Here is a 71,923-nt window from a genome sequence, read left to right as displayed (position 1 = left end):
CTATATTATTCCTTGACAGTTTTTTGTTTGTTTGTTTGTTGGCTCTGACTATAGAAATTAGCCCATCTAAGACACATTGAGGGAGGCAACAGAATCCTACCCCCCACAGGCTCTTCCTGTAGACCTGGACCCTTAGAGCTATCGGCTCATGTTTGCTCTGTTCTCCTCTTACATCTGATATGCAGAAATTGAATGTTTTTTCTTTTTCATACTGTGTGGTTACAGGACAAATATTTTCCTCTCGCTTTGGTCTGTCTCTCATTTGTGCATCCCTAATTTCTCCCATTCGTGTGGGATTTTGGTTTTAATGTTAGGATGTGAACAGGATAATCCCTGTTGGGTGGTAGTTGACAGGGATCCCTTCCCTGTTAGGTACAAGATGACAGCTAATCTGCACCAGGAGTCTTTTTCCATTGCTGCTTGTCCTGAGGATGCTGGTATCTCCTGCTACGTGACACTGCAGGAGTGAGAAACTGTCCACTTCTTGTCTTTCCAATATTTGGTAAAAACCGTGTGGGCCCAGTCAATGCTTGTCAATAACTGTGAAAGTGTAATATCTGCAATAAGTATGATCTTCATATGCAATGGTTCCCTCATAAGGAACTCAACGTTAAGAAAGGGCATTAATACAGGAATAATATTGAATTTTTAGCATGGAACAGGCAGCTTTCTTTCATTGGTATACTCAAATTTCTAAATAACTGAGAAAATTCAAACAAATGTCCTTTAAGGACATTTAAATCAAACAGATTTAACAAAGCAGGGAAAAGACATTTATATGATTATGAACAAGCAGTGAAGTCAGCAACATAAGATGTCTGAGAACCCTACAAATGAAGATTTGATGCTTCCAGAAGTCTAAGTAAATTCAGTCCTTAATAAAAATGGATGAGGAGCAATGACTTCATGCACAGATACATAACCTGGAGACTCAAAAGAGTATTATCACAGAATTACTCCAATTTTCAGCAATGGGGGTCCTCTAAGGACTTAATGTTGCTTAATTATTTCACTGTTTCCCTCACTGGTAAGTGTTGTTAATACATATCATTGCCGCTGTTTTCACCTTAAATAATGCCCACAGGTTGATAGATCCTTTTTGCTTTTAAATATATTTTCTCAGTCTCAAATCTATATATTTTCTCTTCCTCCAGAGAGAATGGAGATATGAGGTCTCTAAAAATTTAAAGGAGTCACTTCCCCAATTTACTTCAGGGATGTAATAATCACATATAAATTTAAAATGAGAATATTAAGAATTTCTGGCAAAAAAGTGCTTTACTACTTATGCTTTAAATGTGGTGTTTATATAAAGAAAAATTTTATTGCTGAATGTGTAAAAAGGAAAAATAATAGACTTAGCTGTAGATTAAATTGTCTTGCTTACTTGGATCAACAATAATGACAGACAAGAAACAAATAAATAATTCATGTATTTGATATATAATGGCATTTAAAATGTGTATGTCATGCTGTGTTTTTTTAATCGATGTGACTCAGTAATATTAGATTGGTTTAATAATTTAAAAAAATTTTTTTTTACTTTTTGGCTTCATTGGGTCTTCCTCGTTAAGCACAGGCTTTCTCTAGTTGTGGCGAGCAGGGGGCTACTCTTTGTTGAGGTGCCCCGGATTCTCAGTGCGGTGGCTTCTCTTGTTGCGGAGCACAGGCTCTAGGAACCTGGGACTTCAGTAGCTGCAGCATGCGGGCCCTAGAGCATTCGGGTTTCAGTAGTTGTGGTGCGTGGTCTCAGTAGTTGTGGCACTAGGGTGCATGGGCTTCAGTAGTTGTGGCACACGGGCTTAGTTGCTTCACAGCATGTGGGATCTTCCCGGACCAGGGACTGAACCCGTGTCCCTGAATTGGCAGAGAGCTTCTTAACCACTGCACCACCAGGGAAGTCTGATTTAATAATTTTGACCTAAAAGCAACTCTCTCTATATATATTTTTCAGATTATCTTATAATGTAGAAAATCATGGTGGTATAATATTCTGGTATATAAGTCTTGGCTTTATATTGGCTTGAAAATCAGAATTAAGTTGAACTTCCTAAATTTCCTATAATGGTTGTACTGGTCAAATAAGCAAACATTACATCCATTAAGTATTTAAATTTATAAAAATTTAAATTTATGTATTCAGGTATATTAAATATACTAGTCAAGTATATTACACATGCTAATATTGTTGCAGAAATCAGTCTGTCGAGAAACCAAGCACCACACTCGGAGGGATGGAGAAATCAGGTTTATTAAGCCAGTGGCCCCAGACAAGCTAACACTCCAAAGTCCTGGGCCCTGAACTCAGGGTAAGCTTTACTTTTATAGTGCACATGTTTACAGAGCATGGAAGTTTCCAAACAGAAACTTACAAGAGCAGGTGCAGAACATTCCATTTTTAGCAAAACATCTTAAAGTTATATTGGATTGCTAGGTCATCCTGTTTTTTTTGTTTTTCTCGGCGCAGCAAACATACTTCACAAAAGCAAAACAAGCTTGGAGTTATTTTCAGCTGAGTGTAAGTTTCTAACTTTCTTCTTCAATCCCCCCTCTTGATGCCCCTTAAATCTTTTTGTTTTATAAACTTATTTATTTATTTTATTTGTTTATTGGCTGCGTTGGGTCTTCATTGCTGCACAGGGGCTTTCTCTAGTTGCCTCAAGCAGGCTCCTCATTGCAGTGGCTTCTTTTGTTGCAGAGCCCGGGTTCTCCTGTAGTCGCAGTGTGTGTGGGCTTCAGTAGTTGTGGCACACAGGCTCAATAGTTGCGGCACATGGGCTTTCTTTCTCTGCGGCATGTGGGATCTTCCTGGACCAGGGCTCGAACCCGTGTCCCCTGCATTGGCAGGTGGGTTCTTAACCACTGTGCCACCAGGGAAGCCCCCCCCCCCCCCCCTCTTAAATCTTATAAGGCATCAACTTCTTGATCTTCTAAGCCCAGGGGATGATAATCTCTTAGGGCTAGGAGATGTGTGGTGGCCCTCCTATCCGCGGTGGCCTCAGCTAGGCTGGAAACCACCCTCATGAATAAGGGCAAGAGTCAAGGTAAAAGGAGACAGGTCCCAAGGAGGAGGAGGACTATTCCCACAAGCGTTTTGAATCCCCCAGGTGAGAAAACCAATTCCCAAATAGTTCTCCGGGATTCCATCCTTTCCAAGTCTGGACTGGGACATGAGCTATTTTAGTCATCTTGTCGGTTATTTCTTCTATAACCTTGCCCTTATTATCTATCTGTAGGCAGCAGTAACTGAGATTGAACTTCCCACAGATGCCCACCTCTGCAGCCAGTGAGTAATCTAGGGCCAGGCGATTCTGATAAATAGCATCATGCAGCTTGGTTTGTTGTCCTGCCAACAAACTAAGAGCATTGGCTGTTTCATTAGTAATGATTTCAACCACTGCCTGGAGCCGGATCATTCTGCTAAGCATGTAAATTGGGGTTCGGTAGCCCCAGGACCCATCTTCTGCCCAAGTGGCTGGCCCATAATATTGGATTATGTGTTCAGGAGGCCACTCATCATCTTTCCAGTTCCCAAGCTGTAGAGACCTGCGCTTCCTGGGGAGGCCTCTGCCTTCATAAACTGGGACCCCTAATGATTCACCTTGGGCTAAGGGAAGCAGGAGAAAGGAGGGGCGGATAGTCCCCAATATGCATGCCCCTGACCAATTGGCTGGCAAGACTGAATATGCGTTAGCCCCACAAATCCAATGTAATCCTTCTGGAGCAGGCCACTGGCCTTCGGTGGACAAGTCATTCCATCTGGTCTTTAAATTGGGGAAGCTTGCTAGAGGGTGAGGGTTAGGCCTTCCCCACTAGCCAGAAGTGTGAGTAGTTGTATTATAGTGGTTTTGGCCTAGGCAAGCGAGGTTTCCTACTGTAACATTGAATAATGGGCCCCGCCGCACCAGGTAGTTCCTGCCGATTATGGAAGTCTTTAAATGCCAAACCCAGACCCTGGTTGTCTTGAATACCCCTGAGTTGTTGAAGGGTCTCTGGGGATCTAATTCTTTAGCTTCCCAGGGCCATTGGTCTCCCGTATTACCTCCTCCACACACAGAGCAAGAAGCAATCATCAATGTCTGGGCCATGGTCTCTGCTAGGGCTAAGAATATGTTTTTAGTTCTGACTGAAATAGGTGGAGGACCACTTTCTATCTCTTCATAACAAGAATGGAAGAGCTTGTGTATAGAAGCCCGGAGTGGTACAGAAATACTCCGGAAACTCAACACAGCTCCTGGGTCAATATCCCGCCCGTTGATATAAATACCGATTTTGAGACCATTTTTCCATGTTGAGTCTCTGGAGTTGAAGATAGTGAAATTGACAGGATTACACATTCCCTAGCTTGCAGTCAGGGTCAACAGTTTCTTTTTGAAAGAGAGCTGTCTTGCTTTGACTCTCCCAGGTTGCCCGTGTGACACAGCTCCAGGAAGGGCAACCATAGCAGGTGGATGGGGCTGGGGCCTGTTCACACATATATGTGTCATTGAGTCGATACTCTTGTTCCCATGACAAGCCCCCACATTTTGTAGTTGTCCGGGGGTTCTTGTTAATAGCAGCACACACAGCAAAGTGTACCAACACCGGACGTTCTAGATTTGTAATATGTGTCCGATTGACCAGAAGCCCTCCTTCTTGGTGCCGGACTTCTAACCAATCTTCACTGGGGCGGGGGGGGGGGGCGGGATCAGGGGACAAAGCAGATATGTTGGCCTGTTTGTTGACAAATAGAATTGGTTGTTTTGTTATGTTCACAGATTCCTTGGACCTCCCCTTGGCAGGAGATGTGAGTATGGTAAAGCAAGGTCCAAGTGACCCCCTGACCTGGTCTAGTCATGCGGATGCACGGAGTACACGAGGGGTCTATTTTGCTTTCCAATGTACTACAGCTCAGCAGGATATAAATCACTACTACACAAAACATTTGATCCCACTTAATAATTCCATTACCTTTCCGTAGATTATAGCCAACATGACCCCTTGTGTTTAGCCTATAGAAAGCGTCAAGGCCAGCGGTGCAACCCGTCCCTACAAGGCAGGGTGTCATCGTAACCCTGACCCTCAGATGTCCCTCGTCAAATTCCTCAAGCTTCTGCCGTGTGTAGACCAGTCAGCCCTGGAGTGACCGGAGCAGGGCTGAAGATCTCAGACGGGACTCGGTTGTCTCCGTAGGAAGACCTGGAGCGGCTGGCTCGGATGAGCCTCGGCAGTCCAGGTCCCTCGGCTGCTAGAGGTCCTGCTCTCTTCACCCGGGTGTGGTGGATCCCCGGGGTGACTCCTGTAACTTTAACAGCAGTAGGGGTCGCCAAGATGACTGTATGAGGGCCAGTCCAAACTGGCTGAAGTGGTTCTTTCCTCCAATCTTTTACGCATACCTCATCTCCTGGCTGATAGGGATGAACTCAGTTGCCCAAGGGAATGGGAGTCCTTTCTAATGTCTCTCGAGTAATATGGCAGAAGACCTTTTCCAGGGCCTGGAGGTGTCAAGACATCTCCAGGTCTGCTAGTTGTTGGGCATCTCCCTTGAGCTTCCCTATCACTGGAGGAGGTCTCCTGTATAAGATCTCAAAGGGAGAATAGCCTGAGGACCTCATGGTGCGTCGGGCTCGAAGTAAGGCTAGGGGTAGCATGTCGACCCGAGGTAATTGGGTCTCCTGACAGAGCTTAGCTAACGTAGTCTTGAGGGTCCGATTCATGCGCTCAACTTTCCCTGAGCTTTGTGGCCTGTAAGCAGTGTGGAGCTTCCATTTGACTCCCAGTGCCTTGGATAAAATCTGAACTATCTCAGACACAAAGGCTGGCCCATTGTCAGACCCTATGGAGACAGGTAGCCCATATCTGGGGATTATGTCTCTCAGTAGGGCCTTGGCCACCTCTCGTGCCCGTTCAGGGTGCGTGGGGCAGGCCTCAGCCCATCCCGAGTAGGCGCAGACTCTCACAAGCAAATACTGATAGCCTCGGTAAGGCTTGACCTCAGTAAAGTCCACTTCTAAATCTTCAAAGGGCAATGTCCCAACTGTCTGCACCCCTGGGCTGGGTCTTGGTCTTTGGCTGGCATTGTTTCGTGCACAAGTCACGCTCCTAGCACTGATCTGGGCACACAGGGTTGGGAGCTTAGGAACGAAATAGGAGCAGCTCAGCAGACTTTCTAGTGCAGTTTGCCTTAAGTGAGTTGTCTCATGGTGTTGCTGCACCAGCTGGACTGCTATAGCACTGGGGATGAAGAGTCTTTGATCTGGAAGCTTCCACCAGCCCTCTTTTCCTTTAGATCCCCCTCACCTAAAGCCCACTGATCTTCTTTGGTATATCTCGGGAACAGGGGCAATTCTGGTGCCAAGAGGACCTTAGAGATTGGTTCAGGGCCCACTGTGGGACTCAATTGGGTCACTGCCTCCTTGGCTGCCGGGTCAGCCAACCGATTTCCTTTGCTGACTGGATCGGTTCTTTGCTGGTGGCCTTTGCAATGGGTGACTGCCACCTGGGAAGGCTTCCAAATTACCTCTGACAGCTGAAGGATTTCTTCTCTGTTTTTGATCCCTTTCCCCCCTGCTGTTAGTAGTCCCCTTTCTTTATAGATGGCTCCACGAACATGCAGAGCAGCAAAGGCACACCTTGAGTCTGCGTCGATGTTGACTCGCTTCCCCTCGGCGTGCCTCAGCGCCTGGATGGGTGCCCACAGCTCAGCCCGTCGTGCCGACCACCCCTGTGGCAAGGCCTCAGGCTTTATTATCTCATCTGTTGCTGCTATTGCATAGCCTGCTTTGCGTTGTCCTTTCTGGATGAAACTGCTTCCTTCAGTGAACAGTTCCAGTTCTGGGTTCTGGAGGGGAGTGTGCGTCAGGTCTGGCCTGCTCGAGTAGATTTCACCCAGGACCTCTTCACCGTTGTGATCGGGGGTTCCCACCTCCGTAGGTGAGAAGGTGGCAGGATTCAGCGTCCGCACCGTCTCGAGGCGGACCCGTGGGTTTTCGCAGAGCCGTCCTGGATAGTGAGTCATTCTGGTGTTGGTCAGCCATTCATGTCCCTGGCTGTTCATCAGCGTGGGAACAGCATGGGGGACTTTCACATTTATATTCTGTCCCAGTGTAAGCGTGTCTGCTTCTCTGACCAGGACCACTGTAGCAAGCTAATGCCCGGAGACATGGCGGCCATCCCGCGGCCACAGGATCCAGTCGTTTGGACAGATATGCAAGCGGGCGCTGCCATGGCCCAACTGTTTGTGTGAGGACCCCCAGTGCAACATGATTTTTTCATGCACGAAGAGGTTAAAGTCCCGTGTCACATCTGGCAGCCCTAATGCTGGAGCGCTGGTTAAGAATCTCTTTATCTCCTTAAAGGCTTTTTCTTGTTTAGGCCTCCACTCTAGGGGGTCCTTTCCAGACCCTGCCGTGGCCTTGTACAACGGCTTGGCAGTTTCAGAGAAACCCGTTGTCCACATCCGGCAGAATCTGGCAGCCCCGAGGAACTCACGGATCTCTTTCTTGGTGCTTGGCTGAGGTATTGAACAGATAGTTTGTTTCCTCTCATGTCCTAGCACCCGATGCCCTCTCAATATGACAAACCCAAGGTACTTGACCGCCTGTCTGCAGATCTGCACCTTTTTCCATGACACCTTGTACCCCGTGGTGGAGAGTAGGGCCAATAGGGCTTTGGTGCCTTTCCAGCAGTCCTCTCGGGTGGGACTGGCTTAGCAACAGGTCATCTACGTACTGGAGTAGGATGCATTTCAAAGCTTCTCTGGGGAAGGCAGCAAGATCCACAGCCAGTGCTTCACCAAACAAGGTAGGCACGTTTTTGAAGCCTTGTGGCTGTCGGGTCCAAATCAGCTGTGCCTTTCTCCTGGTGTGTGGGTCTTCCCATTCAAAGGCAAACAAGGGCTGGCTGGCTGGTGATAGCCAGAGGCAAAAGAAGGCATCCTTGAGATTGAGGCAGGTGAACCGGCTCACTTGGGTGGGTAAGAGGCTCAGGAGGGTGTGAGGGTTCAGGACCACTGGATAGATGGTGATCACTGCGTTGTTGACGGTGCGGAAGTCCTGGACAGGGCGATAGTCATTCCCTCCAGGCTTCTTGACTGGTAGGAGTGGAGTATTCCATGGAGACTGACACTGGATCAGAATTTTGGCATCACACAGGCATTGGATGTGGTCCCGAATTCCCAGACGTGCCTCTTGTGGTATTGGATATTGCCTCTGCCTGACAGGAGTGGCCCCTGGCCTCAGGTCCACCACGATGCGTGCATGGGTTTTGGCTAAACCTGGGGGCCCCTTTTCTGCCCAGACATCAGGGAACTCTTCTAGCAGGCTAGTTGGATTCATTTGTTCTCTTTCTGAAGAATAGAGACGCCATTCATCTTCCCGGGGCACGGTCACAGCCATTATCAGAGCTGGTTTCCTCCCCAAGGTGAGGCTTGCAGACTTCCCGGGGACAAAGGTGATCTGTGCCCCAAGCTTTGTCAGCAAGTCTCTGCCCAGCAAAGGAATGGGGCACTCCGGTAAGTACAGGAATTCATGAGTCACTAGGTGGCCCCCAGCTGACATGAGCAGGCCCTGCAGAATGAGCGGGCAGTCCTGTCCCCTGTGGCCCCAGTGATAGTTGCTGTGCGACCTGTGAGGGGAGCCACAGGTGTGGTCACCACAGAGTGTTCAGCTCCGGTATCCACCATAAAAGTCATTGATTGGCCCCCTACTTTCATTGCGACCATAGGCTCCCAGGGGTGCAGGATCAGGGAGCCCAGTCCTCCCTATCTTGATTCTACTTCGGCCAGGCCGATAAGGTCTTGGACAGCTGGCTCAGAATGGTACCTTCCTCTGCTGGGTTAACTGAACTTCTTTGACCCTTCAGCTGTTCCTTGGTGTTGAAAATCAGGAGGAGATGGCAGCAGTCATCCCAGGTAGGTGGGTGGGTGTGAAAAAAGGACTCAAGGAGGTCAATCATTGCTTGTGGCTTCTCCTGAATAGGGAGGGATGTGGTGTTTCCAGTTAAGAAGGTCGGTGGTGCTGAGGGGCTGATAATAAAGGACCGGGCATTCTGGCTGGACGGAGCCGTCCTCATTGACCTGGGGTGGGCCTCGGGCCTCTCGCAAGGGCATCTGCAGAGCTGTGGGTTTTTGAGCTGGTTGGTTGGCCTAGCAAAGTCGCCATAGGCTTGGAGGGAGCACTGGATTTGGAGGCGGTGGAGACACAGATGGCGGAAGGCTGTCTGGTAAAGGGTGAGGAGGCTGAATGGGAAGTGGCGGAGCAGCTGGCATATAGGGCGGAGGCACAGGGGGCTCTTCCTCAGTGTCTGCTTGGTGGTTAACCTTTGCCAGCTTTTCTTTGCTTTTCCTCGGAGCCAGTTGGGCCATGAAGATCCTACACTGTCCCTGCCTGTTTGCACAGAACCATCCCAAGGAGGCAGCTGAACAGTGATTTGCAACCAGGAATCTATGTATGGAAACTGGTCTGGGTGCCCAGGGGTCCCTGTCACCAGTTGGTACACAGCTCTAACCATAGGAAGGTTTAGAGTATACCCTCCGCGGGCCATCCCATCCCGAAGGTGGTCCATTCGAACTCGCACACGGTGCGGAGCTTTCCTGAGATCATCTTAACCCCACAGCTCCAGAAAAACCTTTCTTGAAGTTTTTCATCATACAATCCAAAACAGTCAGCTTAGAGGAACTTCCCCCCATGTTGACAAGTGTAGTCTACCTCTTTGACCAGGGAGGAGAGGGGAGCACAGGGGAAGGGGCTTGTCTTAGGCCCTTATAACCCAGGGAGTGCTGATGTCACCACTCCTGGAAAGCCCAGGATTCCCAGACAGCACGCGTACGTGCCTCCTTGAAGATGGCCCTGATCATTACATGTCTCAGGGAGACGGGGCTGAAAGGAGGCGGGTTTGTTTGTTTGTTTGTTTGTTTTGTAATGGGGTTTGCAGAGGAATAACTTCAGGTGGGGCTCCAGAGGGGGTCTGGGGTGATTGACCCTCTTGTGGGCACTGAGCAGGCGGAGGAAGCAAGTATGTGTACTCCTCACCTAAGTGAAGAGCCTGAAATCCTTGGGGAATCAGGGGATTATAAAGGAAAGGTGACAGAGGAAAGCAGCCTCATAATGAGAATCTGAAAGTATACAAGAACACGTCAAAGTGTGCCGCTCTGCATGGACTGGTCCAGGGGACCAAGAGGGAGGGAGGTACAGATCTGTCTGGCAAACGGGGCAAGCCTTTTGGGGAAAACCTAATTTCTCAATAAGTCTGCTCAAAGAGTCAGCTGACAGAAGGGGAGAGTGAGCCATAAAATTTTAAGAAAATAATCTTGGTGGAAGGCCGTAGGGCAGAAGGGCCGTTTGGACATAAACAATTTCTAAAAAAAATCAGTAATCAATTGTCTCCCCCACTTCTCTTTCTGTCCTGTCCTGTGTTGATGTCACAAAAACAAACAAGGGTGGGTGCCCCCTCTAAAGAGGAGACCATTCAGGTGCCCGTCTGGCCGTGTCACTGTGGGGAACTTAGGTGCCTCTTAGCTTTGGTGGGCCAGTGCAAACTCCTGGCCTGGATCATACTCACAGTGAGGGACTGGGTCCCCCAGAGACAGACACCACCCTGAGCCACATGAAGTCACCACGGAACCGCAGGTTAGGGCCCACTTGGACAACGTAGCCACGAAGGCCGTTGAGCCACACAATCACCCTGGAATGAGGATGAACCAGGGTGCTCCCTCACACACACATTCAGACCAGAGTTTATCACAGTGCCTCCCATCTCTGGGAAGGTCCCTAGCTGGTGGTCTTCTTAGTGAAGACCGTAGGAGGTGATCAAGCTCCTCTTCCGTCCAGAGACGGGACCTGACTGGATTCAGTGCCCCGGCACCTCACCTGATCCCGCGGCCGTTCCTGGTGAGTTGGTCCATCCCTCCAATGAGTCCAGTTGGGGCCCAGCTGTCAGGAAAGTTAGAGCACCGGTCCGAAAGAGAACCCGGAATACCGTCAGGTGGTGCACCTCCTTGTTCGTCTCAGAGCTCCTTCACTATGACTCAGCTGAGCCACCAGTCCAGTGGCTCAAGGGGCCATTGTGGTTGGAATCTCACTGGGGGCTCCAGATATGTTGCAGAAATCGGTCCGTGGAGAAACCAAGCACCACACTCGGAGGGATGGAGAACTCAGGTTTATGAAGCCGGTGGCCCCAGATGAGCTAACGCTCCGAAGTTCTGGGCCCCGAACTCAGGGTGAGCTTTACTTTTATAGTGCACATGTCTACAGAACATGGAAGTTTCCAAACAGAAATTTACAAGAGCAGGTGCAGAATATTCCATTTTTAGCAAAACATCTTAGAGTTACATTGGATTGCTAGGTCATCCTGTTTTTTTGTTTTTCTCGGCGCAGCAAGCATACTTCACAAAAGCAAAACAAGCTTGGAGTTATTTTCAGCTGAGTGTAAGTTTCTAACTTTCTTCTTCAATATCTTTAAAGGGGAATGAATACTTATAGTCCTAGAAACCAGAAGACTGAATTATACCACTTACAATTATTGTTAAGTATTTTTAGGTGTCATCTAATGTATGATTCCATATATACCAATATATGAATCTAACATTCTCATGTTCCAACATGGGTCAGCTTAAATTAGAAATTCGAGATCTAGAGTTAACTTTAATCCTTTGACTAATATTACATTGGTTTAATTAACAAATCATCTTTGGTTGCCTGCAAACACTCTCTCTCTTTGTCCTTCCTGGTTGCCCTAATTTCCTGATAGATTGGCTGACAACAACCACATTAGCTGGGGAACGCTGTTGTCTTCTGGGTTCATATAGATTTCTGTATTTCATGGGTACGTGGCTACTGCTGTGGAAATTCTTATGTGTTCCCTTGACAAAGTTCAGTAGAGTGGTTTGTTGTTTCCAGTGCTGTGACATTTCAGAATCATAACCTTAATGTTGTGCATGGCACAGTTTCTCAAACCTCAAAGTGCCGCCTTACTTCTTGTTACACATTCACTTTTGCATGGCACTTGCTTTCTATCACAGCAACCACCAAAATCCAGCTTTGCAAAGAAATGAATGAATGTAAAATTATCTGATGTTGGCAAATTTTGCTATGTAGATTACACCTCAATAAACCTAACTTTAAAAAAAAAAAGGAGAAACAGTACCAAATGTTGACAGGATGGAGGGCACTGGAAATTCTTATGCATTTCTGGAACAAGTATAAGTAAGTTCAACAAAGTTGGAAAAAAAATGTGGCAGCATCAACTAAGAGTCATACATACAGAGTTATATGCTGTGGCCCAGAAATCGTACTTTTGGCTGCACTATATATTTGACCTGTGCTGTCCAATATGATAGGTACAAGCCACATATAGTTATTGAACACTTGAAATGTTGTAGTGATAATATTTTTATGTAATAAGTCTCAAAACATTAAAATAGATTAAAATAGATCATCTAAGATTCCGTGTGACTGGTGTGAAAACTAATAAAGGAAACCTCACTAAAATGGAGTCAGGAACCAGAAGGGGGAGGCCTCATGGAGTTCAAATGTGGGAAGACATTCTGGAACCTTTTTGAAACATTGAAAATGTTGAAGTATGTGGGCCGAGCGATGGGATTCAGAATGTCCTGCTTGAGCAGTGGAGGAGCTGAGGGTGCGGGGCGTGGAGACTAATATCACCCTGTTTGGTCCTGAGGGATGGCTGGTTAGCCAAAGACGGGTAAGATTCCTCAGAGGAGGAACAACCTAAGACAGGCACAGCCGCAGAGGGGCCAACAGGGGTGGTGCATAGAGCCTTCCTTATATCACCGTGTTTGGCCCTGGAGGATGACTGGTTAGCCAGAGACGGGTAAGATTCCTCAAGGGAGGAACAACCTAAGACAGGCACAGTCGCAGAGGGGCCAACACGGGTGGGGCACAGACCCCCAATATCTGAGAGAGGTCTCCTGCCCCCAGGGCTGTTTTGCTCTCCACCCCCAGCTCAAATCCACACCTGCTCAACTCAGACCCAGGAAGTAAACAAAGATAATTGCCTCAATCATGTGAGGCCTTTGATTGCTTATGAGTGTAACCTGAGAATGTTAGCCCACGAACTCAATAAAAGCAACCTGGGATGAGTCAGCAGGGCGCTTGAGCCGAGAGGTCTTGAGCCCCCCGGTCCCACTTTTCTCTTCAGTCTGTGTCTGTGTCTTCTTCAAGCTTGCGGCACCGGTCACTCACCTCGAGTCGCCGAGCTGGTCTCGGCAAGTGGCGCCCAACGTGGGGCCTGAAAGGCTTGAGTGACGAAGGTTCACGGAAAGTGAAATTGATAAAAGTAAAGAATTGGGAAGTGCCGTGAAGCCCCCAAGAGGAGAGTAAGAGGCCTCTGGAAAAATCCTGCCAGTAAGTAAATCTCTTGGGTAGTTTGTGTTCGGGGTAAAATATGGGAAATAAAGAAAGTTCAGATTAATATCGACCAGATGTATGCCTGTTACGGCAGCTCCTAAGGGCAGGTGGAGTAAAAAGCAAGTGAAGGTCTTGTAAAAAGCAAGTGAAGGTCGATTGTTAGAAATTCTGTAAATAGTTGAGAATATTGTATGTGGTTTCCTTCTTTAGGCTAACACTGGGTTTATGTACTTAGGGATAAGGTTGGGAACGAACTTAAAAAACTGCATTCTAAAGGGACTCCCGTACCAGGTTCTGTTCGGTCAAATGTGGTCTCTGATTAAGTCAGTATTAGAGCCTCTATTAGAGCCTCTATGGGCTCCTGAAGGCTCAAATGATAGCTTTGATGAAGAAGCCCGTCCGTCAGAGGACCGATGGGCGTATGCGGTGCCAAACGAAACTGAAAAACAAAAGGGAATACAAATGGTTGAGGGATTAAGACCCTCGGCTCCCTCAGTTGTGGAGGAGGGCAAACTTCCTATACTGCCCCCTCCTCCACCCTCTTTAATGCCGCCTGGGGGAGCTTATGCCTTTCCTGTGTCTATAGGACACTCAGTTTTATCACCCTTACAGAAGGGCGTTTTGCAGGCTAGACAAGAGGGAGATCTGGAAGCTATGCAAATGGCATTTTCAGTGACTGTTCATGAAAGGGTGGCACCTGGAGTGGATCCTTATAATCCTAATGGAATTTATGAGGCAATACATGAGCCGATACCCTTCAAAATATTGAAAGAATTAAAACAAGCAGTACAGAATTATGGAGTAAATTCTCCATTCACCATAGGCATCATACAGGGAGTAGCCAAAGGCTCTCGTTTGATTCCAGCTGATTGGGCAACGTTGGCTCGTGCAGTACTAGCCCCGGGAGAATTTTTACAATTCAAAACCTGGTGGTGTGATCATGCTGAAACTATGGCAAACCAGAATCGAGCAAGGCAGGTTCCTATCTCCTTGGATCAATTGATAGGTAGTGGAAATTGGGGCAGAGTTCAAGATCAGATTCTGATGGAAGATCAGGCCATAGAACAGGTGAGACGTTGTTGTTTAAGAGCCTGGGAGAAAATAGAAGCTAAAGGGCAAGCTCCTGTCTCTTTTCAAAAGATCATGCAGGGGGCAAAAGAGCCCTATACTGAATTTATTGCCAGATTACAGGAGACTATCAAGCGGCAGATCACTAATGCTGAGGCTGCTGATACTATTTTGCAATTATTGGCCTTTGAAAATGCGAATACAGATTGTAAGAAGGCCATTGGATCTATGAAAGGAAAGGGAACATTAAATGATTATATTAGAGTGTGTCAGGGAGTGGGAACTGAGAGCTTTAAAGCAACAATGATGGCACAAGCTATGGCTGGACTGAAAATAAATAACAAATTTCCAGGGAAATGCTTTAACTGTGGTAAACAAGGACATACAAAGAAACAATGTAGGAAGAGAGTGGATAGAAGGGCTGTTAATTTTCAAGATAATGTAATCAAAGGGCAAAAACAGCCTGGACTTTGTCCAAGATGTGGAAAAGGATTTCACTGGTCAAGCCAGTGTAAATCTAACTTCCCTAAGGATGGAACCCCTTTGTCGGGAAACTATCAACGGGGCTCACTCCTAGCCCCGCAACCAAAGGGAGCCTATCAGATCTAGAAACAGACAGAAGTGGCCCAATACTCCGAAATGCCATGGAATTATCACCAGCCACAGCAGGCAGCGCAGCCTTAGACCTTCCTTGTGCAGAATCTATTATTATACTGCCTGGAGAAACTCCAACATTGGTCAGGACAGGAATTACTGGACCTTTGCCAAAAGAAACCATTGGCTTAATACTAGGAAGGTCTGGTTTAACATCAAAAGGAATTAGAATTCATACTGGAGTAATTGATAATGATTATGCTGGAGAAATTAAAGTGATGATATCAACTTCGGTTCCATGGAAAGCCCATCCAGGTGATAGAATAGCACAGTTGCTTATTCTGCCATATTATAAGATTGGCAATAGTACAAAAGTAAGGAGAACGAAAGGCTTTGGAAGCACAGGAGAGGCCGGAGTTTTCCTCTCTGAAAAAATTTTAGAAACACGCCCCACGTGCTCAGTAACTATAAATGGAAAAGCTTTTAGAGGATTAATAGATATAGGTGCTGATGTTTCAATTATAAGCAATAATCATTGGCCTTCTCGCTGGCCTACTTGTCCTGCAGACATTACAGTGGTAGGTTTAGGTAGAGCTCATGGCTTGCAGCAAAGTGCTAAAATATTGCCTTGTATTGGCCCAGATGGGCAGCCAGCCCACTTACAACCCTATATAGCAGACCTTCCAGTTAATTTATGGGGAAGGGATTTATTGCAACAATGGAAGGCTGAAATCCACATTCCAACGATAGATACTTATAGTATGCAAAGTCAAGAAATGCTAATAAATCAAGGATATCAGCCAGGGTTAGGTTTTGGTAAATATCATGAAGGGAAACTATTTCCCATTCCAGCTGAAGGTAATGCAAATAGAGAAGGTCTTGGATATCAGTCTTTTCACTAGTGGCCACTGTTCGCAAAAGCTTACTGCTTCCCCCAGCACCAATCCCATTGACCTGGAAAACTGATACACCTGTATGGGTTGAGCAGTGGCCTTTAACCATAGAAAAGTTAGAAGCTCTAACAGAATTAGTGACTGAACAGTTAGAAAAAGGACATATTGAAGAATCTTTTAGCCCATGGAACTCTCCAGTATTTCCAATAAAGAAAAAAACTGGTAAATGGCGTTTATTAACAGATCTCAGAGCAGTCAATGCAGTTATACAACCAATGGGGGCCTTACAACCAGGCCTCCCATCACCTAATATGATCCCTGCTAATTGGCCTTTGATAGTTATTGATTTGAAAGACTGCTTTTTCACCATTCCATTACATCCCAAGGATAAAGAAAAATTTGCTTTTTCTGTGCCTGCACTAAATAATAAAGGACCTCGAAAAAGGTTTCAATGGAAGGTGTTACCTCAAGGCATGTTGAATAGCCCTACTATTTGCCAGAATTTTGTTGCTAAAGCCCTTGAACCAGTACGACTAGAATTTCCTAATTGTTATGTTATCCATTACATGGATGATATCTTGTGTGCTGCTCCTAATCAAAATTTACTTACTTCTGCGTATATGAGCATGCAGCTTTGCCTTGATAGAGCAGGACTTAAAATAGCTCCGGAAAAGGTACAAATGCATAGCCCGTATCAATATTTGGGCACAATAGTTGATAGAACAACTATTAGACCACAAAAGGTGGAACTGAGGTCAGATCAAATCCAAACTCTTAATGATTTGCAAAAACTCCTAGGAGATATTAATTGGCTTCGCCCATGCATAGGGATCCCCACCTATGCATTGTCTAACCTATTTGCTTTGTTAAAAGGAGATTCAAAATTAAATAGTCCAAGAACTTCAACATCAGCTGCTTTAGAGGAACTAAAACTTGTAGAAAATAAAATTCATTCTTCTCAATTACAGAGAGTAACTGTTAATCAGCCATTGCAATTAATTATATTACCTTCTCCTCATTCACCTACGGGGATATTAATGCAAAATGAAGGAATTGTGGAATGGTTGTTTTTAGCAAATACTATGGTAAAATCCTTGTCACCTTATTTAGAATTATTAACTCAGTTGGTTCTGAAGGGAAGAACTCGAAGTAAGCATTTAATTGGAACTGACCCTTCACATATAATTATTAATTTAACTACTAAAGAAATTCAGGCTTGTTTCCAAAATTGTGTAAGTTGGCAAATTGCCTTTGCTGATTATATTGGAAAAATTGATAATCACTATCCGAAAAATCCCATTTTGCAGTTTCTTAAGAGAACTCAATGGATTCTACCTCGAATAACAAAATCTGATCCTATACCAGATGCTTCTATAATTTTTACTGATGGCTCTAGTAAGGGCCGAGCGGGGTTTACGGGATTTAAAACACGACAAATCCCTGTCCCTCACTTTTCAGCTCAGCAAGCAGAATTATATGCAGTTATCTGTGCTTTGCAAGACATACCTCAGGCCGTTAATATTTTATCTGATTCTGCCTATGTGGTTCAAGCCACTAATATGATAGAAACTGCTACTATCAAGCAGTCTATTCCACAGCCTCTTTATGATCTTTTCCTATTACTTCGAGTTGTCCATTCTAGAAACGCTCCTTTTTATATTACCCATATTCGGGCCCATACTACTTTGCCTCGGCCTCTGGCAACAGGTAACAGAGCTGCTGATAGACTTGTTGCACCCGTATTGGATGAAGCTCAACATTTCCACCAATTAACTCATGTAAATGCTAAAGGCTTAAAAATGAAGTTTGATATTACATGGAATCAAGCCAAAGATATATTAAGAACGTGTCCATCATGCCAAATTATTAATAATCCTCAGCAATCTGAACCTGGTGTAAACCCACGGGGCTTGCGCCCTAATTCTTTATGGCAAATGGATGTTACTCACATCTCATCCTTTGGTAAGCTCTCCTATGTGCATGTAACCATTGATACATTTTCTCAATTTATATGGGCTACTGCCCAATCTGATGAAACTGCAAAGCATGTGCAAAAGCATTTATATGCATGCTTTGCAGTCATGGGGTTGCCACAAGCCATTAAAACAGATAATGGCCCTGCTTACATTAGTAAAGCATTTCAACAATTTCTTGATATGTGGTCTATATCACATTCTACAGGACTTCCTTACAACCCCCAGGGACAAGCAGTAGTTGTAAGAGCAAACCAACTACTTAAAAACATGCTCCAAAAACAAAAAGGGGGAATCACCCAAGGGCAACAAACAATTTTAAATAAAGCCTTATTTACTATTAATTTTTTGAATGTATCTGCACAGGCTACAGATACAGCAGCTGAGAGGCATTTTCAAGCCTCCTCTAAGAATGTGACTCATTTTAATGATGCACAGCCGCTGATATGGTGGCAGGACCCATTGACTAATATCTGGTCATCAGGAAGGTTAATCACATGGGGAAGAGGGTTTGCTTGTGTGTCACCAGGACAAGGCCTGGAACCTGTGTGGATTCCATCTCGGAGAATTAAGCCATATCATGAGCGTTCCAAAGAAACGCCATCTTGAATGGGATATAGAATCTCCGGAGATGAACTTTGTACATTTGTTTTCAGGTTTGAGCTTTGGAGACTAAGTTTACTAATTATGCCATCCCTGATAGACCTTTGTGTAAAATAAAATGGATATGGGCTGACAGACAAGATCAGATTCTTTGGGATGTTTGCTGTGGGACGGAGGGTGTGATACTACTTAATGGTTCCTATGGAACAGTATGAAACTGGTCCCCTAAGGGGTATGCAGTCTCTAATGGTTTACACCAAAAAAACTCCTCCTGCAATCCCTATAAAAGGTTGTGATGGCATATACCAATATTGCCATGCACTCGCCCTGTCCCATCTTATGGCTTAGGATTGGATTAATACTTCCTTGGCCTCAATTAGAGAATGGCAGAGCTCAAACAAAAATATGGAAACTTCCCTTAAGTTTAAGAACATTACAAATCTGGAATGGCCATGATGCCAGTGACACATCTGCTGGGATATGGAGCGGATGGTCTCACACTGGACATACAACAATTACAAACTAAAATTACTGGCATGCAATATGATTTTTGCAGTCTCTACACCAAATTTGCTACTTTACAAAGTATAGCTGATGGATTAAAAGCATTGCATCCATTGGATTGGATAAAAGGCATGAATAGCAGTCTCCTAAGCATTTTGATACTTTTTGTTGTCTTTTAATTATCCTATGTTTAAGTTCTCAGGTGCACAGGAGGAACGCTCCAAGGATTGACGGAAAAAGAAATAACTCGAATAGGCTTATCTTCTCCTACAGGCTATCTTCTCCTAGGAAAACAAAAAGCAGGCTTCCTGGGTGGCGCAGTGGTTAAGAATCCGCCTGCCCATGCAGAGATCAAGGGTTCGATCCTAGCTCCAGGAAGATCCCACATGCCGCGGAGCAACTAAGCCCGTGTGCCAAAAAAAAAAAAAAAAAATCTAGGAAAACAAAAAGGGGGAGATGTGGGAAGACATTCTGGAACCTTTTTGAAACATTGAAAATGTTGAAGTATGTGGGCCGAGCGATGGGATTCAGAATGTCCTGCTTGAGCAGTGGAGGAGCTGAGGGTGCGGGGCGTGGAGACTAATATCACCCTGTTTGGTCCTGAGGGATGGCTGGTTAGCCAAAGACGGGTAAGATTCCTCAGAGGAGGAACAACCTAAGACAGGCACAGCCGCAGAGGGGCCAACAGGGGTGGTGCATAGAGCCTTCCTTATATCACCGTGTTTGGCCCTGGAGGATGACTGGTTAGCCAGAGACGGGTAAGATTCCTCAAGGGAGGAACAACCTAAGACAGGCACAGTCGCAGAGGGGCCAACACGGGTGGGGCACAGACCCCCAATATCTGAGAGAGGTCTCCTGCCCCCAGGGCTGTTTTGCTCTCCACCCCCAGCTCAAATCCACACCTGCTCAACTCAGACCCAGGAAGTAAAGATAATTGCCTCAGTCATGTGAGGCCTTTGATTGCTTATGAGTGTAACCTGAGAATGTTAGCCCACGAACTCAATAAAAGCAACCTGGGATGAGTCAGCAGGGCTCTTGATCCGAGAGGTCTTGAGCCCCCCGGTCCCACTTTTCTCTTCAGTCTGTGTCTGTGTCTTCTTCAAGCTTGCGGCACCGGTCACTCACCTCGAGTCGCCGAGCTGGTCTCGGCATTCAAATACAGAAAGAATTGTCATTTATAATGAGGTATCACCTCACACCGATCAGAATGGCCATCATCACAAAATCTGGAAACAACAAATGCTGGAGAGGGTGTGGAGAAAAGGGAACTCTCCTGCACTGTTGGTGGGACTGTAAGTTGGTACAGCCACTATGGAAAACAATTTGGAGGTTCCTTCAAAAACTACAAATAGAACTACCATATGATCCAGTCATCCCATTACTGGGCATATACCCAAAGAAAACCATAATCCCAAAAGAAACTTGTACCATAATGTTTATTGCAGCACTATTTACAATAGCCAGGACATGGAAGCAACCTAAATGCCCATCAACAAATGAATGGATAAAGAAGATGTGGCATATATATACAATGGAATATTACTCAGCTATAAAAAGGGATGAGATGGAGCTGTATGTAATGAGGTGGATAGACTTAGAGTCTGTTATACAGAGTGAAGTAAGTCAGAAAGAGAAAGACATATTGTATGCTAACTCACATATAGGGAATCTAAAAATGATACTGATGAACTCAGTGACAAGAACAAGGACGCAGATGCAGAGAATAGACTGGAGAATTCGAGGTTTGGGGGGGGCGGTGAAGGGGAACCTGCGACGAAGCGAGAGAGTAGCACAGACATATATATACTACCAACTGTAAAATTGATAGTCAGTGGGAAGTTGTATAACAAAGGGAGTCCAACTCGAGGATGGAAGATGCCTTAGAGGGCTGGGGCAGGGAGGGTGGGGGGGACTCGAGGGGGGGGAGTCAAGGAAGGGAGGGAATACGGGGATATGTGCATAAAAACAGATTATTGAACTTGCTGTACGCCCAAAAAAATTAAAAAAATTAAAAAAAAAAAAAGAATTGTCATTTTAGACCCAAACAGCAGAATCATCAAGAGGAAAGAATCCTCAATTACAGGTCCCAACAGAAAAAAATGTATGTTCCGTCTCCTGTAAGAAATGAGCAACTTGGCCAATTAACTATCACTTTTCTCCAGTGGACTTGGGTTCAAAACAATCCCTCTCAGCTTTCTCTGCTTTCTGTGTAAAACAACGTTCCTTCCTCTCCTTTGTTTGTGGAACTTGCCTATGGCTTTTGCTAGAGCTTGCTTGTCCTGAATTGCAGTTCCTCTGCTATTCCTGAATAAACCCTTTGTGCTGGTTAAAAATAAATAAATAAAAAATAAATTTAAAAAAAGGATAACTTTTAGTTTGAAGGTCAACTCTGGCATGTATTCTACTGGAATGGACTGCCCTTTTGTATGTCCACCAAAAGGCGTAAAATAATGTTTGTTCCATTTCCGAATATCCTCAACTGAAACAGGTTGAATATACAACAGTAGATAAATATGTTGAGATATATTCTTATAAGGAATACACACAGAGACAAAGAACTACTGCAGGTAGTTAAATTTCATAGACATACTGTTGTGGGAAAGAAGTCAGACCCATGCCCTTTCCCCTCACGAAACCGGATGCATGCCTTGTGATTCAATTTATGTGAAAGTAACAGGCAGAGAAGTTGGGAGGGGTGTGTGTGTGATCACTCTGAACTCTTGCATGGGAACAGTCATGAGGAAGCCTTCTGAGGTCTGGGAATTTTCCATACCTTGGTGTGGATACTGCTTCATTAGTTGTTCAGGTAGGTGCACACTGGTAATGGTTTTGGAACTGTACACTCCTTGTACCTTCTATATATTATGCCTCATGTTTTAAAAGTTTAAAACCACTTGCTTATTGCTACAATGATGTCAATCGTTATTCTTCTGCTTTGGCCTGGGCTAGGAGGCAACGTAGGTTCAAAATATTGATTGCGATACTTTTTCTGTCCTCAAATTTTTGGCTTCCCTTCACTATGAGGTATCTGACTACTTACTTACATGTTGCTTACAACCATTCCCTTAAGCTGACATTTAACTGTTAATTCTGTTGCAGAGAGAGAATGAAGTGTACACGATCAAATCTGCTCCTTTAAGAATAATTATGGCCCAAGGAAGGGTGGGTATATGAAATTAAGAGATCTTGATGAGGACAGTAGTTCACTTACGTTTAGCTAACTCAGAGGTGTCAACGGGAGGACCCTGGCAGGTAGTACACAAAGAAAAGCCGCTACCTTCATTTCACCACTAAACTTTCAAGAATTTTTGGAGCCTCCATATATACTCAAAATGTTTACCTGATTAGTTAGTAACTGCACTAGATCAACCAGTTCAGACGAGCTGTTTGATGGCTTTCAGCTATTTGTATACCAGGGGAAAGAAAAAGAATACTCCCCATTCTCAATCTTTTGTGGTTTGTTTTTTTTTCTCCTTTCTATCCTCTTTTCTGGCTCTTTTATAAATCGTGTCTTTGTTTAATAACATCCTCATAACTGTTTCCCATTTTCATTAGTAAATGTGTGAGTTAATACATTCAAAATCTCTTCACTACTAATATTGAAGTATGATTTTCATATTAACCTCTGTATGCACTCTATAGGTAGCTTTGAAATTTATTCTTGGGTGGAGACACTTCCATGGAAAGGGAAAATTTAGCCCTTCAAATGTTGGGAGATAGGGCCTTCGTAGTCTTTAAATAGCCAGTTTCCGGTTAGTGTATGGTTAACAAACTCATGGTCATTCTCTGTCTAACCTCCTTGCTTCTCCAATGGTAGTGTTTACTCTTCTCCTCTTCTTCCTCATTTCATTAATTAATTTGGGGAGTTTGGTAAGGCCTTCCTTTCAATCTTCTTTTTCTCTTCGAAATCTTGGGGGTTGAACAAGGAGGGGATGCAAAACTTAGTGAAGTGTTCTCAGTTACCACTGAGCATGGTGGCCAAGGGGCAGGGCCCTGGAGGCAAACTGCCTGGGTCTGAGTGCTGGCTCTCACTGTCACAGGGGTGGGACCCTTAAAAGGTGAGATCAGCCTTTCAGTGGCTCAGTGTTCTCATCTGCAACAAGGGGTGGTAATATCCTTCACTATCTTCCAGGGTTGTTATGTGGACTTAGTAAGTTATTACACAGTAAAGTACTGAGGAACAATGCTGGTCACTTGGTAAAGCTCAAGAAAGCTGGTTTTAGCATTATTATGACGTGTTTTATTCCCCCTTCTAACTGTACCACCGCTGACTTTCAACATTCCCCTGAATACATTAGGATTGTTTAAATGTTTAGCTGACCTTGACTCCTCCACATAGGTGACCTGCATCTGAAAAGTGGGTTGATTTTGATGGTGGTGTAACCAGTGATCTAAAGGCAGTGGGGGACTGGATCCAACTTCATCAGACCCTTGGACCTTGCACAGGCATGACGATTGTTGAGTTCCTGGTAGACAATCTTTTGCACATGCTTCTAGCAAGAGCTTTTTTTCATAGACAGTCAGACATACCTTAAGTACTATAAGACAAGTCCAAGTATGTACCAGGGACCTGTCTTTTTGTTTGCTGTTGTTTTAAGAAATCAGAGGAAGGAGATATAATTTATCTGGAAATTGTAGAAGACTTCCTCTTTCAGTTATGACAGAGTGTTTATAGCAAACTAGCATTCACTGTGAAAACAACTAAATAAAGTCTGGATTAAAGGAATTCTGTTTGAAATCTTTGTAGAAATATCAATGCAGCTAGGACCCACAGGGTCAGCTGCAGAGAGAAGAAACTCACTGGAATGAAACTAATTCTCTACCTTTTCCCTTTAGGCCCTAAGTCAGCGGGGGTGACCTCCAGCCCTGGGGTGCATAGCTGTGGACCTGAGACTCTGCGTTTGGTGCCGGACCCCGAAGGCAGACTGTGGGGGGCTCGAGGGGCCTCCCTTCGGGGGAGGCGAGGAACCCTAAAATCAAGGCCTCCCGGAAGCCGCAGTCTCCTTGCTGAGAGATCGTGGGGCTTCAAGGTCCATTGTGCAGTTTCAAAAGTTGGTGACTAGGATAGTGGTGGCAGGACCTACGGTTTCCAGGGCTGTGTCTGCAGTGCCCATCAGTCACCCTGTTTCCGTAGTGTAGTGGTTATCACGTTCGCCTCACACGCGAAAGGTCCCCGGTTCGAAACCGGGCGGAAACAAGGTTTTTTTCGGTTCTCTCCCTGAGATTCCTGTGGACATTCTCATTCAAAAATCCGAAACGGGCGCAAAGCATGCGGTGAGGCAGCGGGCGCAGATGCACCTTCGATCCTTAAGATACATGGGAGGAGCTCCGTGACTGCCTGAAAGCCTACTCAGCACTAGGAACCAGCCCTCCTTTCCCTGCTCTGAGTCCACTGTGCGGTCCAGGCCACAGCCAGCTAATCCAAGTGGGCAAAGGACAAGGCTGACTTCGGCTTATCTTTACATCCGCAAATCTCCTCACCTGCTAAGCAGGCGCCTAAATCTCTTCCACAGGTTCACACGACTTGTCTCTGGAAACCAAGGAGTTCATCCCTGTGAGGCACACTTGGCTTTGCGCCGCCACGTGCGGAGCAACTTGATTTGCATGAAAGAACCAGAGAGACCCAACCCAATTGTGCGCCGGGGGCTCGAGCCAAAGACACGTACATGAAGAATGTCCGGCTCCACGAGGGAGCTGGTGGAGGAGGAAAAGGAGCCCGTACCGGTGCCGTTAGCAGGAGAGGCCCCGGAGTCAGGTCAGACATGAGGAAGTAGACGGATCCGCTCATCACCCGCTGCGAGCCAAGTGGGCACCTGACTCAAGAGAAAACCGAGCTTCAGCAAGAGAGCACGGCCTCGGCTGGGCAGCACACTGCGCTGAAGCGAGACCAGGACGGAGCCCAGCCAGTTACATTGTGTCCTGGTCTCAGAGCCCAAAGCGTCGCCCACGACAGGAGAGGTGAAGGGTGGTGAGCAGCGGGGCAAGGCCTGGGAGCCCTGCACAGCTGCGCTCAGCCCTGGGGCTCTGGGAAATCTCCCTTCCTGCTCTCCGAATATCTGACATGTAGTGGTTGCACCTTCAATTTTCACCGGGCGCCTCTGAGTGAGCGTTTTCGCGCCCCTCCCTGGTGGTCTAGTGGCTAGGATTCGGCGCTTTCACCGCCGCGGCCCGGGTTCGATTCCCGGTCAGGGAAGCCAGTTTTTGCTCTCTGCGCCTCCACTCGCAGGAGTCTGCACTTTCCTGCCCAGACCAGAGTTGTGTTTTCTGCAAGGTTCAGAGGCAGAAGAGCTTCTGCACGGAGTCCCTACATGCCGGTGAGTCCCGGCCTCAGGGTCCTTGACATCGCGCAGGCTGGAGGAGGTGACATGCAATGACCAGCCTGGGTTGGCCAGATTTCGCCTCCACTCTTTCCTCCCTGCCTGTTAGAAACCCCAAGTTTTACTTGCAAAGTTTTCACGCAAAGAGACTCTGGGAATTGAATTCCAAAAATTCATTCAAAACCCAAACCCTTTGAAACATATAATACAAAAAAGTTGCAAGAATAGTAACATAGTATATTCTGTACCTAAGTGCACAGTTAACGTTTCCCCACCTTTGCTTTCTCACTCTCTCTCTCCACGTATAAGAATGGCGACACCACTTGAGAGGAACTCGCAGACAACTCAACTCAAGATTGTTCCTTTCCTCTGGCATGTTTCTCAAAGCCAGCTTCTGCGGGACCTGTCCTCCAAAGCCAAGGGAAGGCTTTGTCCTTCCGAGGAGGCCCCCTTGCCCTTTCAGGAACCTGAAGTCGGTTCTCATTCGGATGCAGAGAAGCTTCAGGAGGAGTTTTCTGCGGCTCTCCCGGAAGCGCAGGCTAGGCGCTCCCTGTGCTTGCAGGAATCTCCCGGACCGGCAGCCCTCGGGTCTCCTCCCTGTCCCCTCGGTGGGCAGCGAGGTCTTGGGTCAGCCTGAGCGCCAGAACCGCCTGCCTCGGGAGAGACCCTTCAGGAGGTGCAGCTGCCCGCCCTGGCTCTTGCCTGGCTCTCTGTGCCCTGCAGGGAGCGTAAAGGGTTCTGAGCACACAAAGGGGAAGAATCCTCTCTGTGGTGGGAGGATGAGGGGACCAGATGGGAAATGCGTCAAAGGGTGTCGGCGTATTCTCAAGAGGGTGTCAGCATCGTCTGCATGGGTGGTGCCCTGTGATAATAGGGCTTAGTGTTTTGTCCTGACCTCGACCCAGTCTCAGGTCCAGTGTGATGCATTGCTCTACTCTTGCCGTGTTTCCGAGGCTTTGGAGCCGGCACGGTTTTCCTGCGAGCAGGTGGCAGATTCTGGGAATTAGTAAGTGTCTGCTCCGTAGAGAGTGCAGAAAGATACGGGGCTGCTGTCTCTGTGGCGCAATCGGTTAGCGCGTTCGGCTGTTAACCGAAAGGTTGGTGGTTCGAGCCCACCCAGGGACGCTAGCAGAGCTTTTAGAACCCGTTCAAGGTGCTGATTACCCTTCAAGGGCTTCCACTCTAACTATTGCCTGAGCTCTGGCTCACACCATGTTTACCTTCCTGCCTTCGGGGCCCTATCCACCTCATGACTGCTGCCAGTCTAGGGCCACCCCACCTTCCCATCGGTATTGTCTCTACGGGACTCTATACTTGCCCAACTCAGGATCTCCTGAGAGAGATCAAGGAATCCACGATCTGGTGGGATTAAGTCTTTAGCCTGCCAAGTCTATAGATTTGGACAAGGAACTTATATTTTATGTGTCTCAAGTTTTTCATCTGTAAAAGGAAGCCAACAGTTAGTAATTGTCCGATGATAATATTATCAGTGAACTAGTCATCATAAGGGTCCTCTGCACTGTTTTTGATAAAGGCATTTCTTCCGTGGTTTGTGTATTATTTGGTTTCATGGTTTTACAATCATGAATATGCTGCAGCCATCATTATTGTACACACACCTCTGACCACTTGTGCAGTGTTTCCATAGTGTAGAGACCTGGAAGTGCTATTGCTACATTTAGTGTTTATATGCTTCTAATGTTGGTAAATCCTGCACAATTGCCTTCCACAGAAGTGGGACTGAATCTTATTCCAATTTATTTCCCAGTTGTTCAATGTTCCTTTCTTCATTTAGTTGCCAGCACAACAATCTGTCTCTCCCTCTCTCTATGGTACTCTAATAAAGGGAGCCATGCCCTCCTGACAGAACTAAGGGGAAGGACCACAGAGGGACATTGTGGGCATTACACAGAGATATCCTATTGCATGTGTTCAAAAGTTAAACTTTTTATATTTTTAAAGTCCTCCAATAACTGTACTTGTTTCCTCTGCTGGCCTCATCAACAGGGTCCAGAAAAGACCACCCAGAATGACCTCTTTGACAACAGCCAGCCAAGCCACTTATCCAAAGAGAAAAGTCTCGCTGATCCCAGAGGCTTTTCTCCTTTCCCCCTTTCCTCTTTTGTTTATAACTTTTGGTTATACTTTTAATTTGATGAAAACAACCTAATACCTGTCCTCCCTCCTGTACAATGGGGAATTATCATGGGAATAAGTGTCTCTATATTATTCCTTGACAGTCTTTTGTTTGTTTGTTTTTTGGCTCTGAGTATAAAAATTAGCCCATCTAAGACACATCGAGGGAGCCAAGAGAATCCTACCCCTCACAGGCTCCTCCTGCAGACCTGGACCCTTAGAGCTATTGGCTCATGTTTGCTCTGTTCTCCTCTTAAATCTCATGTGCAGAAATTGAGTGTTTTGGCTTTTTCATACTGTGTGGTTATTGGACAATTATTTTCCTCTGTCTGTCTCTGTCTCTGTCTCTCATTTGTTCATCAGTAATTTCTCCCATCAGTGTGGGATTCTGGTTTTAATGTTAGAACATGAACAGGATAATCCCTGTTGGGTGGATCCATTTCCTATTAGGTAGGAGATGACAGCTAATCTTCACTGAGAGTCTTTTTCCATTGCTGCTTGTCCTGAAGATTCTGGTATTTCCTGGTATGTGACACCACTGCAGTGAGAGGTTGTCCACCACTTTTCTTTCCACTATTTGTTCAAAACCATGTGGGCCCAGTCATACTTGTCAATAACTGCAAAAGTGTAACATCTACAATAAGGATGATCTTCATATGCAATGTTTCCCTCATAAGGAACTCAACATTAATAAAGGGCATTAATAAAGGAAGAATATTGAATTTTTTAAGAACTTTTATTTAGATATAATTGACATACAGTAAACTGCATATACTTAAAGTATACAGTTTGATTTTTTTTCTTATTAGTATTGTATATATGGCAATCTCAATCTCCCAATTCATCCCACCACAACCCCCTCCCCCCCCCCCCACACTTTCTCCCCTTGGTGTCCATGTTTGTTCTTTATATCTGTGTCTCTGTTTCTGCTTTGCAAACCCGTTGATCTGTACCATTTTTCCATATTCTGCATATATATGTTACTATATGATATTTGTTTTTCTCTTTCTGACTTACTTCACTCTGTATGACACTCTCTAGGTCCATCCATGACTCTGCAAATGTCCCAATTTTGTTCCTTTTTACAGCTGAGTAATATTCCATTGTATATATATACCACTTCTTCATCCAAGGCATATTGAATTTTTGGCATGGAACAGGCCGCTTTCTTTCATTGGTATACTCAAGTTTCTAAATAACTTGAAAAATTCAAGCAAATATCCCTTAAGCATTGTTTAAATCAGATAGATTTAACAAAGCAAAGACACTTATATCATTACAAATAAGCAATGAAATCAGCAACATGAGTGCTTCTGACAACCCACAAATCAAGATTTAATACTTCCAGAATTGCAAGCAAGTTCAATCCTAATCAAAATGGATGAGGAGCAATAACTTCATGCTCAGATACATACCCTGGAGACTCAAAAGCGTATCACAGAATTACTCCAGTTTTCAGCAATGAGGGTCCTTGAAGGATATGATGTTGCTTAATTATTTCATTTTGTTTCCCTCACTGGCGAGTGTTGTTAATATATATCATTGCCTCTGTTTTCACCTTAAATAATGCCCAATAGTTGGATGGATTTTTTTCCCTTTTAAGTATATTTTCTAAGAAACAAGTCAATATGTTTTCTCTTTTTATCAGGAGAGAATAGACAAAGTAGGTCTCTGAAAATGTAAGGGAGTCACTTACCCAATTAGCTTCAGGAAAGTAATAATCACTTATATAAATTTAAAATAAGAAAATTAAGAATTTCTAGAAAAAAATGCTTTACTATCTATGCTTTAAATGTGGTATTTATATGAGGAAAAATTTTGTTTCTCAATTTGTAACAAGGAAATTACAAAGAAGATTTACCTGTAGATTAAATCAATGGTCTTTTTAAAAAATTTTATTTTTATTTTATTTTATTTTTATTGAAGTACAGTTGATTTACAACATTGTGCTAGTTTCTGTTGTACAGAAAAGTGACTGAGTTATACACCTATATACATTGTTTTTAAATATTCCTTTCCATTATGGTTTATCCCAGAAGATTGGATATACTTTCCTGTAGTATACAGTAGGACCTTGTTATTTATCCATTCTAAATGTAATAGTTTGTATCTAGTAACCTCCAAATTCCCAATCTATCCCTCTCTCTCCCCCCCGCCCCCTTGGCAAGCAGAAGTCTGTCCTTGATGTCTGTGAGTCTGTTTCTGTTTTGTAGATAGGTTCATTCGTGCCATAGTTTAGATTCCACGTGTAAGTGATATCATATGGTGTTTGTCTTTCCGTTTTGACTGACTTCACTTAGTATGAAAATCTCTAGTTGTATCAATGGTGCTGCAAATGGCATTATTTTGTTCTTTTTTAATGGCTGAACAGTATTCCATTGTATATATGTACCACAGCTTCTTTATCCATCCATCTGTTGATGGACATTTAGGTTGTTTCCATGTCCTGGCCATTGTGAATAGTGCTGGTATGAACACAAGGATGCATGTATCTTTTTGAATTATAGTTTTGTCTGGGTATAGGCCCAGGAGTGGAATTGCTGGGTCATATGGTAGTTCTATTTTCAGTTTTCTGAGGAACCTCCATTTAATGGTCTTGATTACTTGGAACAACAACAACAACAAAAAAGAAGTGAAATTGATAAAGCTGAATCATAATACTTTTAAACAATTTAAATAATTTACATATTTAGTATATAATGGAATTTTAAAAATTTATGTCTTTTTTTTGAGGTGACAGAAAAATTAGATTGGTTTAATAATTTTGGTCTAAAAATGACTATATGTATATTTTCAGATTATCTTATAATGTAGAAAATAATGATGGTATAATATTCTAGTATATAAGTCTTGGCTTTATTTTGGCCTGAAAATCTGAATTAATTTGGACTTCCTAAATTTCCTGTGCTGGTTATACTGGTCAAATAAGCAAACATTACATCTGGTAAGTATATAAACATAAAAATTTAGATTTATGTATTCTACTGTACTAAATATACTAGTCAAGTATATTAAATATACTAATATATTTAAAGGCAAATGAATCCTCACAATTTTAGAAACCAGGGGACTCAATTATTCCACTTACAAGTTTTGGTAAATATTTTCAGGTGTCATCTAATATATGATTCCATATATACCAATATATGACTCTAACATTCTCATGTTCCAACATGGGTCAGCTTAAATTAGAAATTCGAGATCTAGAGTTAACTTTAATCCTTTGACTAATATTACAATTGGTTTAATTAACAAATCATCTTTGGTTGCCTGCAAACACTCTCTCTCTTTGTCCTTCCTGGTTGCCCTAATTTCCTGATAGATTGGCTGACAACAACCACATTAGCTGGGGAATGCTGTTGTCTTCTGGGTTCACATAGATTTCTGTATTTCATGGGTACGTGGCTGCTGCTGTGGAAATTCTTATGTGTTCCCTTGACAAAGTTCAGTAGAGTGGTTTGTTGTTTCCAGTGCTGTGACATTTCAGAATCATAACCTTAATGTTGTGCATGGCACAGCTTCTCAAACCTCAAAGTGCCGCCTAACTTCTTGTTACACATTCACTTTTGCATGGCACTTGCTTTCTATCACAGCAACCACCAAAATCCAGCTTTGCAAAGAAATGAATGAATGTAAAATTATCTGATGTTGGCAAATTTTGCTATGTAGATTACACCTCAATAAACCTAACTTTAAAAAAAAAAGGAGAAACAGTACCAAATGTTGACAGGATGGAGAGCACTGGAAATTCTTATGCATTTCTGGAACAAGTATAAGTAAGTTCAACAAAGTTGGAAAAAAAATGTGGCAGCATCAACTAAGAGTCATACATACAGAGTTATATGCTGTGGCCCAGAAATCGTACTTTTGGCTGCGCTGTATATTTGACCTGTGCTGTCCAATATGATAGGTACAAGCCACACGTAGCTATTAAACACTTGAAATGTTGCTAGTGTCCCAGGTTGTAATGATAATATTTTTATGTGGTAAGTCTCGTAAAATATTAAAATAGAAAAATTTAAAATTCCTTGTGACTGGTGTGAAAACTAATAAAGAGAAATCTCACTAAAAAAGAGTCAGGAAACCAGAGGGGAGCTGTCATGGAGTACCACTCAAGTTCAAATACAGGAAGAATTGTTGATTACAGACCCAAACAGAAGAATCATCAACAGGAAAGAATCATCAATTACAGGCACCAACAGAAAAAGATGTATGTTGCATCTCCTGCAAGAACAGCAACTTGGCCAATGAGAAATTGTCATAATCCTGAATTTTCGCTTTTCCACAATGGACTTGTGTTCAAAACAACCCCTCTCAGCTTCTTCCTCTTTCTCTGTAAAGCAATGTTCCTTTCTCTCCTTTGTTTGTGGAACTTGCCTATGGCTTTTGCTGTATTTACTTGTCCTGAATTACAATTCCTCTGCTATTCCTGAATGAACCCATTTTCCTGGTTAAGAAAATGACTTTTATTTTTAAGGTCAACACTGGCATTATTCTATTGGAATGGACTGCCCTAGAGAAATGTATATGTCTGCCAAAAGTCATAAAAGAATGTTTGTACTATTTCAGAATATCCTTAACTGGAACCAACTCAAATGTCCCATAGTACATAAATGTGTTGAGATATATTCTTACAGGGAATACACACTGAGACAAAAAAACTGCATGAAAAATATGGCTAAATTTCCTAGTCATCATGTTGAAGGAAAGAATTCAGACCCATGTCTTTTCCCCCCAACGAAACCCAGTGCATGCCTTGTGATTCAATTTATGTGAAAGTAACAGGCTGAGAAGTTGGGAGGGGTGTGTGTGATTACTCTGAACTCTTGCATGGGAAGAGTCATGAGGAAGCCTTCTGAGGTCTGGGAATTTTCCATACCTTAGTGTCGATACTGCTTCATTAGTTATTCATGTTGGTGTGCATTGGTAACGGTTTTGGAACTGTACACTCTTTGTACTTTATATATTATGCCCCATTTTTTTAAAGTTTTTAGCCACTTGGCTATTGCTAAAGTGCTGTTGATACTTATTCTTCCGCTTTGGCCTGGGCTAGGAGGCAAAGTAGCTTAAAATATTGATTGTGATACTGTCCCTGTCCTCAGATTTTTGGCTTCCCTTCACTATCAGATATCTGATTATTTACTTATATGTTGCTCACAACCATTACCTTAAGTTGACATTCAACTGTTAATACTGTGTCAAAAAGAGAACAAAGTGTTCATGATCAAATCTGCTCTTTTAAGAATAATTATGACCCAAAGAAGAGGGGGATGAAATTGAGACATCTTGATGAGGATAGTAGTTCAGTTAGGCTTAACTAACTCAGAGGCACCAAAGGAAGGACACTGGCAGGTAGTAAACATAGAAAAGCTGCCACCTTCATTTCACCACTGAACTTTTAAGAATTTTTGGAGCGTCCACATATAGCCAAGAATATTTACCTGATTAATCAGCTTCACCAGATCAACCCATGCATACTAGCTGTTTGATGGCTTTCAGCTCATCTATTTACCAAGGAAAAGAAAAACAAAACTCCCCATTCTTAAGCTTTTTGTGTTTTTGTTTCTCTCTCTTCTCTTTTCTGGCTCTTTTAATGTCTGTCTTTGTTTAATGAAAACATCCTAATAACTATTTCCCATTTTTATTAGTAACCATGTGAGCTAACTCAAAAATCTCTTTACTACTAATATTGAAGTATGATTTTCATATAGTGTAACATCTGTATACACTATACAGGTAGCTTTTGAAATCTATTCTTGGGTGGAGACACTTCCGTGGAAAGGGAAAATTTAGCCCTTAAACTGTTGGAAGATAGGTCCTTCTTATTCTTCAGTAGCCAGTTTCCAGTTAGTATATGGTTAACAAACTCATCCTCATTCTGTGTCTAAACCTCTTTGCTTCTCCATCCTGGTCCTTGTGTCCCAGCCTCTGCTTCTGGTAGATCTGGGAGGCCTGTTGTACTTTTGCTTTGCTTCAGGATACTCTCTAACTCTCAGGAGGGATTTGGGGAATGAAGGAGTAAAGGCATCCAGAGTGGAAGCTCCTCAGGTGCCTGAGCTTCCCTGGGCATGGCTGTTTGGCTCCCATTGAAGGTCAAGACCTCTCCATGATGACTCAAGCCCTACCTCAAAACCATTTTTTTGATTGTCTTCTAAGGGCATTGTTTCTCTGACTTCCATTCTTATTCTGCAGTCTTCCCTGTGTGATAGAGAAATTAGTTTTGCAAAATTCAGTAAATCCCAGTTCTTGGGAATCAAAAGCAGTGCCCTGGATATGGGACAAAAATTCTGCCACTGTTAGCAATTGCTGACATGACTGTCACTTAATCCATACAGAGATTGCATAAGTATATGTGACCGCCCACCAAACAGAGCCTGGGTTCACACTCTCACCCTAAGCACCTGCAAAAACAGGGAGACCCCTGCTATATACAACACTGGGGCCCACACAGTGCTGCAGTGATATCACTCAGACTTGGGAGGAAAGATGAGAAGCCACCACCTAGGTAGAGCTGTGTGACCAGCCAAGGCAGCCAAGATCCCGTTTGTGAGACAGGAGGACTGGCTGAGGCTCTTATTCCCTTGGTAAAGGTGCGGGGATCTTATGAGAAAGCAAAGGCAGCTGCAGAGATGTCCCACAAACCCCAAGGGCTGAATTGACATTCAGCTGTATCTAAGCAGGTGGAGAAAGCCATTCAGAATTGTTATTAAGTGTGAGATCTTATTAAATCTCTTTATTGCTATAAGGATTAAAGCAAATGATTTTATGGTATAGTTCTTATTCTTCAACCTGTGCTGTCCTATATAGTAGCTGCTAACCATATGAGGGGGGTTGGGTATGTAAGTTTAATTACCTATTATAAAGTGAAAAATAAAAAAAAAAATTCAACATCTTTGCACTAGCCACAATTCAAGCACTCAATCACCATGTGTGTCTAGTGGTCACCATATTTGAAAATGCGGATATGGGTCAGTACATGTAACATTTTCTAATTTCAAGTTCCTGACTTCTCCCTCAATGTTAGAGTAATTTTAGTCCATTTCATTCATCCCTAGTACCAGTAGCTCCTGGGTCTGTACTGATCTTTGTGACTCCTGAGCTTCAATTGAGATGGCTTTAGCATTTTCGTTGGATGGTAAAGAAGCATTCCATGCCCTCGGGGGCTACTACAACCATGGTTTTCTCACATTGATCACTCCAGTTCCACTGCTGCTCTAGGTTGCTCTAAAGGCTGCTCCTGCCCAGGCCTCTGGGGGATGTTTGTGCAAACTCATGAGCTCTGCTTATTAACTCTGTTATTAACCATAATAACACAGTTTTTTTGGTTTTATTTAATTTTATACTTACTCCTGCTTGTGGCAATTCATAGTAACATTTCAGTTGTGGTAGTGACATATAATTTATTTAAAATAAACTTTCGAAGAAAAAATGTGAACCAAAGTATGGAAAATGTCAGGTAAGCAATGATAAAGGTGCATGGATATGGCTAAATATGAAAGTGACAGGTTCATTAATAACTTAGAATGATTTTTTTTTCTAATTTCTATGGGATGTCCTGCCTGCCCCTTTTCCCCCCAGGAGCACTTCCTCTCACCTGAGGTCAAGAAGACAGGCGTGCTTAGCTGTCCCCTCTACAATTTGAACACAAAGGCACTGTCATCTTTTCCTGGGAGCCTCTGGGAACTCCCTTGTTCAGGCCATTAAGAAGAATCAAGGCGCATAAACACATCTGGTTGGGAGATGTGATTGCATCATCCCCAGAGCCACAGAGGCTGTTTCGGGAAAGAGTAAATGGCTCTGTCTAGTCCTTCTCCTCTTCTTCTCTTGCAGAAATCGATCCCATGAGAAACCAAGCACCACACTCAGAGGGTTGGGGAGCTCAGGTTTATTGAGCCGGCGGACCCAGACGAGCTAACGCTCCAAAATTCTGGGCACCGTTCTAGGTGAATTCTCTCCTTATATAGGTTAAAACACATAGCTACAATTGGCATTAATTGATTGGCTACAGTTGGCATTAATTGATTGGATGAATTGATCAGCTACTCAATTTCCATAGGTTACAGGTGATTAGAGTGCGGGAGTTGCTAGGGGTCACATGCAAAGGGTTTTCAAACAAAGCCGAGCAGGCATAAAGCTATGAACCCCAAATTTTTCCTCATCATTCCCCCCTCTTGATGCCCCTAATAATCTTTATAAGGCATCAACTTCTTGATCATCTAGACCCATGGGCTGATAACCTCTCAGGGCCAGAAGGTATAACTAGTCTCTGCAAGGCAGAATTTCATCGTAACCCTGATTTTCAGATGTTCCTCATCGAATTCCTCAAGCTTCCGCCCTGTGTAGACCAGTCAGCCCTGGTGTGACTAGAACAGGGCTGAAGCTCTTAGACTGGACTTGTTTGTCTCTGCAGGAAGACCTGAAGTGGCTGGTTCAGATGAGTTTTTGCAGTCCAGGTCTCTCACTCTTCTAGAGGTACTGCTTTCTTCACCTAGGTGTGGTGGATCCTGTAACTCATCTCCTGGCTGATAGGGATGAACCGAATTGCCCAAAGGAATGGGAGTCCTTTGTAAGGCTCCTTGGGTAATATGGTGAAAGACCTTTCCCAGGGCCTGGAGGTGTCGAGACATCTCCAGGTCAGCTAGTTGTTGGGGGTCTCCCTTGAGTCTCCTTACCACGGTGTGGGGTGGGGGCTCCCGTATAAGAGTTCAAAGGGAGAATAGCCTGAGGACCTCGTGGTGCACTGGGCTCGGAGCAAGGCTATGGGGAGCATATCAGTCCAGGGTAATTGGGTCTCCTGACAGTTTAGCTAACATAGTCTTAAGGGTCCATTTCATGCGCTCAACTTTCCCTGAGCTTTGTGGCCTGTAAGCGACGCGAAGCTTCCATTTGATTCCCAGTGCCTTGGACAAGGTCTGGACTATCTCAGACACAAAGCCTGGCCCCTTGTCAGACCCTGTGGAGAGAGGTAGCTCATATCTGGGGATTTTATCTCTTAATAGGGCCTTGGCCACCTCTCGTGCCCGTTCAGGGTGCGTGGGGTAGGCCTCAGCCCATCCCGAGTAGGTGCAGACTATCACGAGCAAATACCTATAGCCCCGGCAAGGCTCGTGGTGTTGCTTTACTAGCTGAATGGCTATAGTACTAGGAACAAAGAGCCTTTGGTCTGGAAGTTTCCACCAGCCTTCCTTCCCCTGTTGCTCCCTCATTTAAAGCCCATTGGTCTTCTTCTATGCTATACCTCGGAGACGAAGGCAATTCTAGTGCCAAAAGGATTTCGGAGTTTGGTTCAAGGCTCACTGTAGGATTCGGTTGGGTTGCTGCCTCCTTGGCCACCTGGTTAGCCAACCGATTCCCTCTGCTGACTGGGGTCAGTTCCTTTTTGGTGGCCTTTGCAATGAATGACTGCCACCTGGGAGGGCTTCCAAATTGCCTCTGACAACTGAAGGATTTTGTCTTTGTTTTTGATCTCTTTTCCCCCTTCTGTTCGTAGTCCCCTTTCTTTGTAGATGGCTCCATGTGCATGTAAAGCAGCAAAGGCATACCGTGAGTCTGTGTAGATGTCGGCTCGCTTCCCCTCGGCGTGCCTCATCGCCTGGATGAGTGCCCATGGTTCAGCCCGTTGTGTGGACCACCCCTGGGGCAAGGGCTCCGCTTTTATTGTTTCATCTGTTGTTGTTATGGCATAGCCTGCTTTGTGTTGTCCTTCCTGGACAAAGCTGCTTAAATACAAGGATTCGTGAGTCCCCAAGTGGCCCCCAAGTGGACACGAGCGGGCTTTACAGAATGAGCGAGCAGTCTTGTCTCCCGTGGCCCCAGTGATAGTTGCTGTCCGACCTGTGAGGGGAGCCACAGGTGTGGTCACCACAGTGTTCAGCTCCGGTGTCTACCATGAAAGTCATTGATTGGCCCCTGATTTTCACCGCAACAGTTGGCTCCCGGGGGCCCAGGGTCAGGGAGCCCGGTCTCCCCTATTCTGACTCTGTTCCAGCCAGGCCAATAAGATCTTGGACGACTGGCTCAAGCTGGTACCTTCCTCTGCTGGGTTGATCGAACTTCTCTGAACCTTCAGTTGCCCCTCTGCGGTGGGGGCATTCTTTTTCCAGTGCCCGGTTTCTTTGCAATAGACGCACTGGTCACGACGTAGCAGTGGTCTCTTCTTGGTTTCCCCTTTCCATGGGGGAGCAGCCTGCTTCACCGGACCCGGGTTCCCCAGTGTGGCAGCCAACAGGGACACCTTTTGCTTCATGAGCTTGTCAGCCATCTTTTGGGCTTCACGGTTACGATTCACAAACACCTTGTTTGCGACTTCCAACAGTTGGGTGGCATTCATCCCAGCAAAGTCCTCAAGTTTCTGAAGCTTACGGTGGATGTCAGCATGAGACTGGGCCATGAATGCCGCATTAACCATGCGTTGATTCTCTTGCGCCTCAGGGTCAAAAGGGGTGTACACCCGGAACGCCTCACATAATCTCTCGTAGAACTCCATAGGTGATTCATCTGGCTTTTGGTGCACTTCCATCATCTTGGACATGTTGGTTGGTTTCCTAGCCCCTGCTCTCAGCCCCTGCAGCAGGGCTTGTCTGTACTTGCCACGAGAGCCCTTCCCCTCCGGGGTGTTGAAGTCCCAGTTGGGTCGGACATCTGGTGTGGCCCCCAGGGCCCAGGCTGCTGGATCTATTGTACCAGCTGGTGCCTGCTCTTGGAGCCATCTCCGAGCCTCTGATAGAATCCGACAATGTTCCTCGGTGTTGAAGAGAGTCAGGAGATGCTGACAGTCATCCCAGGTAGGTTGGTGGGTGTGAAAAATGGACTCAAGGAGGTCAATCATTCCTTGTGGCTTCTCCGAATAGGATGGGGTATGGTGTTTCCAGTTGAGGGGGTCGGTAGTACTGAAAGGCTGATAATAAAGGACTGGGCATCCTGTCTGGATGGAGCCATTCTCATTGACCTGAGGAGGGCCTCAGGCCTCACGCAAGGGCATCTACAGGGCTGTGGGTTGCTGTGCTGGTTGGCCAGCCAAGCGAAGCCACTGTGAGCTTGGAGGGGGCTCTGGATTTGGAGGCGGTGAGGACACAGAGGGTGGAGGGCTGTCTGGTAGAGGATGAGGAGGCTGAATGGGAGCTGGTAGAGCCATTGGTATATAGGGTGGAGGCAGAGGAGGCTCTTCTTCAGGGTCCTCTTGGATAACCTTGGCTGGTTTTCTTTACTTTTTCTCGGAGCCGGTTGGCCTACAAAGATCCTACACTGTCCCTGTTTATTCATGCAGAACCAAACCCAGGGAGGCAGCTGAACAGCAATTTATAACCAGGAATCTATGTATGGAAACTGGACTGGGTGCCCAGGGGTCCCTGTCACCACTTGGTACACTGCTCTAACTGTAGGGAGATCCAGGGTATCCTCTGTAGGCCATCCTACCCTGAAGGTGGGCCACTCCAGCTCGCACAGCGTGTGGAGCTTTCCCATGGTCATCTTAACCCCATAGTCTCCAGAAAAACCTTTCTCAAAGTTTTTCATTGTACAATCCAAAACAGTTGGCTTTGAGGAATTTCCTCCCATCTTAACAAGTGCAACCTGCTTCCTTAAACAGGAACGAGAAAGTAAAACCCAATATACTGGCTCAAAAGGTTAGCTGAGGAAAGGGGAGGATAATCCAAAATTGTACGGGCTCTAAAGCAAAGGGCAGTTATTCTTTTCCTCTCTGTGTATCCCACCCTGTATTGATGGCACAAAGACAAACAAGGATGGGTGCCCCCTCTGAAGAGGAGACCACTCAGGTGCCCACCTGGCCACATCCCCATGGGGAACTTAGGTGCCTCTTAGCTTTGGTGGGTGGTATAGAATTCCGACTTGAATCTGACTCACAGGGAGGGACTGGGTCCCCCAGAGGCAGATACTGCCCTGAACTGTATGAGGTCACCATGGAACCGCAGGTTTGGGCCCACTTGGACTCCATGGCCACGAAGGCTGTGGAGCCACACAATCATCCTGGAACAAGGACGAACCAGGGCACTCACTCACACACACTCACACACACATTCAGACCAGAGCTTATCACAGTGCTTCCCTCCTCTGGGAAAGTCCCTAACTGGTGGGTGCCTCCCCACTCTGGGGAGGTCCCTACCTGGTGCTCTTTTTACCGAAGACCTTAGGAGGTGATCAAGCTCCTCTTCCATCTGGAGATGGGACCTGACTGGGTTCAGTGCCCAGGGGCCTTACCTTATCCTGTGACTGCTTCTGGTGAGTTGGTCCGTCCCTCCAACGAGTCTGGTTGGGGCCTGGCCGCCCAGAGAGTCAGAGTGCCAGTCCAAAAGGGAACCCGGAATATCGTTGGGTGGTGTGCCTCCTCTTTCATCTTGGAGCTCCTTTGTCCTGACCCGGCCAAACCACCAGTCTGGTGGCTCAAGGGGCCGGCGTAGTTGGAAACTTGCCAGGGCCTCCAAAAATGTTGCAGAAATTGATCCCATGAGAAACCAAGCACTACACTCAGAGGGTTGGGGAACTCAGGTTTATTGAGCCAGCAGACCCAGATGAGCTAATGCTCCAAAATTCTGGGCACCATTCTAGGTGAATTCTCTCCTTATATAGGTTAAAACACACAGCTACAATTGGCATTAATTGATTGGCTACAGTTGGCATTAATTGATTGGATGAATTGATCAGCTACTCAATTTCCATAGGTTACAGGTGATTACAAAGCGCAGGAGTTGCTAGGGGTTACATGCAAAGAGTTTTCAAACAAAGGTGAGCAGGCATAAAGCTATGATCTCCAAATTTTTCCTCATCACTTCCATTTCATTAATTAGTACGGGGAGTTTTATAGGACTTTCTTTCAGTCTTCTTTTTCTCTTCAAAATCTTGGGGGTTGAACAAGAAGGAGGGGATGCAAACCTTAGTGAAGTTTTCTCAGTTACCACTGAGCATGATGGCCAAGGGGAAGGGCTCTGGAGGCAAATTGCCTGGGTCTGAGAGCTGGCTGTCACTGTCACAGGGGTGGGACCCTTAAAAGATTGTTCAGCCTTTCAGTGGCTCAGTGTTCTCATCTGCAACAAGGGGGTGTAATATCCTACACTACCTTTCAGAGTTGTTATGGGGACTTAATAAGTTATTATATGGTAAAGCACTAAGGAACAATGCTGGTCACACAGTAAAGCTCTGAGAAAGCTGTTATTATTGTTATTATTAAGTCTTTTATTCAACTTTTAATTGTACTACCACTGCTGACTTTCAACTTTCCCCAGAATAAATTAGGATTGTTAAAGTGTTTAGCTGACCTCTTCTCCCCATATTAGTGACTTGCATCTGGAAAATTGTTTGATTTTGATGGTGATCTAACTGGTGACCTAAAGGTAGCGGGAGACTGGATCCAACATCAGATTCTTAGACCTTGAACAGGCAAGAGGACTGTTTAGCTCATGCTAGACAATCTTTTGCACATGCTTCTAACAAGAGCTTTCCATATACAGTCAGACATACCTTAAGTATTAAGAAAAGTCCAAGTATGTACGAGTGACCTTTTTGTTTGTTGTTGTTTTCACAAATCAAAGGAAGGAAATATAATTTATTTGGAAGTTGTAGAAGATTTTATCTTTCAGTTATTATGGAATCTTTTTAGCAAACTAGGATTCATCATGAAAACAACTAAATAAAGCCTGAATTAAAGACATTCTCTCTGAAGGCTTTGTGGAAATACCAATGCAGCTAGGATACACAGGATTAGCTCCAGAGAGAGAGAAGACTCATTGGAATGAAATTAATTCTCTACCTTTTCCCCTTAGAGCATTTGCCAGTTCTTGGCAAGGCACAAGTGACTAAGAAGCTGGAGAGAGGCCAGCCTCTGAGGGTCAGGGAAAGGAGCAGTATTTGAAGTAATCTCATAGATCTGGAGAGAAAAATAGAAGAAGGAGAAGGAAGAGGAGGAGGAAAAAGAGGAGAAAGAGAACAGAAGGAGAAGAAGAAGTAAAAGGAGAAAAAAAGAAACATGGCGTACTCAGACTTAAGGAGCCAAGATCCTGGAGTGGGTTGATAAGTGAGATGGATGCTCGGTACAGGATTCCCCCTAAAGACATTTGCAAATTAAGCCAAAAACTCAAAAATCAGGGCAAGAGTAAATGAAATTAAGATGTTCCAAAGTTCCAACATTGTCTAGGAAATGTAAAAAGTTCTAATTTATATCAGAGTCTTTTGCATATAACAGCCTATGAAAGCAAGCAGAGTGTGTCTGAAAGAGTGGAATTGTCAGCAGTATCATGGTACTAAGAAGATTAAAACTGAAGCTCAGAATTCATCAAGAGGGACTGAAGGAAACACCTCAAAGTCTCAGGTGGGAGCCCTAGTCACCTACAGCATGGCACTGTGAGCAAAGTAGTTGTGGACTGAGACTTCCTATGAGTGCAAACAAGTTGCAAATTAGCTCATGTGTCCCTCTGCTGCCTGCTGGGGGAGAGGGTGAATAATCTTCAGAGAAAGATAACATCATGAGACTATCCATCATTTTTCACACAACAGGTTCATCATTCAGTCACAATATTCTAGGACTATAAAGGAATAGAAGCAAGAGAAAGAAAGCAAACCCTAGAACTGACTCACAGGTGACTGAGGTGTTGATGTTATCAGATAGCAAACTATTGGATGAGGTGATAAAAATTTTCACCAGAAAAAAGAATCAATTTTAAAAATCAAATGAAAATTAAAGAAATAAAACATATGATAGCATTTTAAAAAGTCAATAATTTGGACCCCTTGAGGAGAGATTATTAACCTGAAGATATGTAAGTAGATAGAAACTCTCCAGACTTAAGCATAGAGAGCTAAAAGGAATAGATTAAGAAAGAGCATAAGAAAGATGTCATATCATAAATGCCTAATATACACGTGTTTAAAGTCTCAGAAGTTGGAGGAACCAGAAAAGGGAGGCAGAAACAATATTGAAAGATGTTATGGACAATTAAGGAAAAAATATGATGACTTATCAAACCACACGTGCAAGAAGATCTATAAACTGCAAACAAGATAAAGACAAGAAGATCACACCTCCAACTTTTGAACACTGAAGAGAAATGAAAAACTCATAGCAGCACCCAAAGGGGGAAATTCCTATTATATCATCCAAAGATTGGGAGCTGAATTCTCAGCAAAAGCAATGAAAAAGAAGACATCATTAAAGGGCTAAAGCAATATACGATTTCCAACTCACTATGCACTACTAATTCCTGACAATATCTTTCAAAAGAATGTGAAGACTTTACCAGATAATCAGCCAACTGCAATGAAATGAAATGCAGAAGTAACTCTTTCGACAGAAGTTAATAGATCCAGGGTCATGTGGAAAACGAAGGAAGTAATGAAGAGCAATGGATGAGTTAAATATGTGGTTAAGTCAAATAAACGTTACTACATGAACAACAATAATAATGTCTATGTTATTTAAAATAAAATTAATGCCATTAATTCAAAAATCAGGAGAAGAGAAAATGAACTTAAGATATTCTAAATTCCAGCATTGTCTAGGAAAATGTAAAAAGTTCTAATTTATATCAGCATCCTTTGCACAGATTTTACAGAATACATAAAGGTGGGAAAAAATATATATGTAAGAAAATATATAATAGAAAATATATATGTAAACCAAGATCTAAAACAATGATTCTTTTGGGAATTCCCTAGTTTTAAAAATTAATTCATTTTATTTTTGATGTTAAAAATGTAAATGTAAAAAGTGTACAGTGAAACGTGGCAACTGATAAAAAGGTATAAACCCTTGTGACTATCAGCCAGAGGAATGGCTAGACCAGTTCTGTCAATCCAGGAAGTTTCCATCAAAATATCTCAGAGAGAACCACTCCTCTATTCTGATATTTCAGGAAAGTGAAATCACACAGGACTATCAAATGGGTACATTAAAATAGATAAGTTTTAGGTGTTCAAAATAGTTTTGATGCGCATATTTTGCTGAATATGCTCTGGGAGTGGGGATTATCAACGTTGTTGCGTTATCTGTAGTTGGTGGTTTTAATGCCGAGTACTCATCCATTATGTGAATATACAAGGGTTTGTATATCACTTCTCCTGTTGATGGACATTTAGGTTTATCCAGTTTTTGCTCAGTATAAATGATATTGTTGTGAACATTTTTGTGGAAGCCCTTTTAGATGTATGCATTCATTTTCCTTACTAGAAGTACTATTACTAGGTAAAAAGTAGTACCTAGTAATAGGTACTCTTTTTAACTTTGGGAGAAACTGCCAAGTATTAGGAAAGTGGTTGCTAAATTACAATACAATCAATATCACACAGTAATATATACAGTCAGATGGGGGAGGGAGTGAGAAAACAACTTAAAAAATCGAGTTTTCTAGTTCTTTTCTTCTTAACCTTGTTCCGAATATGGCCGAATGGTCAGGCCACAGGCCTCTGTCAATGGCTTTAAAGCAGCCCAGGCAGGACCGGACGGACCTGATTTGCCCGGAGGCTACCAAAGAGACTCCCTTTTGCCAAGAGGACACCGGAGAAGCGCGGCGGCGAGAGGGCTGGGGTGGAAAAATCATGCGGGTCAGGCGCAAAGGAGCAGAGGGGAGGGCAGGTCAGAAGAGTGCTGGGTGGAATTGAGACAGTCAAATTCCAATCCCATGCCCAGTTTCCGTAGTGTAGTGGTTATCACGTTCGCCTCACACACGAAAGGTCTCCGGTTCGAAACCGGGCGGAAACAGACCTTAGTTTTTCCTGAGATTTACATTCCCATTTTAAAAACTAAAAGGCCCGAAAGGCGTGGGATGAGGCAGCGGGAGCAGCTACATTTTTGATCCCAAAGAAACATAGGAGGAGTTCCGTGACTACCTGAAAGCCTACTCAGCACTAGGAACCAGCTCTCTTTTCTTTGCCTGGAGTCCAGGCCACAGTCAGTTAATCCAAGGGGGCAAAGGACAAGGCTGACTGTCGGGAGCCGTCTGGACAAGCCAATGCTGTGACAATGTCACCAGGCGCCAAGGAGGACCGCAAGGCCAGAACTCCTTGGAAGGGCATTTTGGAGCAGGAGGATCGCAAGGCGACCGCTCCGCAAGGACAGGCCCCAGACCATCTCCACCCATTTTACATTCTGTTGTTTCTTTGTAATACTATGCTTACCACCCACTTCCCTTCCTGTTTCTATGTCCCCAGGAAAGAACCAGGGTTTGACACATTCTTTCTCCGTGTCTGCCCCACCAAGTCCCCTCCCACCACTCCTTGGTGGAAAAGGCGGGCACCTCAGGCTACTAAATGCTGGAGAAAAGGGGGGTGGTGGTGGCTCTTTTTGTAATGCTTATGATTGCAGCAGTCATAAGTATAGACAGAGACATTAGGCATAGGTGTGGGTGCTAAGGGCTATAGTTTGCTTAGATATAAGATTAAGAAGTTATTTACATATGTTTACCTCAGAGTCACAAGGTTTGCAAGCCAAACCGAGGAAAGAAAGAAACTGGTAGATGCTGAGGGAAGATATGCTCTGTCATAAAATATTTTTTCTGAGATATGCTTACTATATAAACACACAAAGCTCTGGCAATAAAAAAAAGATCCTGCATAGCTGACACAGGCCTCCTCGTCTCTTCCTTGCGCCGACACCACTCATCCCTTGGGTACTCCTGGACCCGCGGGAGCTGGACTTCGGGTTATCTTTACATCCGGAAATCTCCTCACCTACTAATCAGGCACCTAAATCTCCTCTACACGTTGACACGAATTATGTCTCTGGAAACCAAGGAGTTCATCCCTGTGAAGCACATTTGGCTTTCCCCCACCTCAGCACACATGCCGAACATGTTGATTTGCGTGACAGAACAAAGGAGACCGAACCCAGCTCTGCACCGGGGGCTCGAGCTAAAAACACACGGCCTCGAGCCAAAGACACGTAGGTGAAGAATTTCAGGCTCCACGAATTGGGCTGGTCGCGGAGGAAAAGGGAGCCGCTACGCATGCCATTATCAGGAGAGCCCCTGTAGTCAGATCAGAGATCAGGAAGTAGACGCATCCACTCATCACCCGCTGAGACCCAAGTCTGCCCCTGACTCAAGAAAAGTGAGGTTCAGAAACGGAGCTTGTCCTCGGCTCTGCCGCACACAGCGCTAAAGCTAGAGTAGGATGGAACACAGGCAGTTACCTTGTGGCCTGGCCTCAGAACCCAAAGCTTCTCCCAGGACAGGAGAGCTGAAGGGTGATGAATAGCCGGCAACAGCTCCTGGGAGACTTGCACCGCTGCATGCAGCCCTGGGCCTCTGGGAATCGCCTCCTTTCCTGCTCTCCGCATCTAAGGAATTTAATCTTTACTTTTATAATTTTCTCCTGGAGATGATAAACCAGCAGTCATACTTGGCTCCCTGGTGGTCTAGTAGCTAGGATTCAGTGCTCTCACCGCCGCCGGGGTCTGATTGCAGGCGAGAAAAGCTTCCCCACCCACCCCCCCCACCCCCCGCCCCCAGCATCTCCAATCGCAGGAGTCTTCCTCTTCCTGCCCAGACCAGGGCTGTGTTTTGCTGCAAGGTCCCATGCAAAAGAGCTTCTGCACTGAGTCCCTAAATGCCGGTGAGTTCCGGCATCAGAGTCCTTGACATTGCGCAGGCTGGAGGAGGTGACATGTAAAGAACAGCCTGGGCTGGCCAGCTCTCGCCTCCACTCTTTTCTCTCTGTATGTTAGAAACCCCAGGTCTTAGAGAGTTTTCATCCAAAGAGAATCTGGGACTTGAATTCCAAAAATTCATTCAAAACCCAAACCCTTTGAAACATATAATACAGAAAAGTTGCAAGAATAGGAACATAGTATATTCTGTACCTAAGTGCACAGTTAACGTTTTCCCACCTTTGCTCTCTCACTCTCTCTCCATGTACAAGAATGGCGACACCACTTGAGAGGAACTCGCAGACATCTCAACTCAAGATTGTTCCTTTCCTTTGGCATGTTTCTCAAAGCCAGCTTCTGGGGACCTGTCCTCCAAGGCCAGGGGAAGGCTTTGTCCTTCCGAGGAGGCCCCCTTGCCCTTTCAGGAACCTGAAGTCGGTTCTCATTCGGACGCAGAGAAGCTTCAGGAGGAGTTTTCTGCGGCTCTCCCGGAAGCGCAGGCTAGGCGCTCCCTGTACTTGCAGGAATCTCCCGGACCGGCAGCCCTCGGGACTCCTCCCTGTCCCCTCGGTGGGCAGCGAGGTCTTGGGTCAGCCTGAGCGCCAGAACCGCCTGCCTCGGGAGAGACCCTTCAGGAGGTGCAGCTGCCCGCCCTGGCTCTTGCCTGGCTCTCTGTGCCCTGCAGGGAGCGTAAAGGGTTCTGACCACACAAAGGTGAAGGATCCTTCCCTGTGGCGGGAGGATGAGAGGACCAGATGGGAAATGCCTCAGAGGGAGGGAGAGTATTCTCAAGAGCTTTCCAGAATTGTCTGCCTGGGGCACTGTCAGTTGGGTGGCTGCCCTATGATAATAATGCTTAGTTTTGTCTTGTCCTGGTCTTGACCCAGTCCCAGACCCAGTCTGAATCCAAAAACAGAGGCATCCTGGTTTACTGTACATTTTCCATTGTGCCTCTCTCCGAAGTGGGGTAGTGATCCACCTATTTCCAGGATCCCAGTGAGTAGCAACCATGGTTTTTCTGTTTTTCTTTCCTTGAACTTTCTGTTTGCTGAAATGTAACTCAGGAAACTAAAAAAAGGTTTAGGTTTAGATAAATTAGCTCTCCATGCTAGGTACAAGGGAAAGAAAATTCAGATTGATAATAAGGATGAATTTCGAATACTTTTAACACTCTAGAAAATTCTAATAATTAATGTATAATCACATAGAAAGTGTTTATGTCCTATCATACCTCCAGAGATGACTCCTTGTATGCATCACACTGGTTTAATAATTTTGGTCTAAAAACTACTTTATGTTGTCATCTAGATTTTCTAACAATGTGGAAAATATTGGTGGCACAGTATTCTAGTTTGTGCAAGTCTTGGATTTATTTTCTATTCAAAATCCTAATGAAAAAGAACTGCTTAAATTTCCTATATTGGTTTTAGTTTCCCTTAAGCAAACTTTAATTCCAGTATTTATGTTTATAAAATTTAAAATTATGTATTGCTGTAAATTAAATATAACATGTAACTATATATATTACAATTCATCTCAATTAGCAATTTTAAGATCTATCATTATCTTTAAGTTCTTTGATATTAAGTTAGGTTAATTAATGTATAATCTTTGCCTAGAGAATTTCTAATTAAGGTAAAATAACAAAATACTGTTTTAATATAATGCTGCCTCATATTTTTATCGATTATAGAGTGGCCATAAGTTAACAGATTAAGAGAATGTGTGGTTACCTTTAGGAGATGGTGGTGAATGTAGCTATCATGTCACCTGAAGAAGTATAAAGCACATGGACTGCCTAAGCCGGGAAGGAAGGATCTGTTGTTTACCTGAGGTGCTTGTTTATTTTTTTAAAAATCCTGGTTCTTGGTTACTTGCCTTCTAGATGGGAAGTCACCCATTTTCTCAAGTGCTATGCATCTCTTGTTTCACTTACTGCTGGTGCCCTTAGGCCCTGGGAAGGACATGACAGGTTGTGCTCCCACTGTGATTCTTTCTCTTTCCTTCTTTCCCTTTCTTTCTTTCTTTCTTTCTTTCTTTCTTTCTTTCTTTCTTTCTTTCTTTCTTTCTTTCTTTCTTTCTTTCTTTCTTTCTGCAATGAGTCTTCATTGCTGCACGTGGGCTTTCTCTAGTTGCAGTGAGCAGGGGCTACTCTTTGCTGTGGTGTGCCGGTGTCTCAATGTGTTTCTCTTGTTGTGGAGCATGGGCTCTAGGCTCATGGGCTTCAGTAGTTGCAGTACATGGGCTTAGTTGCTCTGCGGTATGTGGGATCTTCCCAGACCAGGGATTGAACTCATGTCCCCTGCATTGGCAGGTGGATTCTTAACCACTGTGCCACCAGGGAAGCCCCTGATTCTTATTTTTGATGTCTCCAGGTGTGGGTGCATCAGGGGCAGGGACCTTGATTTCCCTTCTGACGCAGCATCTCTCCTGGAGAAGGGCTTGGTACCTGGTAAGCACCTAATAAGTGCTTGCTGATTGAAGGCATCTTAATGCAAGGTCCTGGAAAGCTGAAGAGGAGGAGAAGAAAGAGGGTAACATCCACAGCAGCCTAGAGTATAAGGGATAGAGAGAGACAGATAGGCACACACTGAGAGAGAGAGAGAGAGAGAGAGAGAGAGAGAGAGAGGGAAATGTCCTCGAACCTAGAAACATCCTAGATTTAATATGGAAAAACAAACAGCTCCTGTTTGCTCCTGAGATTCAACAGAGGAATCATTGGAAGGTGAACCAATAACTCTAAGTATCCAGGTTCACACAAGATGCATTATCAGGTGCTGGATTCTGTAGGCTGCAACAATTCATCTCAAATGGGATAATTTTTGCAGAAATAGCCACATACTGTTAAGAAATCATACAGAGACAGTCATGGACATGCAAATGCACCCTGGTATAGGAGGGAGACCAGTCATTAGATTGTATGTATCCAATCAAAGCAAAAATGCAATTTATAAAGAAAAAGGAAGAGGAATAAATGTCTGGGACCAGTGTTTTGTTTGTTTGTTTTCTCTCTAATTGATAAGCTGTTCAGCAGGAAGCAATCCGGAGTCATTCTGGTTGGTCTTCTCTGAACTCAATTAAGTAGGTCACCACTAAAAACAATTACAATTATTGGAAGACTTTCCAAACATCTTGGAAGTTTAGCTGCTGAACATATGCAATATGGTATCTCTGGGTAATGCCCACATTGTCTTCTCTGGTACCTCGCACTTAGTTGAGTCAGTAGGGCACCACTTCCCTTGTTAGAGTAACAGATAGATGTATAGAAAGTTTGTTGTGGTGGCAAGACCATGATGAAAAAGACTCTCATTCCTTGAGTTGGAAAAAATACATTGGAATATAAATGAGCTCACCTATTGAAGTAAAACTAAGAACAGAAAGAGATACCTTCAGCTTCTGGCAAAGGTGGAGTGATAGAAATCAGATTTACCAACCTGCCTAAATTTCACTCTTCCCCTTTTCTCCACCTCCAAAGGAAAATAAAAAGACAAAATACATGAAATACTGGTTTTCAAGACACTGGAAACCAGGAAGCAAAGGACAGCAACCCCTGAAAAATGAGAAACAAACAAGATGAATCCTGTCATTGGTCCAGCTTACTGCTTTCAGAGAGTTTCCAGGCTTGGCACCAGGAGGGGGATCTGAGGTCAATTCCTTGCACTGTGGGGATGAAGCTAAGTGTTGGTGGAGAGCAAGGAAGCTAGAGTTTGCAGGACAAACATCCAGTGATAAGAGAGAAGGACAGAGAAGCCGGGGCTATGAAAGGGTCTCCCTCAAGTACTGAGCAGAGTAATAAGTGGCGTATGCTTATGAAGAAACTGCTTGAGGCCAAGGAAAGAAACTTTTGAAAAGATCATGGAACCTGGTGCTCACACAGCACAGACAATTGTACTCACTCCCTCCAGACAGACTGGACTACTCATAATTTGTGGGCCATTGGGAAGAACATTCAGGAAACTTTTGTTTCAGTGGTGGGAATAATCAGCCCTAGACTGACCTACCTAAAAAATCAAGAAAGGAAAATGCAAAGGGATCAAGCTGTTTACAAGCCACTTAACTGTACCCCAGAACAAAACTCAAGAAGTTTTATAGGAATACCAGAATAGCCAGTGCCCAAGAAGGGAAACCTTGACAGTGTCTGGTATCCAGTCAAAGAATGCCAGGCATGCAAAGAGGCAGGAAAACATGATGTGGGAGACTAATCGATCAATCAAAACTGAACCAGAACTGACACGATGTAAAAGTCAGTAGCGAGGACTTTAAACAGTTATCATGGCTGTGTTATATATGTGCAAAAAGTTAATTAGAAATGTGAAACATGCAAAAATGGCCAAAATCAAACTTTAGAGATGAAAACCATAACATCCAAGACAATAAATTCATCAGCTTGAACAACAGATTAGACATTACAGAAGAAAAAAAAAAGATTAGGGAACACAAAGCTGTGAAAAAATGACAATATCCAAAATGAAACTCACTGTAAAAAAAAATGTTTTTTAATGAACATAGTGTTATTGAATGGTAGGGCAATGTTAAAAGACCTGATACATGGGTGAATGATGTCCCTGAAAATACCCAGGGAGAAGAAACAATTTTTGAAAAAACAATGTCAGAAAATTCCAATCATAGTAAAGATTATAAACCCACCAATCCAAGGAGCCAAATGAACAGAATGAATAAGTACAAGAAACATGAAAAAACCACATCTCGTCACACCATAATTAAATCGCTCAAATCCATTGAAAAAGAATAAAATTTCCAAAGGGGCCAGAGGAAAAAGACAGGGTACATACAGAACAAAAATAAACATGTCAGATTTCTCATCAGAGGCAGTGGAAGTGAGGAGACAGTGGAGCAATCTCTTTAAATAAAGGACTGATGGTGAAAAAGTCAAGGTGGAATTCTAAGACTCCCCGCAAAAAAATCTTTAAAAAATGAAGGTAAATAATGACACTTACAGACCGCTGAATGATTTCATCACCAGCAGACCCACACCGCAAGAAATGTCAAGGGAGTCCTCTAGGAAGAACAAAACTGCCACCAGATGGAAATCTGGATGTACACTAAGGGATGAAGGAAAACAAATGGTATCTGCATGGGAAAAGTATAAGATTTTTTTCTTATTTAAATCTCTTTAGAAACATGGGACAGATTTTTAAAAATAACGATGGATTGTGGGGTTTATAACATATGCAAAGTAAAATGCATGACAAAAATAGCAATAAAGACAAGCAGAGGAGAAACGTGAAGAGTTACGTTGCTAGTTGTACTCTTTCAGGAAATTCTGGACTTCCGGTGACCTGTTTTTCTGGCAATTTCTTCTTCCATGCTCTTGGCTTAAGGCATTCATGCTGGGCACCACATTCGGGGAACAGGAGGGTCATAGGGGAGGAGCCTTTTTCGACCTTTTCCGGAAAGGATGCGCAGAGTAGAAAGAACCACAAAGCTTTGAGTACTTCCTAAAAAGGCGGGAGAAAGGCGATCCTGAACCACCAACTTTTCGGTTAACACGCGAACGCGCTAATGGATTGCGTCACAGAGACACACGGATACCTCTTTTCCCTCATCCCGGAGGATGAGCAGTCACTCCTTCCACGCCAGGCGGAGCCTCTGCTATCTTCCCAGGATAGCAGTGCTGGCTCCAAAGCCTCAGGCAGCCGGAGAGGCGGAGTCATCGCAACGAGTTTCTCCCGTAGGGAAGCCGGGCGTCGGGCGATACCGAAGGCAGAAGGGCAGCCGAGCGTCCCCGCCGCGCCTTGCTCCGCACCCGCCGCAGACGCCAGCGCCCCGGAGACGCCCCGGGCCTGAGCCCAGTGGGGCCCGAGGGAAGCGGAACGCAGGGTGGGCTCCGTGACGGCTCCCCGTTCGCTCCGCTGGCGCTGCCCTGCCTCCTCTCAGCCGCTGGCGGCGGGCCGGGAGCCGGAACCAGGGGGTGGGGAGGGTTCGTCCAAAGGGGCAAAGGCGAAGAGGAGGGAAAGAAGCCAGCGAGGTGGGGACGAGGACAAAGAGACTTCCCAGAAGGCCGGTGCCGGATTGAGGGAGATGACAATTGGTTTTGGGTTTTGTTTCATCATCACATATCAGAACTGAGAGGAAGAGGGGAAAACGGTGATCCGGGCGTAAAAGACAGAATATGAATACCTGCAATTTCCAAGAATAGAGCAGCGCAGTGGTTGGAATCATTTTATGTCAAATGACATAGATCAAGCGCAAGTGACGTGCGCTGCAGCGTAGCGCGCCGTGATCGTATAGTGGTTAGTACTCTGCGTTGTGGCCGCAGCAACCTCGGTTCGAATCCGAGTCACGGCATTTACAATAGCATCTGTTTTCACTTTTACACTCGGTAATGGTCTACACTGGGTTCTCCAACATGTGACCACCAATTTTTATCCAAAAAGGAAATTGTTAAGGTGTATTCACAAAACAAAATGCACAAATCGTTAATGGACAGCTATTTGATGTGAAACCACCACGATCATGACACAGAAAGCTTTTATCAACCAAGTACGGATGATAAACTTTGATACATGGATGAAGCCCTTTGATACACTTTTCAGGTAATGCCTAGCCAACCCCTGCTATTGTACTTTATTTTTTGCTATTGTACTTTAAGTTATTCTGATGTCCACGCCTCAGATTAAGCTTGTCCTTTCTTCAAATTCATGTAAATGAATATACATGTTTTGCTATCTAGCTATTATCATGCGCAAATTCTGAAGCTGAGTTTCCCACTAGTAGGGGCATCACAGAGGTCAGCACGTCATGAAGGCAATGGACAAGCCTTTGCCTTGGAGAAAGTACTTTCAAGATCATGGTATGTCTCCTGCCAGGTAACCCTAAGCACATACCCCGCAGGCCACCATCTTTTACTAAGGGATATCATCCTCCCCTCCACCTGTACCAATCCACTCTCCGCAAAGAAATTTTAGCAATCTCCCAACTCCCGCCCCTCCCTCCCCCACGCAGAAGACGCGCGCCCGCCCACCAGACTGACCATTTTTCAGCAGCGGCTCCAGAACCACAGACAACCACAGCCATTGTGCAGTCTCATCTATTGCTGCCTCCACAGGCTTGGTCCACACCCCACCCCACCCCACCCCCACCCCCACTGCCCCTCTGCTCTTGCTTTACAGTGGACATAACATTATCCTAACAGGTGTTCTGAGCAAGTGTCCAAAGGAAAAGGGAAAACATGTCCACTGCCTGGTAGAGACCATAGGGATTAAAACCAACAGTAGTTGGAGAAGTTGGGACACTTAACTGGATCCCCATCGTATTGCTATTCTGGTGTTGATTTTTACACCTACCTTCTGCTTATGTCCCCATAACCGTTTTCCCTTTGTGGTAGGGAGATGAATTGGAAGCTCAAATTACTCAGGGAAATGAATGTGAATGAATGGACTGAAAGACAATATTTAAAAAATATATTCCTTCCTTGCTCAACTGATGAGTGCGTGGAGATGGCAAAGGCCTGGGAGTCGCTGTGCGTCCACTGATGCTGGGCCACTCGTTGGATCTGAACCTGTTGCCATTCCAAACACCCTGAGCCTGGGGCTCTGTCTCTGAGACACGCTTCAGAGGATCGATCTGCACTGCAGCAACCAACCACACGACCCCACTTCCTTTTCCTGGGGAGGCTAAGCTGGGGTCTTCCTGGATCACAAAGGTAGATATTTTAATGACCAAAAGTTATAAGAAAATATTCTTGACATTTTTACTCATTGGGAAATAAGCATTAATACTATAAGGAGATATGATTGTGCACCCTCTAGCATGGCTGTATTTAAAAGAATTCATACACCAAATGCTGACACAAATGTGGAGGAATTGCATCTGTAGTAGTTTGTTTGAAATCATTCTAGAATACAGTTGGCAACTTCTAATAAAGTTAATCTTTTAGCTACTCCATGACGCAGCAATTGCAGTACTTCTATGAATGCACAAGTATGAAAAAATATTGGTATGGAATATTCATCAAAACACCAAGAATATTCATCAAGAACACCAATTAACACCAAAAAACCCCACCAAAATTACTCCAATAATACCAAAATTAATAAGTGATATACATAATATGAGTATGTTGAATGAAAAAATGTTGCATGAAACCAAAGTCAGTCACAAAAAAATGTACATTCATTCCTTTGAAGAGCAGGCAACAGTAAACTATTGCAATAGACCTCAGAATAGTATTTAACTAAGCAATCCAGTGTAGGAATTGCCTAGAAAGGGGCTCAAGTGACATTTCTAGGATGATGGCAACTTTCTATAACTTGCACTGGGTAGTGATTATATTTGCCAGAATTCAACAAACTGTGCCTATGGCACTAAAGATTTGTTTTTACACCATGTGATTCAATGGTTTTCTGTTCCCATAAAAATCAGTGGGTGGTGGATGAAGACAAGCTGGTGTAGACCATGACAACCGGTTTACATTTTACTGTAAACCCATTAAACACTCGTTCTCCTTCAGTGGAAAAAGATCCCACTGGTATTTGAAATATCTTTACCAGAAAAATAGCATTCACCATGTTATTTTGTTAGTGCAAGCTATAGACAAGGATCCTTGGGAGGCTGTATTTCAACTTTGAGGATGTGTTCTGCTCAACAGCGAGACAAGGAACTGTGCTAGGTTTTGCTTTGACTGGCTGCCCGCAGGTTCCTGCCCTGTGGGATTTGCTCCTCTTCTCACAGCATCACACTATGGGGCCGGCGGCAAACTTTGCTCTCTGACCACTGCTAAGGGGCATAGCTAGTGCTGGCATTAAAAGCAAATGGATGGAATATTACTCAGCCATAAAAAAGAACAAAATAGTGCCATTTGCAGCAACATGGATGGACCTAGAGATTCTCATACTAAGTGAAGTAAGCTGGACAAAGACAAATATTGTATGATATCACTTCCATGTGGAATCTAAAACAAAAAGATACAAATAAACTTATACACAAACAGAAATAGACCCACAGGCATAGAAAACAAACTTATGGTTATCAAGAGGAAAGGAGGGAGAGATAAATTAGGAGTTTGGAATTAACATATACGCAGTACCATATATAAAATAGATAACCGACAAGGCCCTACCATATAGCACAGGGACCTATACTCAATATTTTTAAATAATCTTTAAGGAAAAAGAATTTGAAAAATAGATATAATATGTGTATAACTGAATCACTCTGCTGTACACCTGAAACGAACACCACATTATAAATCAGCCATACGCCAATTTAAAAAAAGAAAAAAAGAAAATGGAAAGTCAGGTCATAGACACTACCTTGCTATAGCTTGGATTGGAACCAAGGTTGCTACAGCCACACGGCAGCTCTAACCACTGTACAATCACAATGCACCACACGCCTGCAGGTAAGTTTCTTGACAGAAATAGTCCCACTATCTGTGTTGTTTTATTCTTGGACACCTACAGACGTTCATGCTTTTCTCTCTTTCGTGCCCGTCTCCGATGCTCCCTCCCCATTCTGCTACTTAATAAAAACAATTTTCATCTCTCAGAATCGGCCCGATCCTCCTCACAGGCTTCCTGGGAGTTCTCGTTGTCTCATCTGTGCCTTTGCTTGATTTCACGTTTCGTCTTAGGACCTGATCCCTTTCCCGCGGATGCCACAGGTACCACCGCTACTACACCTGCGGCGCGGATGGTCGGGTGAAGGCGGAGCAAACCCGGAGCCGTCACGGAGCCGCCCCGGCGTTCGGCTTGGCTCGGGCCCCGCTGGGCTCAGGCCCGGGCGTCTCCGGGGCGCTGGCGTCTGCGGAGGGAGAGGAGCGAGGAGCGGCGGGGCCGGCCGGCTGCCCTTCTGCCTTGGGAATCGCCCGACGCCCGGCTTCTCCACGGGACGAACATCCTGCGTGCACTCGCCTCTGCGGTTGTCCGAGGCTTGGAGCCGGCGCCGCTGTCCCGCGAAAGGCGGGCGCCTCCGCCTAGCTGGGTAGGCGGGCTTGCTCTCTGTGGGGACGAGAAACGCGCTTTCCTCGCGTCTCTGGGGCGCAATCGGTTAGCGAGTTAGGCTGCTAACCAAAAGGTTGGTGGCTCGAACCCACCTAGGGAGGGATCTCACAATTTTAAAATGTCAATAAGGTAGGATAGTTTTTGCCCATCCAAGTCCAGATTCTCAATGACCTCAGAGAGGGTCTTTGGAGGAAAACATGTCACTGGGAATCCTGGAATTCACGAAAGAGTAGACTCACCATCTTCACCCTGTAAACTCCTTTTACCAATGAAATTTCTTCCACGGTTTGTATTAGTCTTTAACCCTTTCCATATACTTTTGCAATTAATTTGGTATTATGCTTTCCTATTACAAATAATGCTGCAGTCGTCATTCTTATACACATGGTTATAGGGTAGAATCTTGGAAGAGCAGTTACTCTATCACACTTTCTACATGGTTTTGTATATGATTCCATTTTCTCACCTTTGTTGGCTTATTAGTTATAGCTTTCTTTTGTTATTTCATCAACTGCTTTAGGCGTTAGAGCACACATCTGTAACTTACCACAGCCTGGCTTCAAGTGATGTCCTACCTCTTCACTTTTCTCCCCTGCCTGCTTTTATGCTTTTGTTGTCAAGCATTTCTGCATATGTTATGAACCCCAAATCCAAGGTTATGACTTTTCCTTAAACTGTCCCATGTTTTTAAAGAGATTTAATTGATAATAAAGATCATATATTTTCTCATGCAGATACTGTCTCTTGTCCTTTATTCCTTTGATTTTTTGTATTTAAAATTTTTTTATTGAAGTATAGTTGATTTACAATGTTGCATTAATTTCTGCTGTACAGCAAAGTGATTCAGTTTTACATATATAATCTTTTTCATATTCTTTTCCATTATGGTTTATTTCAGGATATTGAATATAGTTCCGTGTGCTATACAGTAGGACTTCATTCTTTTGCATACATCCAGAATTCAATCTGATGTGAGCTCCCTTCTTCTTGGAGGACTCCTTCAAAATTTCTTGCATTGTGAATTTCCTGGTGATGAAGTCTTTTAGCATTTCTACGTCAATAACTGTCATCATTCACCTTCATTTTTCAAAGAGGTGGTTGTGTGTGTGTGTGTGTGTGTGTTGATAGGGGAGGAGGCATAGAATTCCATCTTGACTTTTTTCCTCTCAGTCCTTTAAAAATGTTGCTTTACTGTCTTCTCACTTCCACTGCTTTTGTTGAGAAAGCTGACATAACCTTTATTTTTGTTTTCTGTATGTACTGTGTCTTTTCTGTCTGTGTTGGAGATTTTTTTCTTTTTCAATTGATTTGAACAATTTAATTATTATTTTTTTAAATAAATAAAGAATAAATTTATTTTTAAAAGATTCATTCTATAAGCCCTAAAGCAACTATTAAAATAACAAAACAATAAAAGCTAACAAAGCAACAGTTAAAATGTAAACATAATTATTTTAAGAACTTTTGTTGCAATATAATTGACATACAATAAACTTGAGCAGTTTAATTATAATGTGACTAGGTATGGTTTCGTTTATGTTCCTTGTGCTTAGGGTTCATTTGACTCCTTGGACTACTGGGTTTATAATGTTCAGTATAATTGGAATGTTTTTTGTTGTGTTTCTTCCAAATTTTTTCTTCTAAAAATTTCTCCTGGTATTTTCAGAGGCTCAAAGCACTCATCTATTAGGCCTTTTAAAGTTGCTCTACCATTCAGTGATGCTATGTTCCCTTAAAAAAGTTACTGGAGTTTCATTCTGGATATTTTCAGTTGTTCAAGGATTTGTGTTCTCTAATCTTTTTTCCTGCAATGTCTAATCTGTTGTTGATTCACAGATGTTAAAGTTTTCATCTCTAAAGTTTGCTTTTTGCTATTTTTATATGTTCCACTTTTCTAATGAACTCTTTAGACATATGTGACATAGTCATTATAACTATTTAAAGCCATCTCTGCTGATTTTTACATCATGTCAATTCTGGTTCAGTTTTGATTAATCAATTATGTTCTTCCTTTTGTGTCATATTTTCCTGCCTCTTTGCATGCCTGACATTTTTTTGTTTGGATGCTGGACATTGTCAAATTTTCCCTTCGGATACTAGTTATTTTGGTATTCCTCTTACCTTGAATTATGTTGAGTTTTGTTTGGGGTACAGTTAGGTGACTTGTAAACAGTTCAATCTCTTTGGATATCTTGCTTTGTGATTTTTTAGGTAGGTCAGTCTAGGGCTGATTATTCTAGGCCTGAATGTTCTTCCCAAAGGCGCATGAATTATATGAGTAGTCTAGTCTGGCTGGTGGCAATGCGTACAGTTGCCTGTGCTGTGTGAACACCAGGCATTTTTGTGATCTTTTCAAAAATTTCTTTTGTTGGTCTGAGGCATTTCTCCACAAGCATGCTCTTATCAGAATGCTGCTTAGTACTTGAGGGAGATTCTTCCATATCCCTGGATTCTCTCTCTCTCTCTCTCTCTTTCTCTCTCATCACTGGACTTTTGTTCCATGAACTCTAGCTGCCTTGCTCTCGGCCAACACTCAGCTTCATCTCCACAGTCTAAGGAGTTGGTCTCAGATCCGCCTCCTCATGCCCAAGCTGGAAACTCTCTAAAAGCATTAATGTGGGCCAATGGCAGGACTCACCGTGTTTCTCATCTCTCAGAGATTGCTGTCCTCTGCTGCCTGATTTTCTGTGTCTGGGAAACTGACATTATGTATTTGCCTTATTTTCCCCTTTGGGAGCCCGCAAGAAGGAGAGGGTGAAATTTTAGGCAGGAGGGTAAATCTGATTTTTGTCATTCCTCCTTTGTCAGAGGTTGAAGGCATCTCTCTGAGTGTTCCTAGTTTGATTTCAATAGCAGGTGTGCCAATTTGTATTGCCATTTCCCCAACTCCATGAAAGAGCTTTTTTCTTCATGTTCTTGCCATCACAACAAACCTTGTGTCCATCTATATGATACTCTAACAAGGGGAGTGGCTCCCTCCTGATTCACCTAAGCCAGAGGTACAAAAACAGTCCAATGCGGACATTACCCAGAGATACTTTACTTCACATGTTCAGCAGCTAAACTTCTGTGATGTTTAGACAGTCTTCCAATAATTGTAATTATTTTTGGTGGTGACCTGCTTGGTCGGCTCCAGAGAAGAGTGAGCAGAATGACTCCCAATGGATTCATACGAAACAGTTTATGGATGGGAGGCGGGGGGAAACACTGGTCTCAGACATTTATTCTTCTTCCTTTTCTTCATGAATACATTTTGGCCATCTTGGATGCACACATCTAATGACTGGTCACCCTCCTAGTCAAGGCTGTGTTAGGGTGCTAATAACTGTCTGGATATGACTCCTTGACAGTGTTTGGCTGTTCCTGCAATAATTATCCCATTTGAGACAAATCATTGTGACCAACAGGATTCTGCACCTGACAATCCATCTTGTGCAGACCTGGACACCAAGAGGTATTGGTTGACCTCCCCTGGGTTCTTCTGTTGAATCTCATGAGCACACATGAGCGCTTCAGCTTTTACACTCTAAATCGAGTTCTTCTACATTATCCCTAGTTTCTTAGTGTGTGTCTTTGTCTGTCTGCCTTTCTCTGTCTCTCATACTCTAGGCCTCCCCTAATCTACCTACTTTCTTCTCCTCTTCAGCTTTCCAGGACATTGCACTAGACTGCCTTTAATCACTAAGCACCTATTAGGCACTTGTTAGATGCCAGGTCCTGCTGTGGGGAGGAGGGAAGAGATGCTGCATTGTGAGCCAGCTCAAGGTCTCTGCCCTGTGGAGCCCACATCTGGAGGCATTGAAAAGGGGCAGTGCAGCAGGAGCATAACTGGTTCCTAGCAGTTGTTCCCAGGCTTATCTGCCCACCTGGGGGTGGGAGTGGGGGAGTCTAGCAGTGATGGAGACAAGAGAGGCATAATGAAGAATGGTAAGATGGCTGACTTCAGATGTAGAAGGCAGGTAATCAAGAACCAGAAACACTTTTTTTGTTAAGTAAACAAGCACTTCAGGAAAATAGCAGGCTGTCAGTGACAGCTCTCTCCTTCCTGGAGCAGATATTCCATGTGTTCTACAATTCTTACAGTTACATTGATGGACACTGTCACCAACCTCCCATAAAAGGTACCTGAACCTCCTCTCAACAGGTTCACATATGGCTGTTCTATAATCTATAAAAATATGAGGCAGCATCATAGTAAAACAGTGTTTCTCACTTCTATCTCAATTATAAATTATACAGGCAACTTGGTGCTCTGTGGTGACCTAAATGGGAAGGATGTCCAAAAAAGAGGGGATATGTCTGTACATATGGCTGGTGTAATTTGCCATACAGCAGAAACTGACACAGCAGTGTAAAGCAACGATTGTCCAATCACAATGTAAAAAAAATAAACTACAAGTATATATTGTACAACATGGGGATTATAGCCAATACTATATAATAGCTATAAATGGAGTATAGCCTTTAAAAATTGAGGCACTATATGGTACACCTGTAACATATAATATTGTACACCAACCATATTTCAATAAAAAATGAAAATTAAAAAAATATTCAGGCAAAGATCACACATCACTTAATTTAATATCAAAGAACTTAAAAGTAAAAATAGACCTCAAGCCAGAAGTTTAGCTGACAGGTAATGAGAAATGCATGTTAGAATCATACGTAAATGATACTCCAAATTGTAAGTGGAATAATTGTCACTATGATGTCTAGAATTATAATACTAAATCTCCATTTAAAAAATATTATACCGTATATTTAATTTACTGGAAGATATAATTTTAAATTTGATAAATTTCAATATTTACTGGATTTAAAATTTCTTGTTAAACAAGTAAAACCAGCATAGAAAATGTAGGCAGGTCAGTGTTATTAAAATTTCGAAGAGAAAATAACTCCAAGATTTGTGCAAACTAGAGTACTATGGTACCAATATTTTCCATATGATTGTCATATTTGTAAAACAACATAAAGTAGTTTTTAGACCAGAATTATTAAACTGCTGTGATGTGTACAAGGAGTCATATCTGGAAATATAATATTTTCTCTGTGATCATATGCCAATTATTAGAATTCTCTAGAGTGTTTAGAGTATTCGAGATTGAGCCTTACTAACTTGAATTTTTTCTTGTTCCTAGCACACTAGGTACTTACTAATTTATCTCTATGATAAAGTAAAACTAAACTTTGTGTTGTTTCTTCCTCGGAGTTACATTTCAGCAAGAACGTTCAATAAAAAGCCCCTTGAATGCTAGCCACTGGAATTCCCAGAGCAGAAGCTCTATGAGTACCCCAGCTTTGGGGAGGGACACATACTACAAATCAAGATGCCAGCGAAAAGAGGTTTCCCTGACCGGGAATCGAACCCGAGGCACGGTGATGAAAGCGCCGAATCCTAGCCACTAGACCACCAGGGAACCACGCAAGGCAGTTAATTTAGCTTCTCCAGGTGAGAACTGTGAAAGTAAAGATTCTATTTCTGAGATGTCAAGAGCAGGAAAGACGGCGAGTCCCAGCGGCCCATGGCTGAATGCACCTGTGCAAGGCTCCCAGCACTTGCCCCAGGGCTCATCGCCCTTCACCCCTCCGGCCTGGGCGACGCTTTGGGCTCTGAGGCCAGGCCGCAAGGTAACTGGCTGGGTCCCATCCTACTCTAGCTTTAGCGCTGTGTGCAGCTCCTGCTGTCTTTCTGAGCCTCTGTTGTCCTTGTGAGTCACATGCCTACTGGCTCTCAGCAGGTGATGAGCGGATCCGTCTACTTCCTGGTCTCTGGCCTGATTCCAGGGCGTCTCCTGGTCATGGCACGTGTTCAGGCTCCTTTTCGTGCCTGGACAGCTCAGTTAGTGGGGTTCTTTATCTACCCGTCTTTGGCTCGAGCCCCCGATGCGGAGTTGGGTTTGGTCTCTGTTTGTTCTGTCACGCAAACGAAGTGTGCTGAGGTGTGGGAACGCCAAGTGTGCTTCACAGGGATGAACTTCTTAGTTTTTAGAGACAGAATACTTGTCAATGTGTAGAGGAGATTTAGGCGCTAGATGAGATGAGAGGATTTCCGAACGTAAAGGTGACCTGAAGTTGACCTTGTCCTGTGCCCTCCTTGGAATAACTGAGTCCAAAGTGACTCAGACAGGGGAGGCCTTGTTCGTAGTGCTGAGTAGTCACCGAACTCCTCCCAGGTTTCTTGGGGATCGAAAATGCAGCTGCCTCGCTCCACACGGGGAGCCTCTTGGTTTTCAAATACGAATATAACTCCGCAAAAAAAAATGGAAGGCCTGTTCCCGCTCGGTTTCGAACCGAGGACCTTTCGCGTGTGAGGCGAACGTGATAACCACTACACTACGGAAACCACACGGTTACAGCACCCCATTGACACATCCAAGAAACGTGCCTCTTGCTACGGCTGACCTCAAACATTTTTGAAATGAAAAGGACCCTGGGAGCACAAGTGATCTCTCAGGTAAGGAGTTTGCAGCTCCCGAAAGCCCCTGGTTTACGGGTCTTCGCCTCCCCCGAAGCGAGGTCCCTGGGGCCCCCGCAGTTTGACTTCCGGATCCCGCATCCAACGCACAGCTATGCAGGGGTCGCCCCCCGCTGACTCCCCAGATCCCAGGGGCCCTGGAGACCCCGCCTCCCAGCAGTGTGGACACCGCCCCACCCGGGCTGCGGGCCTGCACCTCCGCGGCCCGTTTCACGGCGCCAGCGGGAAGCATGCTCGGCTCTCGGAAATGAGCGGTGCTCCGAATCCAGGGAACCGTACCACCCGCCCTCCCCGCCCTCCCCTCTGCTCCGACGCGCCCGACCCGAGCGCTCCTTCCTCACAAGCCCTTTCGCCGCAGCGCTCCTCCGGCGTTGTCTCTGGCAAAGGGGCTTCCTCAGGCTCCTGCCGCGGTCGCTTACTCTAGGCGTCTAGTTTAAGCCCAAGACTTTAATCACGCTTTCACGTTTAGCAGGAACCGTAGCAAAGGCTGACGGCCCAGGTCATTTGGCTGTTGGAAAGTATCGAACAGCAACGCAGCCTCGCTTCCCGGCCTGTACTGAATTTGTTTGAAGAGCGGGCGCAGCAGCAAGCCGCGGAGGACCCAGGCGCCGTCCACGCAGATCTCACGGTTGTTCATCCCTCCCTCATCGTACTGGAGATTCTGCTTGAGGAACAGTTTTGTTTTACCTTTTACAGTGTCTGAAACGTCTCCTATTTGCCTTTTATAATTTTCCAGTTCAACAGGGTATGGAGAGGGAAAGGAGGTTTTCCCAGAAAGCCAGTGTCTGGAGGGGTTTTCGTGTTCACCTCACAGCACACGGCCGGCAGGCAGAAAGATTTTCTTTTTGCTGAAAGGCTTTAATGTAATGTCTGTCTGTCTGTCTCTGGTTTCCTTTAGAAGTAAAGGTTTACAAGCCTGGGGGAGCATGTGCCATTTCTCCGGCAGTTGCTTTTCTTCTCTCTTAGTGCGGCGGTCACCGCGCTTCCTTCACGCCTGAAGTTCAAGTGCTCTGACCCCAAGGAAGTCGCGGGCAGCGTGCGCACTGGCCCCCAGGCCTCAGGGCCCTGCCTTGTTCCGCGTCGGCTCCAGGTGCAGTCGAGGGTGCGACCGGACAGCAGCATCGTCACCAGCGCTGGAGGGCTGAGTCCCCAGAGAGGCGGGGTTAAAAATAGCTTTAGATCAGGACATCTCATGCGATTTCCTCCTTCTTTCCTCCCCTCCAGGTTCTAGTTTTCCCCTCCCACGCCCAGCCAGAGGAACGGATTCGCAGTCCTTTGGTCGCCTCCGGCGCGCTGCCATCCCCCCTAGACCAGACGAGGGGACGCCGTCCTTTCCCCGACGGGGCGGATGGACAGTGGGCGCCCGAGGGACCACGAACACACACCCGCGCCGCCGGGGCACGCAAATCGGCTAAAGTGGCTCCTGGAGCCTCCCTGCAGCCGCAAGGGAAGGCGCGGGGATCCAGAGCCGGCGAGAGGAGCGCGCTGAGGGGACCGGGCCCTGCCCTTGGCCTCGAGGACGGGCGCAGAAGAGGGACGCAGCCCAGAAAAAGCGCAACGGCCGCCCACACCCCCTTCCCCATCCAAGGTTCAGAGTGAGGGAGCCGAGCGTTACACTGATTGCTGCGCCTTTATCAGCAGAGTCGTTTGCCCAGATCCAGGGTCGCAAAAAGGAGGCACCGTGTAGGCCAAAGTCTACGTGGACCGAGAAGCAAACACGACGTCCTAATTAATTGGATGTGGGGTCTGAGGAAAACGCTGCGTCCGAGACAACTCTTGGTCTGAGCCTAAGGAAGGTGGAGTTGCCATCATCCGAGGCGGGAGAACGGCAGGCGCAGCAAGTTGTGGGGGGAAGACCGGAAATCCAGGTCTGGGGGGAGGTCACGCTCTCTTTCTTAACCTCAGTTTCCTCCTGAGTCAGGGGCCTACCTGGCTCTCAGCGGGTGATGAGCAGCTCTGTTGTCTACTTCGCGATCTCTGACCTGACTGCTGGGAGTGTCCCAATAAGGGCACGTGTACCGGCTCCTTTTCCTTCGCGAACAGCTCAATTCGCAGCGTCTGACATTCTTCATCTTTGGGTCTTTGGCTCCAGCCCCCGGTGCAGAGCTGAATTCGTTCTCTTTTGTTCTGCAACGCAAATCAAATTATTCCGCAAGTGTGCTGGGGTGAGAGAAAGCCAAGTGTGCTTCAGAGAGAGGTCCTTGGTTTTCGGAGACATCATAGTGTCAGCGTGTAGAGGCGATGTGGGCGCCAGCATCGCCACCCGCGCTGGAGGGCCGAATCCCCGAAGAGGCGGGCTTGAAAATAGCTTTCGATCAGGACATCTCATGAGATTTCCCTCTAAGAGGGTGAGGGGATTTCCGAGTGCAAAGGGAACCCGAAGTCGGTCTTGTCCTGTTCCATCCTTGGATTACCTGGTTTTGCCTTGGTCTGCAACGGTGACCCAGAGCAGAGAAAGCAGGCCTGGTTCCTAGTGCTGAGTAGGCTCTCAGGGAGTAATGGAACTCCTCCCAAGTATCTTGGGCCAAGGAAATTGCAGGTGCGCCCCCTGCCACACACCTTCTGCAGGTGTTTTTAGTTTCTTGAATGGCAATGGGAATTTCAGGGGAAAAGAAATACATACTGCATGTTTCCGCCCGGTTTCGAACCGGGGACCTTTCGCGTGTGGTGCGAACGTGATAACCGCTACACTACGGAAACGAGCGGTAACGCTAACTAACCGCTATGTCCATGAAAACCTCAGGTGCTGCCATCACTATCCTAGTCACCAAACTTTTCCACTAAAAAATCAACCTGGAACCACCGTTGATCTCTCAGGCGAGGAGACTGCGGCTCCGAGAGGCCCCGCTGTAGGCTTCCTCACCTTCGCGAAGAGAGGACCCTCGAGACACCCACAGTCTGGCTTAGGGATCTCGCACCCAATGCAGAGTCTCCAGTTCCACAGCTATGCACCCAAGCACAGGGGTCGGCCCCGCTGACTCCCCAGCTTCGGGAAGCCTCAGGAGAGGGGGGCAGGCTTAGCGCGTTTGATCCCCAGGGGGCCCCGCCGCGTAGCAGTGTGGACGCCGCCCCTCCCGCGCTGCAGAGTCGGGCCTCGGTGGCCCTTTTAGGTGCGCCTCTGAACCCTCGGCTCTTGGAAATGACTGATGCTTCGAAACCACCCGCAACCGTAGGACCTGCTCTCCCCGCCCTCCCTGCCCTCTTCTCTGCCCCGAAGCGCCTGACCTGCGCGATCCTTCCTCGCACGTCTTCTCGCCGCTGCCCTTCCCAGGTGTCCTCCCCTGCAAAGTCGTGCGGTGGGACTGCGGGCGCTCCGGGTCCTGTCGCTATGGCTTATTCTATTCGACTTTTAAACTCCAATTGTTTAATCACACTTCCACGTTTTAGCAGGTACCATAGCAAACGTTAAGCTTAGGGCTTTTGACTCTCTGACAATATCGAACATCAGCGGAGCCGATCCAAGTTTCTTGGCCTGTACTGAATTCATTTGAAGATCTGGCCACCAAGTGGTTATTAACCACCGGGGGTTCAAGAGCTGCCTGAAGATCCTGAAGGTGCTGGACCCAGGAACAGCCCATGCAGATTTCATGATCACAGGATTTCTCCCTTTTTCCTGAGATTCCTTTTTTAAAGGGCAGTCTAATTTCACCTATTAGAACACCCCAAACTTCTTTTTATTTGCCTATTAATTTTCCTACTTAACAGGTTATGGAGTGAGAATTTTAACTCTGAGGTAGAGGCAGTTCTCAGGGAAAGGTGGTGTCTGAAAAGCTCCCACATTTACCTCACAGCAAAAGACCAAGAGCAGAAGCAGTTCCTTTGCTGAAAGATATTAACATTTTTTTCTCTCTAAGGGCTTCTTTGACATGAAGTTAAAAATAAAAGCTGGGCAGGGGAATATTCTTTTCTTCCCAGCAGTTGCTTTTCTTAGTGCAATGATTTCCTCCATTGTTCACATTCAAAGTTCACCCCTTCCCTTCCCAACACCCCCCCCCCCCACCAAGGTGGGAACAGGGTGTTCACTGAACATCCTGTCGCCATGGTCAAACTTGTTCTGCTTTGGCTCAAACTGGAAACTGGGACAGGAATTGGCTCTGTCACCCTCACCAATGACTGGAACGCCAGTTCCAGGTGAGGCAGATGTCAGGATAGCTTTATTCAGGAAATTCCATGACACTTTCCCCTCTTTCCTTCCCTCTTTGATCTATCTCCCTCCTCCTCCACCCACTCAGAGGGCAGGATTCATCCTCTCCTGCCTTGGAGGACACTTTGGAGTCCCTCTGGATAGAAAAAGGGAGCACAAAAAAAAAAAAAAGAAAAAGAAAAAGGGAGTAGTTAGTTACCTTTTCCTCTACAGGAGTGAGAAGGGCTAAGGGCACCACGGGAACCACAAACTCACTTCTTGGACCCCTGAGCACCTGTGCCTCAGGGGATTCTGACAGACCCGCAAAAGTGCTGCCTGAAGCTTCTCTGCAGACTGAACGTGGATGTGTGAGTTTGAATCTCTGCATGGCTGTGTAAATTCAGACAAGCCTGACTTCAAAGTCCAGGCTGGGTCCACTCAGCAAGGTTCTCTTCCTTGGAAGAGACAGTTCAAGAGATAGTTCAATGAGAAGGGAAAGAGCCTATGAGATTTCAGGATCTAAAGTTACCAGGAAAACAACCTCACCTGGAATCAGGTCTTCCCGTGGCTGGTGAAGGTGACTTGCATCTCCAGTTTGCCAAAGCAGACCAAATAGACAACCTTGCCCAGGCTACCAGTGAGTAGGCAATCTCCAATCTTTCCTTGAACTTCCTTACACAGGGTTTCTGTGGCTTCCAGGGATGCAACTGAATACTTTCCCCCTCCAAATTGTCTTATTTAAAGAAGAATGATCAGGTATGAAGGAACTAGGAAAACCACTACATTAGGGAAAGCCACTATTCTTGAGAGGGTCACAACCCCTCTCCTGAATTTTAACTGCACTTTCCCAGGTCGATCCCCAGGTTTGACCCATTTTACACTCAATGCACTGTTGGTGGGACCAAATATGAGGCTAGGAGGTTCACATATGAATATTTCAAATATCATAGTCATCTTAATTTAACTATGCATTATAAATAAATAAATATGCATTCCAAAAAAACCAGAACAAACATATCAAACTCAATTGTGCCATATTTACCAAGATAGGAAAGAAGAACTATATACTATTATATGAACAACATCATAAAACAAAGTAGCCTTTAAATAGCTCTTGTTTTCAGTAAAGTCTCTTTCCCAGGATATGCCCATTCAGGCTTTTCCAAAATCTGATATTCACTGCCAAATCCTAAAATTTGTTTTCTGTTTCTAGACTATTCTTCCCCGCTCTGTATTTTTACCTCTCCCCCATCATCTTGCATATGCAGAAAGAGTAAGGCTATGTTAATCTCTAATTTGCAACATTACATCCAACACTGAGGTTAGCAAATTAGGGACCTTCTACAGGACTCTGTATTCCTAGAAAGAAAAATTATCAATAACACAAGGCTTTAAACACTTCGTATTTCAAATAAACAAAATATTTGTGAAGATTAAAGTCCAGAAATGTGACCTAATTTTTTTTGTTAAAAAAATCCAGACTCTCCCAAGTGTTGCAGACACTTTGCCTTTTCATCAGCCTTCAAACAGCAGGAGATTTATTCTCCCTGAGAATACAGTAGAGGATCACAGGAGTCAACCACTCCTGTGGTTCTATGTTGAAACGAGAGGCATGTGGCAGGTGTTCTATGTAGGGCATGTGTTCTATGCTGAAATGAGAGGTGTGAAATGATAGAATGTTTTGCTCTGTGTGATGCTCAAATAAATTTTTACAGATTTTAAAATTGAGCTGTGTGGAAAAGAAGTGCAACTTGAGGACTTGCACTACTTGATTGAAGACATTATAAGCTCTGATAGGCAACTCATAGGCAAGCACATATCCTGTGCTAGTGGCATCAGGATCCACAAACAGATAAATAGGCTCAGTTGAAAGACCTGAAACTGACCCATATCTATATATGGTTAACGTTTTTCAAAACCAGCAGTTCATTGAGGGAAGGAAATACATTTGATAAATGGTACTGGAACCACTGGCTATTCATATTAGGAAAAGAAATTCTACCTCACACTACACATAAAAGTTCATTTGATGTGCATCATAGATCAAAACATAAAAAAGTTAAAGGTATAAATCATTTTGAGAATAACTTTGTGACCTGGTAATAGGAAAAGGTCTATCAAACAGGACACAGAAAAAAATAGCATAAGTAAGAATAAATTAGACTTATCAACATTATCAACATCTTCGAATCAAAAGGCACCAATAAGCTAGGGGAAAAACAAACTACAGACAAGGAGAAAAACTCGCCAAACTTATCTGACCAAAAACCACAAACAAACAAAAAAACTTGTATTTGGAATGTATAATGAGCTCCTCTAGGCTGATAATAAAGAAATAACCCAAGCTCTCTACTTGGGTAACAGATTTGAGCAGATAGTTCAGAAAGGGAGATATACACATGTCCAATAAAGCACATTAAAGAGTGCTCTATTTGATTAGCTGTCAGGGAAATGAATATTGAAACCATATTATGAGACCACTACTTTCAGTAGCATGGCTAAAATTATAAAGACAAAAAACATCCAATCTTGGCAAAGATGTGCAAAAACCCCACAACGTTCACAGTGTTGGTGGGAATGTAAAATGATACAATTGCTTTGGGAAAAACTTTGGTTGTTCTTATGAACTTGAGCATATACGTTGCTTGGGTACCAGTAATTCTTCACTTAGATATTTTTCCAAGAGAAATAGAAACACATGTGCACAAAATCTCCTACATAAAGAATGTTCAAAGTAGCTTTCTTCACAATAACTAGGACTGGAAACACCCAAATGTCCATTGTTAGGTGAAGGTTAAGGAAACCTGAGATATCCAAGCAATGGGATACTACTGAACAATAAAAAAGGAATAAGAAAAAAAAAGGAATAAGTATCTGACATACTCAAAAGTATGGATAAAATTGAGAGACATGGTGCAGAGAGAAAGAAGCTGGATACAAAAGAATACATATGCTGTGATTCCATTTATATGAAGTTCTAGACGATGCAAGACTAATTAAGAAAAAAGAGGACAGTGGTTGTCAATACATAATACAGAGGGTAATGAAGATGATTTTGATGATTCTACTGATTTTATGTTATTTTTAAACTTTTAAATATTATTTATTTGTTTTTATTGACATAGTTGAAATATAACACTTATTTTCAGGCACACAGCATAGTGATTCAATATTTTTATAGATTATACTTCATTTAAAGTTATTATAAAACTTTAAATATTGGCTAGATTCCCTGTGCTGTACAATATATCCTTGTAGCTTATTTATTTTATATAGTAGTTTGTACTACTTAATTCCCAACCCTATGTTGCTCTATCTCCCTTCCCTCTCACAACTGGTAACCACTAGTTTGTTCTCCATATCTGAAAGTCTATTTCCGTCTTGTCATATTTCTTCTTCTCACTGTTTAGGTTCCACATACAAGTGATACATACAGTATCTGTCTCATACAGCCCTCTGTCTGACATTTCACTAAGCATAATTCCCTCCAGGCCTAGGAAATGGCAAAACTTCATTCTTTTTTTAAAAAAATATATTTATTTATTTATTTATTGGCTGCATTGGGTCTTTGTTGCTGTGCAAGGCCTTTCTCTAGCTGTGGCGAGCAGGGGCTACTCTTTGTTGTGGTGCGTAGGCTTCTCATTGCAGTGGCTTCTCTTGCTTCAGAGCACGAACTCTAGGCGCGTGGGCTTCAGTAGTTGTGGCATGTGGGCTCAATATTGTGGCTCACAGGCTCTAGAGCACAGGCTCAGTAGTTGTGGCGCTCGGGCTTAGTTGCTCTGCATCATGTGGAATCTTCTGGGACCAGGGATCAGAAACCATGTCCCCTGCATTTGCAGGTGGATTCTTCACCACTGTGGCACCAGGGAAGTCCCCAAAACATCATTCTTTGTTAAGGCTGAGTGATATGCCATTGTGATAGATAGATAGATAGATAGATAGATAGATAGATAGATGATAGATAGATAGATAGATAGATATAGGTATAGATATGTATATCACATCTTTATCACATCCAACAACTTGGGTTGTTCCCGTACCTTGGCATATTCTATGAATATTGGGCTGCATGTATCTTTTTGCCTCAGTGTTTTCATTTTCATTGGATTTATGCCGAGGAATGGAAAGCTGGATTATATGGTAGTTCTATTTTTAGTTTTTTGAGGAAACTCCACACTGTTTCCATAGTAGCTGCATCAATTTACGCTCCCACCAAGAGTATACAAGGGCTCCCTTTTCTCCACATTCTCACCTATGTTTGTTATTTGTACACTTTTTGATGATAATCATTCTGACAGGTGTGAGGTGATAGCTCCTTGGGGATTTGATCTGCATATTTTAAATGCACTAAGCTCATCCTCATTTCTTCCTGGAAGCCCCACTATTCTATTAAATATCTCAACCAGTAAACATGGCTATGATGGCACCATTTCATTAGTGGAAGCTTCAGACAAGGCTCCTTGAGAGGAGGCATTTCACATTAGGGGGTGGTTTCTGAGCATGCTCAGACATGGGGCACCTCCAAGGTTCCCAGTAGCCTAGCCCTAGGTCTGTTTACTGTGGATATTCCTGCTCTCTGCCTGCAAATAAGGGTCACGGTTAGGGCTGAGATTAAAAGCAAACTGAAAGACACATCAGTTCCTGTCAAGACAGATGCCAGGGGCAGCCAAAGGTTACTGCAGCCAAAACACAAACTGACTTTGCTGAGAGATTCTGCATTTCCTTTAATAGTTTCCATGTAAAAATAGCACACTATTTTCTTGCTTTTTTCTTCACAACTTGCTTCCTGACAGGATGCAGTAGGAAGCACAAATCCTATGTGCTGATCTTTCCAAAAATGTTTAGTTTTATCAGAAAGTAAGATACTGAACAAGATAATTAGGCTGTCCACTTCAGAAACAATAAAAACAGAAAAATCAGAAGTTCCAGGTAATAAGGACCAAAGTGCAACCTATAAACTTTTATTGGAACGGGGGAGATAGCAGTACCACAACACACTTAATTCTTAATCTCTTGCTTGTATATATGCATAATATAGATGCATATGTTAAATGCAACTATACCTACATACATACACATGTATATATCTATTTGGTCATTACATTTTTTTTTAAAAACAAAATTCACATTTTATTTAGGTTGAAATAAACTATACAAAATTGATTTTCTTCACCAAAAATAACAGCAATATTTTCTGTATTATCCCTAGATAAACCACAAACCACTGATTTTTGTAGGTTTTCTAGGTTTTGCTTGTAAATCAAGATGAGGCAGTAGATACAGTCATGGAAGAAGACAGAAGAAAACAGACAGATCAGTTGTCAGTATCCA

The 71,923-nt window shown here is 44.4% G+C and overlaps 7 non-coding genes across 7 annotated transcripts; 5 read left to right on the top strand and 2 right to left on the bottom strand.

Moving 5' to 3' along the window:
• Positions 1-24,105: 24,105 nt before the first annotated feature.
• On the top strand, positions 24,106-24,178 carry TRNAV-CAC (transfer RNA valine (anticodon CAC)). Its single transcript has one exon. It is a non-coding gene; the product is annotated as a tRNA-Val (tRNA).
• Positions 24,179-25,102: 924 nt separating this feature from the next.
• On the top strand, positions 25,103-25,174 carry TRNAE-UUC (transfer RNA glutamic acid (anticodon UUC)). The gene has a single exon. It is a non-coding gene; the product is annotated as a tRNA-Glu (tRNA).
• Positions 25,175-26,349: 1,175 nt separating this feature from the next.
• On the top strand, positions 26,350-26,423 carry TRNAN-GUU (transfer RNA asparagine (anticodon GUU)). Its single transcript has one exon. It is a non-coding gene; the product is annotated as a tRNA-Asn (tRNA).
• A 17,643-nt stretch (positions 26,424-44,066) lies between these two features.
• On the top strand, positions 44,067-44,139 carry TRNAV-CAC (transfer RNA valine (anticodon CAC)). The gene has a single exon. It is a non-coding gene; the product is annotated as a tRNA-Val (tRNA).
• Positions 44,140-52,260: 8,121 nt separating this feature from the next.
• On the top strand, positions 52,261-52,332 carry TRNAH-GUG (transfer RNA histidin (anticodon GUG)). The gene has a single exon. It is a non-coding gene; the product is annotated as a tRNA-His (tRNA).
• A 9,932-nt stretch (positions 52,333-62,264) lies between these two features.
• Positions 62,265-62,337, bottom strand: TRNAV-CAC (transfer RNA valine (anticodon CAC)). The gene has a single exon. It is a non-coding gene; the product is annotated as a tRNA-Val (tRNA).
• A 2,759-nt stretch (positions 62,338-65,096) lies between these two features.
• On the bottom strand, positions 65,097-65,169 carry TRNAV-CAC (transfer RNA valine (anticodon CAC)). Its single transcript has one exon. It is a non-coding gene; the product is annotated as a tRNA-Val (tRNA).
• Positions 65,170-71,923: the final 6,754 nt, after the last annotated feature.

Source organism: Hippopotamus amphibius, chromosome 1 (genome assembly GCF_030028045.1).
Source record: "Hippopotamus amphibius kiboko isolate mHipAmp2 chromosome 1, mHipAmp2.hap2, whole genome shotgun sequence".
Lineage (NCBI taxonomy): Eukaryota > Metazoa > Chordata > Mammalia > Artiodactyla > Hippopotamidae > Hippopotamus > Hippopotamus amphibius.
The sequence above is the reverse complement of the archived record's forward strand: the minus strand, read 5'-3'. Positions and strand labels throughout refer to the sequence as shown.